The following is a 72,089-nucleotide window of genomic DNA, read 5'->3' as shown; positions in this document are numbered from 1 at the left end:
CAAATATGTCTGGCATATACAATGGCTTACAGGCTAAAATTCAAAGTCAAGAACCGTTTGCTTTTTTCGTTCCTTGCTCTGCCCATTCTTTAAATTTAGTGGCAACTGCGACTGCTGAATCTTGCACAGAAGCTTGTCGATTCTTCATGTTGCTCCAAGAAATATACGTTTTTTTTTCAAGTTCAACACAACGCTGGAAGATATTGATGACTGAAGTCGGAGAAGGCAAAACAGTCAAGAGAGTAAACCTCACACGTTGGTCAGCTAGAGAGGATGCATGCAGAAGTTTGAGAGATTCGTGGCACGAAGTCATTAAAGCTTTGGAAACAATCAGGAATGACTGCACCGAAAAGCCTGTCACAAGAAATGAAGCAATGGGAATTCTTTCAAAATTAAAAAAACTGGAAACAGCGTTAATGGTTGTTGTGTGGAATGTTTTTTTGGAAAGAATAAACAAAGTAAATGTTCAAATCCAGGCTTCTACCGTAGATTTGATTACTGTAGCCGATCTTAATGAATCTCTTCGCAAGTTTTTCGTAGAGCAACGAGAAAACTTCAAGTATTTCGAAGAAATGGCAATGGAATTAAGTGCGTCGAAGCAGTACACAAAAGACTTGGGAAAAAGACAACTGAAAAGAAAAAAATTTGCTGATGAAACACCCGATGAAGAAATGAGTATGACAGCGAGTGATACTAGCGATACTTTCAGGGTTAATACATTTCTCGTCATCATTGATAGACTCGTATCCGAATTAGAAAAAAGGAAGAAGGCATACGACAATTTCAATGAAAAATTTTCATTTCTGACCAAAATGAGCGAGTTATCATTATCAACCCTTACGAAAAAGGCTCTGTCCTTAGAAAAAATGTATCCTAATGATTTAGAGACTGAGTTGGTTCAAGAATGCATACATTTTCAAAGCCACATATCTTCGCAAAGCATTCTGGTAAAACCAGATTTTACATCATTACAGAGTCTATCTTCGTTTCTGCGAAAACAAAGTTTGCAGAACGTTTATCCGAACTTGGACATAGCCCTTCGTATGGCCTTATGTACACCAGCGACAAATTGTTCGGGTGAGAGAAGTTTTTCTTGTCTAAAAAGGGTAAAAAATTATCTGAGATCGACCTTGAGCCAAGAAAAATTAAACGCTTTAGCACTTTTGTGCATAGAGTCGGAATTAATGAACAATATTACTTACGACGATATAATCGATGATTTTGCCAACAAAAAATCGCGCAAAAAGGGATTGTAACGAACTTAATCTAGGACATGAAAATTGTAGAGGCAAGGGCGGCAAAAACTTTGCAGCCTATACCTGGAAAATTTGTAAATCCGCCACTGTACAAGTATCTGTAACTTTAGATGGAGATTTATGTTCGATTTCCAAAAAAAAAAAAAATACCGTGTACATGCCTACAATTTGTTACGTATGGAACATAAAGTAAATTGGTTCCAGACTTAATTTCTTTTAAATAAGTTTTATGTTCGAAATTTATATTGGCTAACATTTGAAGAGTCTGTCTTAAATAGATTAGAATAAAACTCGATTCTCAATTATCCTTTGCGTCCGTCCGTCAACTGTCCGTACATCACCCTTCCGTACATCACCCGTCCGTACATCACCCGTCCGTACATCACCCGTCCGTACATCACCCTTCCGTACATCACCCTTCCGTACATCACCCTTCCGTACATCACCCGTTCGTACATCACCCGTCCTTTCGTCAACAGTCCGAGCTATTCTCTCGGATACGGCATTTGATAGGAGTAATTTTGAGAATGCGACGGAAGTCGTAAGTAACGGAAATATGAATCCACGGTTCTGCCATCTGTGGCGGATGACCCGAACTTAAGTTCACAAAGCCAAAGAAAAACTTTATAGTATTAACTGTTAAATGAATTTTAACAAGATGGGCATTATTTTAATAAAATTTCTTGACAAAAATCAGGTCCAAAGCCTGGGTTTAGTATTTTTTCAAAACCTTTTTTTCTCGTTTTTATCGGAGCTGTTTCATTATATAATTTTTAAATTTCGGTCTCCTGATAATATTATTCAATAGTCGAAGTAGCTGCTCAGCAGCACCATTTGCGTATATATTTATCACGTTCGGAATTATTTTAAAGAATTCTGCGTAAAATGTCGTGTCCGAGTTTCGTTTTATAAGTGTTGTTCGCAAGATGAGAATACATGAATTAGCCCGTTACCGAGGTTAGATGTTACAAAAATCTTTCGAGTACTAAAAGACTAGCTCACTATTTTTTTTTCGATTTATATTTAAACTAACCAGATTACTCGCGCTTCTTCGCTACGACAGCAGAACACACTTGCAATGCAAAAGCCGTTGCCATCGATCATTTTGTAATACTGGAGAACATAAAAATGTTACGTACTTGAAGTTCTGAAAAGGTTTCAGAAGTTTGCAAACCATTTCCAGAAGAAATAGGTTCTTCGAAATCTACCTACGCCTGCAGGCTGTGCCGAAAGGGAATTTTTTTTTTAATTGTATAGTACAGCTCCGCTCGCATGGCTTCTAGTGCAAGGACCACTAAAAACTTACCCCAATTTAACATAAATGATCTTGAAATGAGAGCTCACCATATGTTTGTTGGAAAAAAACATGTTATGTTCGTGGAAAAAATGTGGTTTTATTATTATATCTCCGGATACCGTTATTGTAGCGCGATAAAACAAATTTAAGTCTGAGCATAAGTTCTTAAACACAAAAAAAAATGGTTGACTGTAAAGTCGGTTTACGGACGATAGTTTAACGTGACAACGTCATAACAAAACATTGATGAAATGATTGCATTCTTTTATGAATAAAATTGAATCATTTTTTATTTTAATAATAAAATAATAAATACTTGAAATTATACTAGTAATCAGATTTTTAAAATGCAAGAATAATTAACCCTTTATTGCCGAAATTGTTGTTGTAATAAGCAATGAAAACCACATTAACTTTTCACTTCACTTTATAAACAGTCGAGTGGAAGAGAGATAGATGCGGCGCAAGCGTACAATGAGCATAACGGGACAATGAGCGTAACGGGACAATGTGCGTAACGGGACACTTTTCCGTGCGTGCAGCCGGCGTTCATGGATTTATTAGACGTTGTCACGTCAAAAAAAAAAGTTTCATCAAAATCGGTTTGTTAGAGTATATGTGATGGTGGTGTGACGTGAAGCGGTGTTGTGTGGCGGCAGGCCGCGGTTCATATTCCGGGAGCCGCCGCTGTCGTCGGTGTCGAACATCTACACGATGCCATTCAGCGCGCGCGTGTGGCGCGTGTACGCGGCCACGGTGCTGCTGCTGACCGCGGCGCTGCTGGCCGCGCAGCGCGCCGAGGCGAGCCTGGCCGCGTGGCCGGAGGACGCGCGGCCAGCCGCGGACTGGGGCGAGGCCTTGCTCGCGTCCCTCGGCGTCATCTGCCAGCAAGGTACACACACCTGTCCCGCGCCGAGCGAAGCCACATTGTGTGCAGGGGCGCAACAACTAGATTTCCAAAAGGAGGGGGGGGGGGGGGGGGGGTTGGCAAGATACCTTTTTATAAAGAATCATCGATCCCCCCCTATTGAAGCGGGTGGTCCGGGGGTCCTCCCCCGGGAAAATTTGTATTTCAAGGTGGGAAATGGTGCTATTTAAGCAGTTTTTTACTATCTTAAAATTGATTGCACAACACTTTCTTTGCCCCCGTTTGCCCCCACTTCAAGGTTTCAGAGGGAGGAGGGGGGGCAAAATATCCTTGCCCCCCCCCCCCCTTGTTGTTGCGCCCCTGATTGTGTGTATCGGTTTTGAAGGGTTCTTAAAAAAAAAGTGGGGGGGGGGGGTGGTTTGTCTGTAAAGTCGGTTTACGGACGATAATTTCACGTGATAACGTCATAATAAAACATTGATGAAAAATTGCATACTTTTTTTAATTTTTAAATAATATTTAAGGTTTTTTTCAAATTTAATATAAATAATTTGTTTAAATATAATCACGAACAATTAGTTTAAAAAAGCCCGCCTTAACCTGTTTGATATTATAGAAGATTTTCTCGCACGGTGGTTGGCCGGTTCTTGCACGCTCGGCTCAGGCGGAACGTGACAATGAGTCATGATTTTTCCGTGCGTGCATAGCCGGCGTTCGTCGATTTATAAGACGTTGTCACGTCAAAAAAAAAAAAAGAAGCAACTTACAGAAATGAGGTTAATTTTATTGGAATCAGTATACATCTTCAGTTTTTGTATCGAGTTCTGGAAATGGTGGCCATCAGCAGCGATGCATTTCGGAAACTCTTCTACCGCTTCTAGGCACATTTCGAAGGATGTAGCGATGTTTTCCTCCCGTATTTCGCATATCTCCAGTTCTCCCAAGGAGTGAGGACGATGTCCTCGCGGCAGCCCCGCAGGAAGAAGTCACAACGCCCCGACACGGTGAGTGCGCGGTCCACCACTCGTCACCTCAGAGACACCAGGCGCGCAGGGAACACCTGTCCAAGTGGAGTCGTTACCACAACGCCGAAATACCATAACGCCGAATGTCAAAATTGACCACAACGCCGACAGCTAGAAAACTGCTGTGTACCACAACGCCGAAATAACAACTGAATGAATTTGTGTGTGTTTCTTAAATGTCCCTTAACGCCGAAATATCACAATCAAACCTAACCTTACCTAACCTAACCTAACCTAACCAAGCATAATATAACCTAACTTAACCTAGCCTATCCTAGCCTAGCCTAACCTAACCTAGCCAAACCTAACCTAGTCTAACCTAACCTAGTCTAATCTATCCTAGTCTAACCTAACCTTTGTGGCAGTCCTGCAATGACATTTTTCGGCGTTAGTGTATTTCGGTGTTGTGGTACACAGCAGTTTTCTAGCTGTCGGCGTTGTGATCAATTAGGCATTTCGGCGTTGTGGTGCGTCCCCGTCCAAGTGTAGCTTTGAGACCCGAGCCGTGTGGGCTGTAGCGCCGTCCTGTCGGAACCAGACACTTAGACAGGTGCATGCATCGCTGTTGATGGCCATCATCTTCCTGAAGTTATCCTCACAGCTTGATTTAAAAAAAAAAAAAAAATAGGGGTGTATACTGATTCCAATAAAATTAACCTCATTTCTGTAAGTTGCACCGGTTTTTTTTTTTTTTTTTTTTGCCCTTCAAAACCGAAACAAACATTTTGCCCCATCCTGTATTACAAGAATAAATTTTCGATAAGCCTTATTTTGGGTGTCTGGGGAAAGTGGTATATGGAATGCTGCCCTTCCCAGCTCACAAAAAAACGGCTGGTCAGGTGTTCCCCTGAAATGTTCCCTGCCCCTTTCTGACTACGCCTTTGAACAGACTTGTAGGCTGTAACTATTTCACCAAGCACCCATACAGTTGTACAAACTTAACCTAAAATTACGTGGCATTAAACAACTTATAGTTTCATGCTGGGATCAAAAATAGCGCGACGGTTGGCGACGCGCAGATTTTAAAGCAGATTTTATTTTTCCTAACCTTAACTTATTCTAAGTGTACTGGGCCGAAGCCTGTGCGCCTAATCATGCTGGGTTTCAGCCATGCAGGGTGGGCAGCATGGATTGTGTGCTTTAATCGTGGACTGGCCAGCCGTGGCAGCGTGATGCCATGGTTAACTCCCCTATCTTAACTCTTAGAATATAACTAGTCCAGGTGGAACCTGCATAGACACGGGTAAAAAAACCCTAGGCTCAGTCATGCCGGGTGCAATATGGCATGCATGAAGAGTGCAGGTAAATAAAGTACGGCCAAAAAAGGATGGTACAGGAGAAGAGTTGGGCTAGGCAGAAAAGTTTCTACCTCGCGTTTTTTTTTTTTTGTGCTTGAACACGAGGTCCGCGTTAGGTTTGTATCCGCATCTGGATGTGGCATAACCAGTGGCGTAGCCAGGATTTGTGTATGCGGGGTGTTAAGAAGCATCCCCCCCCCCCCCGTATTAAAGTGGGGGGTCCGGTGGTCCTCCCCCGGGAAAATTGGGATTTTAAGGTGTAAAATAGTGCTATTTTAGCAGTTTTCGGTACTTAAATTTAAATATTGTAATGGTAAAAATTTTATATGAATTTTGTTTGAGTGATGAATAAGAAATTTAATTAAAGATTTGGTGCTAAGGGGGGGGGGGGGTTTGAACCCCTAAACCCCCCCCCTCCCTGGCTACGCCCCTGGGCATAACCAGAGGTGCATGAACCCCTTGTGTGGGTCACTTGAGGTATCGTCACCCACCGGGCTGCCAGCCAAATCCTGAAACTTACAAATAGAGAAGATAATATTGACTTGATGTAAGTTTTTGGACATACGCCATTGCTAAGCACATGTATGTATGTAGAGGAAAACTACAAAAAAAACCAAAAGACAAAAAAACACAAATTAAGCAATTTGTGTTTTTGTCTTCTGGGTTTTTTTGTAGTTTTCTTCTACAGACATACATGTGCTTAGCAATGGCGTATGTCCAAAAACTTGCATCAAGTCATGCACTCCCATTGCACAAATCTTTCAAAGATAATAGAGAAGATAATTATTGTGCATTAAAATTTAAATAAACTTAATTCAGATTTCCTAAATTTTTACACGCATAAGTAATTAATTAAATCGCGAGCTGGTGCATTGGACCTCACTTCAGCAAGGATAGAGCGGCAGGGCGCCTGTCGCCAGCAAAAGGCAGTCAGCATTTAGCGAGATTAGGTATCAAATCTGACATCGATAAGCCCTAGCCCCAGCGCCTGAGTAGCATTGAGCTATTGAATTCGAGTAACGAGCTAGCTAATTGATAAACTTATTCTATGTTAAGAACTGCCAGCATAATTACCTATACATGTATATAGTGCTCGGCTGTAGTTGGCAAGGCCGAACGCCTCAGCCAATCAAGTTTCGCTAGGGTGGCCGGTGTGCAAGGATCGACAACCAATCACGTTAGACACATTTATAACGTCAGCCATGGGCGTAGATCCCGGAGCCCCCCCCCCCCCCCCCCTTTACCATGAAGCAGAAAACATCTCTTTTCTGAGGAGGACCGTTGCTCTTGCAAAATCCTCCTCTCTCTCTCTCTCTCTCTCTCTCTCTCTCTCTCTCTCTCTCTCCCCCCCCCCCCCCCCAAGTGGAACGTAAACGGAATCCAACAGTTTTTCGCTCATGAAATCAGCGTGAACAAGCAGGACGCGACAGAATTTCCGATTAGAAATATTTTCTATTTCTATCGCATCATAGGCGTGTCACATTTATGTTTTCCAAAGACTTTAATACATGTGCATTGGTAATTATATTATTATTATTGTATTTTTATGGCTGTGTTTCCTAAATATTCCGTGAAATCTCTGAAATGTGTTTACGCACAGTGATTTATACAATTTAATGTTAAATGTAAGTCAAATTAATTACTCTGTCAAACATATCCATTTAAAAAAACTTCAAACATTGATGGTTGCTGTATGTTGGGTGCGTATTTAATAGCAAGAAACATTTTGTATGCACTCGTTTAGTCATGGTGTCACGCGGGTAAAAAACTGTATGTTGAAAACAAAGAGATACGTTGCTGTCTCATCGCCATCATCGCATCGCGCCGTCGCGCTATTGCGATTGCAGCATCAGGCTGGGTATATACTACTCATGGAACGCAACTACGCAACAGGCTCAGAATAATTGCTTAATGAAGCAACCCCAAGCATACTCAAGTCCGACTGACAGGGGATTTCATCATCGCCAGTGTGGCCCTAGGGGCCCGAGTACCGCGACTTGGCATCGAACCCCGTGGACCGTGCAGGAGTCCCAGGTCGCCTATTTGCGACCCATAACCTCCTGGTTTGTCCTATAATAGTTTTGTTTTGGCTTTTTGTTTATTGATTTCTAAAAATTCTGCGAAGCAGTGATGAATGCAATTGGCCACAGCGCAAAACGTAACCAACGCAAGAAAGTCGCAGTCGTTCATACATCACGCAAGTAGCAATACTTCACTATCCCTGTAACTTGAAAATATATAACAGTAGAAAACATGTTTTTTTGTCCCTGGGTTTTATTAATAATCCAAATTTAACACAAAAAAAATTTCAGTAATTTAATTTAAAAATTTATTTTCTGTCACTGTGTGAAAGTTTAACAAGTGTTAAACGTGATGTTTGTAATAAGATGAACATTGCGGGCTAATTTGCACATAACGTCTGCATCTATAAAAAATTTCAGAACAATTCCCTTCAAATATGACCGTCGAAAACGCAAGCCAAAATGCAATAATGTTGGAAGTTGAACAATAGGTACTTGGTTGCGCTATTCCGCCTGGCGTAATTTATAACTCTGTACTCTGAAAAGTTATTTCTGAAAATGTTGCGGCTTGCATTACTTGCGCTCTTGCGTTTCATGCGCCGTTTATAAACCCGGCCTAAGGTCCGGCCATAATCAAAATGTGTTTTTATCAAGCACAGCACAGTATTAGACTATACATAACAGCTGAACTGCTTGTAAATCAATCTGACGCTACAACTGTACATTGTCATAAGCATTTACACAAGCTCGGTTTGCTGCGTTTGCTGGAATGTACCGAATATCATTTTCTTTTGTTTATTATGTTCGCACGGTGGAGTAAATCTATAAACATCGCGGTACATTTCATTTGATTGAGACAGTCTGTTTTGACTAAAGTCATGATGAAATGAAATAAGCTTTACCCTAATTTTGACTAAGTCCGTGAATTTATTGTAATGAGCTCCATCAATATTTTCATTTTTAAAAAACTTTTAAATGAATCTTATGTAGATATTTGACATGTTTACCGATAAGTTTACAGGTAAAATGGACATTTTCCTTATAGCTGCTTCTGCGATTGGCTTATCAGTGGCTAAAACTCAACCAAAGAGTATAGAATCAGAAATAACACACTTGATTCTTCAGCAACCAAGGAGGTGACACTTTCCCGACTGTAGAGAGTTGTGGAATCTATCCTTTGGGTCATTAAACCAGCGAGATTTTTCAGTCTGACCCTCTCACCAATGATAACGAGATTGTATTTTTGTTACAGGTTGTTCAAGAACACCAGATGGAATGTCTTCAAGAACACTGTTCTTCGTTTTATTCATTCTATCCGTGTTCTTTTTCACATCGTACTCGGCCATTATCGTGTCGCTGTTGCAGTCGCCCAGTTCTTCTATCAACACATTGGCCGAGCTCATTGAAAGTCCTCTGAAAATAGCATTTGACGACATCGTATACAACCACAAATATGATAACTATGTCAGTGTAAGTTTATTATGTGTTCTTTTTTAATGTAATATGAAAAACAATCCCATTACTCAATCAATTTCAGTGCAAACCCTTCAGTTGACAAAGGAATTATAAAGGTTCCTTAAAAAAATAACTAAAATTCATAGAGTTTCAATATTATAATCAAGCACCAAAACAGATAAAAAAAATTAAACTTTAGTTTTAAAAAATTATGAACATTTTGCATTTACTTAATTTCTCACGAAGATGAGCGTATAGCATGATGTTCTAATAATCTCACAGTAGAGCATGGTGTGATGTTCGACTCAAAGTAAAAAAAATAGATACGCTGATGGTCTCACAGAAGAGATTTATGTTGTTTTTTTTTTTGTCTAACGGTAGAGCTTGGTGCACTGGAGGTCTCAGTAGAATGTGATATTGTAGTTGGGTCTCACAGCAGAGTATGATGTTCTGTTGGTCTCTCGGGATACATAAAGTTCTGATGGTCTCACAGAGGATCTGGATATTGTGATCATCTAACAATAGATAATGGTTGCTGGTGGTCTCACAGTAGGGTATCGTTCGCCGATGATCTCACAGGTGAGAATGTTGTGCTGGTGGTCCCGCAGGAGACTTCGTCGCCCGTTATCTGGAAACTGTTCCACGAGGACATCCTCTTGCGGCCGAAGCACCAAGCCTTCCTGCGTCAGGAGCACGGGGTGCAGCTGATGCGGCGAGGGATGATGGCCTTCCACGTGGACATGAGCGCGTACAAGATCATCGCCGACACGTGGAACGAGATGGACAAGTGCGACCTGAAGGAGGTGTTCATGTTCCCGGCATACGTGTTCGCCATACCGGTGCAGACCGGGTCTCCGTACAGGGAGATGATAACTGTCAAGTGAGTCACAGTGTCGCCATCTGATCAACCCTGTATGAGGTGCATCTTTCTTATACAACACTCATTGTTAATACATCTTGTATATGGTCATTTGGATATGCAGATTTCTTGCACCAGTTAATGTAAAAAAATGTTTTACGTGTATTCAAATTTGTTACTGCTTCTATTTTGCAGTTAGTTCTGCATAAGTGGCATGAAAGGTAGAGGAAGGATTTTTACTTTACATGGTTGTAACCAAAGACTCAAGGCATCGGGATTTCCAAAACAAAAGCAGGTTCAGTTAACTTTTGAAACTTTCTTAGGTTTGGGATCAAACACGTGACTTTGTGTCGATAGTGTAAGATGTTTTTTTTTTCTCTCGGTATTCTGGGTTACCAAAGTCATTTCCATTTGTATTTATGTCCGTAGTGTTTCAAAAACTATTTGTGTATTGAATGTTTACTTATTTTCGTGCCTTTTAATGCTCAATGTCTGCTAATGACAGTTTATTCAGCTAATAAAACTTTTTATTTTGGAAATGTCCATAAGTATGCAATTGAAGTTATTAACCTAAACTATCGTATGTGATGTTAACTATTCATTTTAGTTTACCTTAAAAAAATGTCGAGAAATGCGATTTATTCCCATAAAATCGTATACATGTATTGCACATGATTAGAAACGTTATAAAAAATTTATTTACCCATGCGCACTCTCACACCCAAACAAAGATTGATGCAGTAGACGACCTCCTTATTGTCAATTCCTTTTCTAGCTTGAGTAAACACGCAGAGTTCAAATTCCTTTTTTTATCATGGTTAAACTGGAATTTTTTTATAAATCACCTGATGACATTTTTGTACGCACAAGCCATCTACTGCCTTTTCTGCACTTTGGGCACGTTGTACAATGAGACGGAAACAGAGACGTATCTCACGGAACAGAAGGACCCGTGTGGATTAGCGTTTCTTCTTGCGACCAATAGGAGCCGAGTACTTGGCTGCGGTGGTAGCCATGTTTGTTTATGTTATAAATACGTTAAAAATTGTTTTGAGTGCAAGAATATATAGTGTTCCATCATTACTTTGTCGTTTATTTTTATTGTTGATGAAAATAATTAATTATTCTTCCCATTCTATGAATTCAAAGAATAATATTTTTGACGTGACGTCTAATAAATCGATAAACGCCGGCTGCACGCACGAAAAAGTGTCCCGTTACGCACATTGTTCCGTTATGCTGTGCCCCGTTACGCACATTGTTTCGTTACGCTGTGTCCCATTACGCTCATTGTACGCTTGCGCCGCATCTATCTCTCTTCCACTAGACTGTTTATAAAGTGAAGTGAAAAGTTAATGTGGTTTTCATTGCTTATTACAACAACAATTTCGGCAATAAAGGTTAATTATTCTTGCTTTTTAAAAATCTGATTACTAGTATAATTTCAAGTATTTATTCTTTTATTATTAAAAAAAATGATTCAATTTTATTCATAAAGTATGCAATCGTTTCATCAATGTTTTTTTATGACGTCGTCACGTTAAACTATCGTCCGTAAACCGACTTTACAGAAAACCAATTTTTTTTTTCATTACGTTAATATTTTGTAAGCTTGAAATGCAATCTCACTAGTCGTTTCCGCTCACCGCGGAAGAGGCGGGCGCGACAGTGAAATGTTACGGGAGATCCGTCTCCGTTGTGGGAGGGGCGGACGACACGTCGTGGCGATAGGGGTGCGCTCTGCTCCAGACTCCGCTGGCTGCGGGAGGCCGGGTACATCAGCAGGGAGTGGAGGCGCTGGGCCACGGAGAAGCCCGTCTGCGAGCACAGCACCAACTTCATCAGCGTCGGCCTGCAGGACTTCCGCGCCGCCCTGCTCATCCTCGTCTGCGGCGTCCTGGCGTCGTTCGCGGCGCTGCTCCTGGAGCTGGGTGCCCACCACTCCCCGCGCCTGTGGCGGGGGCGTGCGAGGAGGTCTGTGGTGCACGAGCTCGGGGGCACCAGGATCCTCGAGTGAACCGTCTACACGCTGTCGATGCGTAACATCTTAGCTCTCGGCACGCGGCATTTGGTACGAGTAACTGCCGTCTGTGGCGGATGGTGCCAACCAAAATTCACAAAGCCATAGGGAAACCGTTATAGCACTAACTGTTAATAGTGAAGTTTAACACTTCTTGAATGGAACGGAAGTCACATGCGACGGATATGTGTAACCACGGTGCTGCCATCTGTGGCGGATGGTGTGATCCAAAATTCAAAAAGCCACAGGGAAACCGTTATAGCACTAACTGTTAGTAGTGAAGTTTTTACACTTCTTGAATGTAACGGATGTCACATGCGACGGATATGTGTAACCACGGTGCTGCCATCTGTGGCGGATGGCGAGAACCAAAATTCACAAAGCCACAGGGAAACGTTATACCATTAACTGTTAATAGTGAATTTCAACGAGATGAGCTGTATTTCAATCATATTACTTGTCCAAGGCCTGTGTTTGGTTTTTTTTTCTCACGTCTTTTTCGCTTTTATTGGGGCCGTTTTATTATACAGTTTAAAATTTCGATCTGCAGATGGAATGATTCTATAGTCGACATATATATATTTAGTTGAAAACACAATTTGCGTATATTTATCACGCTCGGCTTTATTTTAAAGAATTGTACATTTTTTTACGGTAAATTTCGTGTCCGAGTTAAGTATTATAAGTGTATTTAGTAGTTTCAACATGAGAACAAAAAAATTTTGCTCGTTACCATGGTAAGGTGTTACACATCTCTGGCGAATACTGAAAGATTAGCTGGCATTTTTTTTCCTACTTATGTTTCACTGTTTAGTAGCACTTCTGAGTACTACAATAGCATGGCTTTGCAACCTGGACATGTGTATCATTCCGCAGAAGTGAACACCTTCCCCTGAGTGTTAATTGTGATTAGCGATCCGGGTTTTGACCCGTAAGAGTAGCAGCATCAGGGCAAAATAGGACATATTATAATATATGTAATATATTGGCCTTGGGATATTTACACAATTTATTGTCTGAAGGGTATATTCATGTTTACTTAAGGTTGGTCTAACTTTAATTTCCTATACCTACTAAAAATAGGTGTATTTGGGAAGGGCCTAGTAAGGAAATACTCAAAGTTCGCATCAGGCCTATACGCCTGATTATGCAGGGTTTTGACCATACAAGAAGGGGTAGCATGCATCATGTGCTAGAAGGGGATTGGCCAGCCATGGCAGCCATTGATGCCATGTTTAATTCCCCTACTATCTAATCCCTAGACCATTGTGAGTTGAGGGTCTCACAACCATGTATATTTTTTTATTCATTTTCTCTTTAGTTCTAATTTCTTAAGGGCTATTTCTGAAAATTTAACTCTATACCTCTCTTGCATCTGCTGTAGTGTCACTAATATTTTGAAGAGATATTTTTAAGTGTTACATAATGTGTGTTTAAGGTCGCGCACGTGAGAACAACTTTGCAGCAACTAGGTGTATCTCACTGTAAATTTCAGAATGTTTACATTGTGTGTATTGTGATTATTTTTCAGATATTTGTTTTTAAATATTAATTATAATTATTGTACTGCTTCATAATAAAGCTATCCTAGTATTATAGCTACCTACCCATTATTATAAGTGTTAATTTAATCTTTATTTGCAGTTTAACGTTTCCTAGTTTGTTTCTTATAATTTATTTTATAATTAAATTACTCCTTTTTGTGCTGAGCCTACACTAAGAACACATTCTTCTTGAATTTACACCTGAACATAAGTCAAATAGAAGAGTATAATCGGGCACAGGCTTTAGGCTAAGGTGCTGTAGTGCCGACCGCCATCTTGGATTATGACGTAACGGAAGCCATTTTTGGTGTCAAAATTCCTCAAAATTCCTCAAAAAGACTCAAAATCCCTATAAATTTTCCTATTTCGAGGGAAAAATTCCCGTTTTTAGGGAAAATTTCTTGTTTTATTCCATAAAAATTTAAAATTTCGGAATTCAAAAAAACTAAAAAGACTTTTGCCTAAGAATGAACCAAAATTCCCCAAGATGGCTTAAATTACCCGACGACAAGCCCCGCCTAAGCCACCGATAAAAAAAACCTTGACCTTGACCTTTCACCATAAACTTGAAATCTTTAATTTTTGACCAAAAAATTCCGAAATTGTCTAAAACATATTTTTAAAAATTGCTTATTTCAAATGTTTGGTTACTTAATCGATTTTGGTCTTCGATTAGATTCCCGGTTAAGAGTAAACATATACATTATTATTAATATAACAAAATATTCTTAATAAAACTTTTAAAAAGTAATAAAAATTTATTACATCGTACCCACCATCTTTAATTCTAGAAAAATTACAATTTTCGTTATGGCCGCCATCTTGAATATCCGTAAATATTGTTCTAGAAATCAAGGAAAAAAATTAAAATTCATAAAAATATTTAATTAATCAAATTTTAATAAAATATTATTTAAAAAAACACCCGTTACACATTTTGTCACGGTCACCATCCTGAATTCTAGAAACAGTTGCACGTTTCGTTATGCCCGACTTCTTGGATGTGTATATGATGTCATCGTTGCAGTTTAGTTACGGCCGCCAATTTGAAAATCCGAATTTTTTATAGGACTATAAAATCGGAAAAAATAATAAAATTTATAAAAAAAAATTTAATGTACATAAAACACTCCGCTATCTTGTATTATGACTTCTCGACCGCCTCTAGAAAATCCGTAATTATTTAATTTTAAAAACCAGGAAAAATTTTTAAATTTTAAAAAATAGATTGATCAAATTTTAATAAAATTATAATAAAATACGAACTTGTATCATGGAGTCCTCGGTGCGAACCCGATGAGGGCAAAAATAAAAAATGGCGACAGATCCTTCCTTCACTGAAGCCACCGGCAGTCTGGCCTCCCACCACTAATGCCAAGGTACATATATAACCAGCTAGTATGACATCACGTCCGCCATCTTGTTTTCGTCTGCTGGGTGTCGCCATCTTGTTTTCGTCTGTTAGAGTGCACTACCGCTATGTTCGTTTAATTTTTACCCACTAGAGTGCAGAAATTATTTATTGTTACTGTGGCGCCCACCATCTGGAAATTTGGATGCCACCTTGAAAATTCGTAATTATTTACCTATAAATACACGAAAACTTCCAAAACTAATTGAAAAAATAACATTAATATAATGAATGATTCGATCGATATCGGTTCTTTGATCGATACTTGATCGATGGAAAAAATTATTTTAGAAAAAAAAAATGCTTATTTAAAAAATCATGTTCAGAATCCTAAAAGTTGCTTAAGTTCCTCATAAACCAGCCTCCTTTAAGCCGAAATGACCGCCATCTTGAAAATTCGTAATAATTAACCTAGAAATTATGGAAAAATTCTAAAAATCAGCAAAAAAAATTCACTTATTAATTTAATAATTTATACAATCGATATCCTTCCTCAGTTTCGATCCTCGATCAATGCCCAAAAAAAATTATTTAAATTAAATATCACATAATTTTACATAAAAGAGACAGGTTAAAAAAACTTTTTTTACAAATACAATTTATTATATAATTTCTATTCTACCAAAGTAATACCTGCTAAAGTTAGAAATCTCATAAACATTTAGTTCTACATTGGCTTGTACTGAATAATTCTTAGCTCTAATCGGTTTACTGAAGACAGAGACTAGCCAGATCCTTTGCCTACATAGTCTTTTTCTTCCCAACAGAGTTTCTCGATACTGTGCTTAACAGACTTCTTCACATAGTCGGAATTGTAAATTGGAGTATTCACTGTCTTGAATGCACACTCTTCACTTTGTCCTCGAAAGGATATGGTTTGCCATTTACACTGTCCAACCACAAGTTATATTTTAAAGGTCGCTATGTAGCTACTTCATCATTAAACTGATTGATAATGTTCCGTCTGATATCGTCAAGAAAAGTACAAATGCCTTTCGACTCAATAAACGTATTTAGATAGTAGCAGTTTTTCAACGTTCCACGAAATGCAGATTTCGACAAGTGGAATCCGTTATCGTTTACCTATAATGCACCTAGAACAGACTTGGGCTTAGATTCATGTCCAGGCCTCATCGCATTCGGTTTCTGATCATCTGTTTTTGTGTTTGTACGCATACGAGTCTCCAATCTAACGCGAGGAGTCGAAATATCTGCATCTAGTTCATCAGTAGGCACATGGATTTCACCTTTACATTTTTTTCGTGCCATCGCAAACTGTCAATACGTGTAAATCAAACGTCGCAGCGTAACTTCGTACGAGAAGGATTCTTTACGCATTTGCTCCTCTCGTGTGTTCGTACATCATTGGAAAATGCAAACGACATATCACAGTAGCTGCAAGGATGCCTAGTTGTGAAGACGGCCACATCATAGGCCATGCAGGGCCAGTGGTGTTACTGACCGACCGCGAGTCGTGCTTGGTCTGCACCTGGGTGACCTGCCAGGTCGTGATTGTGCATGAAGCTAAATACTATTTCGCATGCTTCTGGTGATACGTGTGTGCACCACACCTGGTCGGGTCCCTCATGGCTCAGGTCTTACGTGGTTCGTTCTACTTGCTTCGCTCGTCTGCGCTCGGCATTCTGGGAGGTGCATTAGGCATCGTGCATCCGATGTTTCAGCCCAACCAGGTCCACTGGAGGCGGGTTGACTTCCACACCTAGCACAAGCAGGCGGCAGATTAGTTCACTTGAGTTTTGGTCACGTGTCTAGCGCCCAGGTGGCACTATCTCATCCCACGATACATCGTCCACCAGGCACGAGCTCTCATCGGGGTCCTGGGACAGGGCTTCTTGAAACTTTTTTTCCACTCCCAGAATGTGTTCCACAACAAAGTCGAACAATTGTGGAAACAGCGCTCACCTCACAAGTTTGCTGTTCTGCCCTTGGAGGGTCAGCAATCATGTGAGGCATTGTTTTTCTATGTGCTGCACAAATGACCTACCCTCCAGGTGGGGATGGTACTTCCTTAGTACCCATAACACTGCCAAGCACTCCTTTTCATTACTGTGGTAGTTCCGTTCGGCATGGACGAACCTGGTACTGGTGTAGTTAATTATGCACCTGTCACAATTTTCGTCCCATTTATATGGCACCCACCCCCTCTGTGCTCACTCTGTGCTAGAGTCCATCTGGACATGCATCACTTTCTCGGAACTAAGGAAGCACACTCAAAAAAATGAAGTACATTCGGAAGCAAATTTGACCAAAGAAATGGGCACGCAATACACAATGGACACGCAATTTACACACAATTCACTCAGAGGAAATGAAGTGTACACATACTCACATACACAGGACATGCAATGTACACACAAAACATGCAATGAACATGCAATGCACACACTTGACACACAGTACACACTGGAAATGCAATGGACACACGCCATAGGCGTGCGCACGGTAGGTGCCACAGGTGCCTTGGCACCACCATTAGGGTTAACGTTATTTTGTTTTTTACAAGCAGAAATAACACATACTTACAAAATTCCGTATTATTTCCAAAAAAAAAATATTTTTCCCAGTCGTGTCGAGTTACAGATATGTGCTCATAACACTATCAGTATATCAATTATCAATCGAACCAACTATACACACGGAAACAAGCCAGTTGCAATTACTTGTGTTGTACACGCGGGCCGCGGCTACGAAACTTCTGAAATGTAAATACTTCTCATAGTTCTCCTCGAATTACATAGAATGCGCGCTCGGTGTCCACTGTTCACTCCACTCGGCAGGCGCACGGAATAATAGCCGCCGTCCGCCAGGGTTTATTTAAAAAAAGAGAGAGTTTAGTTAGTTAAAAGGATAGGCTTACTCGATGACTTATATGCAGTCGCCGACAAAACATTTTTGTTGTATTCCTAAAGTTAAAACTTTTGCCCACTCTTATTTGTGTATTTTTATTATTTTAATATTTTACATATTTTAGGTATGTTACAAAAACTCCCTTCATTTGTTGATTTTAAAACTAAACATTTGAGAATGTTTTTTCTAGCATTTATTTGGCGTCTTCAGAAAACATATAAGTACGGTTTTTCAAAGCTACCAGCATGAATTCCGTGCAAACAATTTGTGCAATTTACTTTATGGCTCAACAAATCTTAAAACTGTAAATAGTTTAGTAGTTTTCCTGGTGATTATAACGTTCAAAGCCATAATTTGTCATAAAAAAATTTAAAATTTTTTACATCTGTGTATTTTTAATGTTTTTGTTCGGAAACACCTTAAATAGCACCATTTTGCGCTTTCAAATCCAAATTTTTCCGGGGGAGGACCCCCGGACCCCCCGCTTTAGGCTCGAGTCCGTGAATGACAGGGCTGTTGTGTAAGCTGGCACCACCAATACTGAAGTCCTGCGCACGCCTATGACACACACTATACACAATGGATATGCAATGGACATGTTCAATTCTTGGCCTGATTCGCTTCCTGCACTTTATAAAAATCGCACGCGAAAGCGACCCCATGTGGCACGGTGCTGCGGAGAGCCAGCTCAGTTGCCTTTCGTGGGCACCAAGGTCGTTCGTCTCAGCATGCCATGGATCCATCATCTGCGCGCCAACACTGATTTCACTGCAATAGAGTTGATGACACCTGTTGGTGCTCCCTCCGGTCACTTAGACCATTACTGCTCATTGCCGTGGTGTCGATGTGTGCAGTGCAGTGCGCCGTTCGGCCTGCGCCGCAATTATATATCGATAGACGCAAGACGGCGCTATCGATGCAGGACGAGAGAAAGCTTCGCCGATTTATGGATATAAATTCGGTAACAATTTACAGTAATACTTTTAAAAACCATGAAAGGCATGTTTTGTCTGCTAAAAATTGTTCACTGTGCAATCACGCCAAACTAGTTGACCTGTCCGGTCTTTCGGCTTTGGCGCGCAGAATTCGCGCGGGAATGGTCAGGGCAGCTGCCAGCAGCCCGCGGCCTCATCAGAAGAACTCAACCCTCCGGGAGGGACGCACGCGCCGGGACATGTGGAGCCTTCGCCAGCAACTCAACGCGCACCAGACGAGCTTCTCTCATGCACCAGACAGGTCAGCTACTGGGCAGCACCATGTACGAGAGTGGTTTGTGAAATAAACCCCGCGACTGTACTTCGTAATTTATTTCCGTACTTTCTGAACATTCCTGTAGTGACTAATTACTGTGTGTGTGATGCCTGAGATGGCCAGTAAGGGCACAAGAAGTCGACTCTGCCGACGTACCGCTGCCTCCAGCCACATGGCGAATATCCGCCCTGAGATAGTCTCGTGTATCAGTGCACGAAATCACTGATTGGCACCGGGCACAAACGCAATCATTCAATACCAATCCGCGAGGCAGTGGGTTAGACGTCAGAGTAAGTCATCTTAAATCGGTTTTAATTTAATCCATCGTAATTTCTGTTACAGAGATATTTCTTCTGCTATAATGTTTATTTCATCATCCATTGAGACCCTGCATCATGAAACTAAATAGCGATTTTCATTTCACTGGTGGGTTTTATTGATGTCATTTTCATCTCAATATTATAATCCACATATGTTACTTGCATGATATGAAGGTTGTATAGGTTTGTAAAATAGGGAGGGGGAAGAGGATATTCTTTATTTTCACATTTACTTGCAGTCGGAATATATTTGACCCATGTTTGGAGTCGTCTGAAGTATGATCAAATCCCGGATAGGGTTACTTCATTACGAATAAATCTGCATACTATATATTCTAAATAAAAGTTCTGGTAATTCATTGCAATTTATTTCTCACGAACACACGAGTTTTATTGGTTGGAATGACAATAGTTCTGAATTTTTAAATGCAGCAAATTAAAACATGTTTTTAAGTCATCATATATATATCCTTAGGTATTAATTAAAGACAAATATAATTTAAAAATTAGCGATAGGCCTACCTACATTATCACATCACATAATTTATAACCAAACTTCGATCTAGTGAAAGAAGAATTTTTATGTGCAGAATTAAATTAGTTCATCGAAACCTGCATTAAACTACTCTGGAAATTCCCAAATAGTTATCCTCACTATCACTGTCAACAAGTAACCTCGCCTGATATATTTTCTGATGCTCGTTAGCCTCAGCCCTCAGTTCATCCACTGTAAACTTTAACCGGAAGAATATCCCAGATTCAGGCATTAACCAAGGATCGTAAAACCAAAATAAGAGCTATCTTGAAGTTAAATTAGAGCCCTAGATTTAACCGAAGGTCATAAAACCGACCCGAATACACATATTAACAAATGCTATTTCGAATTGGTGAGCCTATTTAAAGGCAAATCTCTGAAGTTCCACTCGATATGTATTAGTTGTTTCTTCTGTGGAATGCAAAAACAGCTGAACAGCCGTAGGTAGAAGAGTTATCTGAAAATTAAATTATGTTATTAAAAATCGCTATGGGTTCTAAAACATAAAACCTAAATGCTTCTTCGGTTGCATGGATGCAAACAGAAAATCTTACACAACACAGTTTACACGAGAAACAAAACTTTTCAATAAGCAGCTACAGAACCTTGAAGATGTTTCCTTCATTTACAGCCAATGTTTTATGTTTTTTCTCAGAAAATAATTCTGCAACACATTAAGAGTTCATAAAATAACAGCTAGGTGATAAAGGAGAAATGGAGGAGAATATAATAAGATAAGAAAACATAATAAGTATATAGTCTGTCTCAACTATGCAGGAATTGGGTTCAGAGATGTCTCAGTCAAAAGGTTGACGTAGTCTGACCGAAGTCCACCCTAAAGCCCGACCTGCAACCACCAGTATCCGACCCCGCTAACAGAACGCGCCCCTAGCCATGGCCCACCCGAGTCAGGCGAGCGCCGCTGAAAAATGTAGAATCAACGCCCATGACTTAATCGACCAGACAACCCAAGTCCCGTACATGGTAAATGCAACACACATTAATGATCACATCACTTTTAATTAACAACCCAGTGCAAAGGAAGTGCGACATAGGAGTGCCCGGGTCACTCACGTGTGGTTTTTTAATAATACAGTTGTGAGTGATCCCCTTGCGGCCTTCAGCCTGATTTCAATAACGTAGTATGTGACTTAATTAAAACCGCCCCAAATTATCATTTATCATTCGCCACTGGAGCAGTCATCAAGCGACGAACAGTCTCCAGTGTGACTCTGATTATTCAAACTTATTTCATATAAACTTGTTACATCTAATTTCTAAAACGTATATATATTAAGTTAATTATTAATTTTTATTGTATGAAATTAGAGCCACTTACATCTTGTTATTAATATAATATTTTACGAATAACGGAACTTTAGAAACCTTGGCGCGAGAGGATGCTCACTCCTCCCCTCGCGCCAGGGCCAGACGCCAGTACCGAGGGACTCGCGGACCGGGACGGACGTGCGTCCCACGGGGAGACATCAACCATAATCGACACTGAATTCATTCTGGTAAATATAGTCATGCACCAAAACAATTTTTTAATCAACTCCTCGTGTGCGCCCGGTATTTTTATGGTGTAGGGCCTATCCCAGCCCCGTAAACATAACACTCCCCGCACTATGCATTACGCGGGGCAGTGCAATATACGGCACGGGCCAACTCCCGCAATAACAGACTTTCAGTTAACTGCCTAAGTGCACAGGCACTGGCCACATCTAATTGAAGACTTTAACTAATTTAATAGCGAGCCGCGGTCCACACAGGTGAGCCCGCGCGTCGCCGTTCGCAACTTACGGGATTGGCCGACTCCAATCAAATTCTCCCCCTCAACCTCGACTGGCGTGAGGACTTAATTTTAGTGACGGTGCATCAGAGCGCCTAGTGTAATCATAGTGTACTTTGTGTAGGGAAATAGTGTAACTGCAAGCATAGGCGTGCGCAGGACTTCAGTATTGGTGGTGCCAGATTACACACTCCTCCCCCGGAAAAATTTGGTTTTGAAAGCGCAAAATGGTGCTATTTAAGGTGTTTCCGAACAAAAAACATTAAATACACAGATGTAAAATTTTTAACATTTTTTATGACAAATTATGGCTTTGAATGTTATAATCACCAGGAAAACTACTAAACTATTTACAGTTTTAAGCTTTGTTGAGCCATAAAGTAAATTGCACAAATTGTTTGCACGGAATTCATGCTGGTGGCTTTGAAAAACCGTACTTATATGTTTTCTGAAGACGCCAAATAAATGCTAGAAAAAACATTCTCAAATGTTAAGTTTTAAAATCAACAAATTAAGGGAGTTTTTGTAACATACCTAAAATATGTAAAATAATAAAATAATAAAAATACACAAACAAGAGTGGGCAAAAGTTTTAACTTTTGGAATACAACAAAAATGTTTTGTCGGCGACTGCATATAAGTCATCAAGTAAGCCTATCTTTTTAACTAACTAAACTCTCTTTTTTTAAATAAACCCTGGCGGACGGCGGCTATTATTCCGTGCGCCTGCCGAGTGGAGTGAACAGTGGACACCGAGCGCGCATTCTATGTAATTTGAGGAGAACTAGGAGAAGTATTTACATTTCAGAAGTTTCGTAGCCGCGGCCCGCGTTTACAACACAAGTAATTGCAACTGGCTTGTTTCCGTGTGTATAGTTGGTTCGATTGATAATTGATATAGCTACTGATAGTGTTATGAGCACATATCTGTAACTCGACACGATTGGAAAACATATTTTTGTGGAAATAATACGGATCTTTGTAAGTATGTATTATTTCTGCTTGTAAAAAACAAAATAACGTTAACCCTAATGGTGGTGCCAAGGCACCTGTGGCACCTACCGTGTGCACGCCTATGACTGCAAGTGTAATTGCCAACGTTAATTAAACGTCCACTCCGCACACTCTGTGCGCGACGTGTATACGACAGTGCAAAACAGACTCGTTTATGTTATTTGTGAAACCTCCCCAATCCAGTTAGGGATCAGCGTGCTATGCTGTGTAGGGCCAGTAGTGCATCAGTAATTAGGGATCCCTAACATCACGACCACCCCCGCCGTTCCTAGTGGGCCACGCAGGGACTTTCGTACCCAACGACCCATCTAGTGGTTAACCACCGAGTTCGCCTGGCGCCCTCCCGGACATGTTTCACGTAATAAAACAGCCTTCCCGCTAGGAACTCCGCCAGATCTCGAACACGAGAACCTGGGAGACGGCAAGGTAGATAGGTTCTTTAGAATATATCAAATGCTGAGTAGACCGAGAGGGTGAGGAAATCTGGGACATGGGGCAGAGAGAGGGAAATCTAGAAACAGAAATGTTTTCCGAAAGCAGGAGAATTGAAAGTGGTAACTGAGTTAACAAGGAGGATGGTAAGAGGAGAGTAAAGTTGACTCATGCTACCATGCTTGTGCCAAACAGCAGCATGATAAATTAACAATTAAATGACAATGAAAAATGATTAAAATAAATATAATTCATCTATTTACATTTTCATGCTTATCTTTAACATTCAGTTGAAATGCTAACAGACAAGGATAATTTGATTTCACTTTACATAAATCTTAAGTTAGCAGTAGTTACCACAGTTTACTAATGAAGGCCAAAGGTATTTACATATTAATTTTTAGTAAAAGTCTCTTTCGCTAAATAAATGACAAAGAAAATTTTTCAGTTTTTCTTTGTTTGTTTATCTAAGCTGCGAATCTGGACAATCAATTTCTTACCTCAAGTGTGTGAGCAGAATATTCAGTACCTAATCATAAATTCATGCTGTAAATATTTCACCAGCAGTGCTTTTGCAGTTGTCAGTCTATGAACTCTCCAACATAATTGTTGTCTTTAAAATCATATTTTCCTATGAGAGTGATACAGTTTCTTTTTTGCAGTATCTCTGAAGGCGGTTATTTCCTAGGTGATAATTCCATTTCTTCATTGAAATAACCCACTTAGCTTTTTATAATCTATTATGATCTCTTTGCAGGTGGCTCTTCTTTAGATGTGTTTGGCTGTAATGAAAGGTTGACAAATTGTAAACTACTGATGAAACACAGTGTATACATACAAAACAGATAATATGTTTGATTTACGAACATGTTTAATAAAAACTTTCAGATTAACACTGCCGCTGTCCGGGTTCTCGTGTTCGAGACCAGGTGTGTGTCCTAGGGGGAAACGTCCTTATTCAAATTGTGTTTCATGAGGGTGCCAGGTTAGCTCAGCATCTAACCTGTCGCGTACCCGCCCCCGTAGAATGCGTGGAGACGTGGCGGACGTCGCTCGGCCGTTTTATAGTGTTGCCCGGCGCCAGCTCTCTCGCGTAGAGCAGCCTCCTGCGGGGAGGCAGGGGTGGACCGTCCGGCCGTGTAGCTGCCGAGGGATGTCGCACGCTGGAGAAATGTGCGGTGCAGGCTAGTTGTGTTAGTCCACGTGTTTTGGCCCGCGGACACGCCAGATACAAAACAACACTCACGCACACGGTAAAGACAACGATAAAAGAGATTATACACACTATAGAACAGAATCCAAAAGCGATAATAGCGGCGAGTTTATGGAGCGTCTCGCGGCCGCGTCTAGCCTCGAAGGTGGCTCGCACGGGACTCGAGACCAGGACGCCGGCGCACTGCTCTCGCGTGCACGGAGCGGAAGTGACGTCATTCCCAAAGCCGCGGCGCGCTGCGGACAGGGCTGTGATCCGGGCTTTAACCCAGAGGCACGGAGGTACGACGTCAGATGCCCCCCCCTGGATAAGCCCGGGTCAATGCCGTCCGTGCTTCCACCCGAGGCAGCAGGATCGGGATGCCCTCTCCCACGGCGGTCGTTGGAGTTAGGGCCGCCTTTCTCGCCCCGTACTCGCCGGGTTGTCATACACAAACGCGTCCAGCTCCGAGCCTGTGACATAGTCTGCCAAGTAACGTGGGGCTTACCGACGTCGCCGGTTGCGTCTCGGGGTCGTCTCAGCCGGCTCCTCGACTGTGACTCTGAACTCTGCATCGGCGAGGGAGGCACCATGTCCCCATCCACCTCGGGTGGGGGAGAGTGGCTCATCTGCCTCCTCCTCGTCCGGCTCGGTCACCAGAGGTTGTTCGCCCGCCGCATCGGCGCCCGCCTCGGGCATCCCGGTGACGTCATCGATCTGTGTCCGCATCGTGCGTCTCCGACGGCGTTGCCTCGGCCTTGTGGCCGAGCTTCCTGCTGTTTCCAGGGTCGCTGTTTCGGGGCTGGGGGTGGCATGGAACAGGCCCCGCATGCCTCGGGGTGTGATCGAGTCGTCGGAAGTAGGCGTTTCGTCCACTTCTACTAGGGTGACATCTTCAGAGACCAAATTTTCTCCTGGGACTGATGTTCTCTGTATGGTGTCTCGGTGCACTTTTCGCGCCCGCCGTCCATCAAGGCGGACTAGGTAGGTGCTCCTACTTAGCCATTTAAGGATCGGGTGTGGTCCCGACCATCTGGGGCTCAACCCGGCACTGTAGTTCTTCGGCGCGCTGGACATTGGCTGCGTGCGCACGTATACCAGTTCTCCAGGTTGGAGTTCCGGTGGCATTCGGGTCGTCTGCGGTGTTATCTGGCGAGTATAGGCCCTCTGGTGTTCGAGCGCTGTTGTCATTTCTGCCTCTCGCCGTTGACGGCGCTCCTCTGGATCTTCTTCTTCATCGGCAACCCCTTGGGCTGTCCATTCTCCTGGCAAGGGCAAATTGTGTCCTTGGACCATTTCCGCCGGGGTCATTCCTGTGGCTGCATTGGTTCTACGACGGATACAAAACAGAGCCTCTGCAAGATGGTTGTTCCACTTAGTATGGTCGCTACCCAGCCTTATGCGCATCTGGACTTTCAACTCTTGGTTTCGCCTTTCCGTCGGGTTGGCTCGGGGGTGGTAGGCAGGTGTGGTCCGGTGTTCGACGTGCCACGAGTTGCACATCTCCTGCCACTGCCTCCCGACGAATTGGCTGGCATTGTCCGTCAGCAGGTCTCTCGGGTAGCCCCAACGTGGGAAGAATTCCGTTTGCAATATTGTCCCAATGGTGTTGGCCCGTACATTGCTGGTGGGGTAAGCTTCTACCCAACGGGTAAAGAGATCGGTCACTACCACCAGGAATCTCTTGCCCCAGGCTGTGCGGGGATATGGCCCCATGACATCCAGCGTGATGGACTGGAAAGGGGTAGTGGGAATGCGAGGCTGTTGTTGCTCCATCCCGTCGCTCCACCGCGCTTTCCGCTCTTGACACATCTCACAAGTCCTCACGTACTCCCGCACGTCCCGGGCCATGCCGGGCCAGTGGTAGTGCTGACCGACCGCCCGCCGTGTTTGGTCTGCCCCAGGGTGGACGGCCAGGTCGTGATCATGCATAAAGTGCAACACCGCTTCACGTGCCTCCGGTGGGACATAGGTGCGCCACTCCTGATCGGGTCACAGTCCTCGTATGTAGAGCACACCGTCCCTCGTAGTTCAGGTCTCACATGGTTCCGCTATTTGCTTCGCGCGTCTGCGCTCAGCGTCCTGAGAGGTGCGTTGGGCATCGTGCACCCGACGTTTCAGCTCGACCATGTCCGCAGGAGGCGGGTCGTCGTCTACACCTAGAGCAAGCAGGCGGCAGGTTGGGTCCCTTGGGTGGTGGTGATCCGTCTCACGGCCAGGTGGCAGTATCTCGTCCCAAGATACCTCGTCCTTCAGGCACTGGCCCTCATCAGGGTCCGGTGACAGGGCATCCGGCAGCTCGTTTTCTACTCCTGGAACCTGCTACATAACGAAGTCGAACGACTGTAGAAACAGCGCCCACGTCACGAGTTTGCTTTTCCGCCCCTGGAGGGTCCGCAACCATGTGAGGCATTGGTTGTCCGTGCGCAATACAAATTGCCTACCCTCGAGGTGGGGAAGGTATTTCTTCAGTGCCCATACCACAGCCAGGCACTCCTGTTCATTGCTGTGGTAATTCCGTTCCGCGCGGCCGAACTTGGCACTGGCGTAGTCGATTATGCACCTGTCCCCATTTTCGTCTCGTTGATATAGCACCGCGCCCACCCCCTCGGCGCTCACATCCGTCTGCACGTACAGCGTCCTCTCGGGGTTTATCCGTGACAGAGTGTGGCATCGGAGAAAAGCCGCCTTCAAGCTGTCCAGCGCCTGCTGTGCAGCCGGTGTCCATTGGTAGCGCTGTCGTGGTGACAACAGATCTGTCAGAGGGGCAGTGAGCGTGGAGAACTGCGGGATATAGTTCCGCAGCCAGTTGTCGAGGCCCAAGAGCTTCTGCAACTGCTTGCGGGTTCTAGGGGGTTCAGCTTCTGCAATTTTCGCCAGGTGCATCGGGTGCGGACGATTACCCTCAGCATCCACCACATGCCCCAAAAACTCCACCTCTCTCCATCCAATGTGACACTTCTGTGTGGCACAGGTCAAGTGGTGCATCTGGAGCCGCTCCAGGACCAGGGACAGGTGCTGCACATGGTCCTCCCAGGTCTTGGAGTACACAATCACGTCGTCGAGGTAGGCTGTCACGAACTGGCCAATGTACCCTTCCAGTCATCATAGCTTGAAATGTGGCCGGTGCGCACTTGAGCCCGAAGGGCATGGCACAGAACTGAAATCGTCTACCATCGGGCACCGTGAACGCAGTCTTTTCTCTGTCACCTGGGTGTATTGACACCTGCCAATACCCCGAACGTAAGTCAAGGGTCGTGAACACTCGTGCATTGCCCAGGCCTGCCAAGGCCTCGTCCACACTGATCTGCGGTGGTGGAGAACTAATGGTGACACTATTCAGGGGACGGAAGTCCACACAGAAGCGCATGGTCCCATCCTTCTTGGAAGCTAGGACGATGCGTGAGTTGTATGCGCTGTTGGAGGGTTCAATGACACCATCTCGCAACATTTCGTGCACTTGCTCATGTATCACCCGTTGCTCGCGGAAACCATATCCCCTGGAGGCCTCATACACTGGTTAGTCGTGCATAGTGGGGATTCGGTGTTCTGTCACCTTTGTGCGCCTGAGTGGGTCGGCAGTGGCGAAGATGCTCTGCCTTTCCCTTATGAGCCGCCTGAATGCATCCTGATACTCTGGGGGTACATCATTGTCCACATCTTCTAACTTCGTGGGCTCTCTCGGGGGAGGTGGTGCTCTACCTAGTGCATACACTGCCAGGCACTCATGTTTGCCAACATTCACTAGCCCAGAGGCCGGCGCTATCACTGTGTCATGCTCTACCAACCAAGGCTGTCCCAGCACTAGGTCCTCCCTGAGTCCATCTACTACAACTGCTGCCGTCTGGGTAACCAGCTCCCTCACACTCACCGTTATGATGGCGTCCCCGATGGCTGTCCCGACTCCGGTGCTCGTGTCCAGACGCAGTGCACAGCGTCTCGGTGTGACGTCCGCTGGCGGCACCAAGTGTTGGGCCACGAACACGTGGCTCGCACCTGTATCTACGAGAGCAGCCGTCGGTCTCCCGTTCAGAGTGATGGGTACCCGCATCAGCCGGTCGTCTGGGGTGGTGAGCTGTCCCAGTGTTATGCGTGTCTCGGCCGTGGCTTCGGGAAGGAGGTTAGGTGGTGTGGGGGGCAGAACTGTTGGTCCTACACCCCCTGCTGCCCGTTTCCCGCCAGTTGTTGTTGTTGTTGTTGTTTTTGTTGTTGTCTTGGGCAGTCCTGGTGCCAATGGAACGTGTCCTGCGGGCATCCAAGGCGACACTGGGGTGGTCGGCCTCCGTCCCGCCGATTCCCCGCGTTCTGCCACTCTGGTGCGGTGGTCTGTCGTCTGCCACTCGGTGGGCCTTCGATTGCCCGTGCTACCATCTGCCGTGGACGTTCGAGCTGCATGTCTCCCTCTGGGAGAGCGGGCGCTCTGTACTCGTGTCTGGGCTCTCGTCCGGGAGTGGTCATAGTTGTCCGTCGCCCCAGAAGGTGCTGCAGGTTGCCCTCCGTGGCTACGGCCTGTCGCACATATTCTTCAACATACCCGTTGCAATACGGCCTGAGGAAGGGTTGTAATTCTTCCCGCACTAACGCGGTCACGTCCGGCAACGCTTGCTCCGGCGCTTCCCCTGGGGCTATGCGACGATATAGCTGCAACTTGCCCGCCAGGAATCTCTCCACCGATTCCGTGTCCCTCTGCGCCTCGCCGTAGAAACGGGCCTTGCAGCTCAAGACTGCCTGGCGGTCATCAAATCGCTGCATGAGACGCGTGGCGAACTCCCGCCACTGCATATCGTATCGCCCCCATAGAGTCCACCACTCACGAGCTCGACCACGCAACTGTTCGCTTGTGCGCTGGGTCCACTCCTCTACCGGCACACTGCACTGTAACATGCGCCTCTCACACCACCGCATAAACTCCCGTGGGTCTTCGTGCACGAGCCCGCTAAACTCTGGCAGCACTATACGCCCAGCCCCTGTGGCAACCCGCACAGCGTACGCGACTGGCGGCGCTGCCGAGTTCGTAGGTGTGTCCCAGTCAATTAGGTTCGGCGACGGTGGATTCTGGTTCGGTAACATCGACCCGACGCGGTTGCCCGAGCAGCCTCTACACTCGTCACATCCCCCTTTTTCCCGGTACACGGCACTCGCTGTGTTCGGGGCTACCCTATGCATCTGCTCTGATGATGTATCCCTGTCCCATAACAACACACCCTCAGCAGTTTCTGTCTCCACCTCACTGCGCCTCAGTGGCGCGCACGTACACGTGTTCCGACACTGCCACTCTCCTGTCACAAGGTCCATGCCTTTCGGTAGCTGACACGTCGCGCACGTAACTGTCAACCCGCGCGGCAGCATTGTTTACAAACACGGGGCCCACGTGGCCACTCCGTCTGCGCAGCCTGCCCGCGCAGGCTATCACCGCGCCCGCCCGAACACCGCCGGCGCGCCCCGAAGATCACCGATGGCAGAACGGCGAAAGGGTGAAAAAGGAGGGGGTACCACAGTGCGTTATCCCGTTGGAGGGGGGTGGTGGTGAATCGACGGGAAATATAATCCGGTTGCGGGACGGGAGACGGCGATGCGTTATCAGCTGAACCGTGAAACTGATAGGTGTTGGAAACGTGGGAAAGGAATGGTTGCGTCCTCGCGTTGATGAGATCAGAAGTACTGTCTAGGTGAATAAGTGAATCCATCCATTGTCCCAGGTGGATTTTCACGCTGTCTGATCACTCACTGTACACTCTTTTCCCGCACTGCACGCGCTCTCCTGTGGACTTGCAGTTCGCCACACATATGGGCGCCAAATGTCGCGTACCCGCCTCCGTATAATGCGTGGAGACGTGGCGGACGTCGCTCGGCCGTTTTCTAGTGTTGCCCGGCGCCAGCTCTCTCGCGTAGAGCAGCCTCCTGCGGGGAGGCAGGGGTGGACCGTCCGGCCGTGTAGCTGCCGAGGGACGTCGCGCGCTGGAGAAATGTGCGGTGCAGGCTAGTTGTGTTAGTCCACGTGTTTTGGCCCGCGGACACGCCAGATACAAAACAACACTCACGCACACGGTAAAGACAACGATAAAAGAGATTATACACACTATAGAACAGAATCCAAAAGCGATAATAGCGGCGAGTTTATGGAGCGTCTCGCGACCGCGTCAAGCCTCGAAGGTGGCTCGCACGGGACTCGAGACCAGGACGCCGGCGCACTGCTCTCGCGCGCACGGAGCGGAAGTGACGTCATTCCCAAAGCCGCGGCGTGCTGCTGACAGGGCTGTGATCCGGGCTTTAACCCAGAGGCACGGAGGTACGACGTCAAACCAAATTTGGGTTTCGTCGGTGCATTGCCCCTGCGTGGCCCGCTAGGACCGTCGGCGAAGTTCGTGGTTGGAGGGGTCCCTAGCTGGTATCACGTCTCAGGCCCTGTACAGCATAATACACTTATTCCTATCTGGGATAGGGAGACTCAATACAATAACAAACACGAACTCGAGATTTATATTGTCGATGACACGTCGCGCACGGAGTGTGCGGAGTGGTCGTTTAATCAGGTGGACAAATTACAATCGCAATTACACTTACATTACACTTGCACGGCACACAAGGAATTACCCTACAAAATTACACTTGGTTAAAAAATAGTGCTCTGACGCACAGTCCCTAGTTTAAGCCCTCACGCCAGTTGAGGTATGGGGTTGGGGGGGGGGGGGTTGATTGGAGACGGCCAATCCCGAAAAATGCTAATTTGGCGGTGTCCGTGTTCACCTGTGTAAATCGCGGCCCACAGTTAAATTAGGTAAAAGGTTTTTTACACGTAGTTGTCGTCGGTGCCCGTGCGCTCGACCTAAGTAAAAGTTCGTTGGTAGCGGGAGTCGGCCCATGCCGTAAGGTGAACTGCCCCGCGTGATTGTTCGTGCGGGGGGGTTAAAGTTAAGCGGCTGGGTTAGGCCCTACACCGTAAAAGGACCTGGGACGCATGGGGAGTGTACGTAAAAAATAATTAAAAAGGTTTAGGTCGATGACTATAATTACCAAAAATACTGCTCAGAGTAGAACAAAGGATGTTGGCTCCCCATGGAACACGTCCGCCCCGTGAGTCGCTCGGTACTGGCATTTGCCCTTGGCACGAAGGAAGGACTAAGCGTTCTCTTGCGCCAAAGTTTCTAAAGTTCCGTTATTCGGAATTTATTTCAATAGTAATAAGCTGAGAGCAGCTCTAAATTCATACATTAATTATTCTTAATTAATATTATTGGCAGATGGTCTTTAATAATTACGGTTAATTAATTTGTGTAAACTAAGTTTAAATGTTCAGAGTCACACCAGAGACTGTTCGTCGCTTGCTGACTGCTCCAGTGGCTAGTTATAAAAAACGGGGAGGTAATATTTATGTTAAAACAACACTATAACTAATAAAGGCTGGAGGCCGCAAAGGACGCACTCACAAACTCATTATGGCAAGTTCACACGTGAGTGACTCGGGCACTGCTGCGTCGCACTTTCCTTGGGCGAGGTTTTTAATTAATATTGAAGTTACTATTTAATTATGTCTGATTGTTAATGAACTGGGGTCGAGGTGTTTAATTAATTAGACACAGCCCTTGGTTCTACCTTGGCATCGGAGGATCACCTGACTCGGGTGGGTCATGGCTAGGGGTGCGTTCCGTTAACGGGGTCGGATACTGGCGGGTGCAGGTCGGGCTTTGGGTGGCCTTCAGCTGGACGACGTCAACACGTGGTAATTCTTCAGAGTAGTAGCATTTATGAAAACAGGGATATAATAACTAAGGTAACCGGTTGGTTAGGTTGACGCCATCCCCGCTGCTTGTCTTAAAATTGTTATATTTAAATTACGTGAATGAGAATTTTGACTTGAGGGCGGGGTTCTTTGCCTCGTGGCTGCAGGCAGGGACGCGTCTACAAAGGGCCCCCCGGGCTGTTTTGGCCACCCAGGATGCCGTAACTATTGAAAAACACACGTAAACATAACTGGTTTTATTGTTGCGTCAGACTATACAGTACTTCACCTTGTACAGTACGTCTTCAGGTGACTGGCCGTATCATCGTCTACCTTCTCATCTCCGCTCACACGGCCCTCGATTGGCGGTATTGATACGCGTCTGGCGGAATTCCGGAAGACTACCACACCGAGGGGCGCAGGCTATCCTGGGAGTGACGGTGACAACGATTAGGGCACATGGTGAATTTAGTTGTTAGGAAGTGGTAGCCTGGACGGTGAGTAACAAAGATAGTTCATTAGTCACTGATTAAGGAATTAGACAAAACACTGTAATTAACGTTTACACATGGCTGATGGCGAAAACTAACACCAACACTTAAACCCGGTAATAAAATTTACCATACACTATAATTTATGTAGAACACTAACACGACTCGTAGTCGAATCACACATATTTACTGACGAACCGTACGACATGCCATACGGTCGATTTAGGGCCGGCCGTGGAGCAGATGAAAACGGATTTGGAAATATTACCTATTGAAGCTACCTGCTGTTTCTCGCGCGAGAAGTGAAACCTCCACGTGCGCGGAGTTGCCGGCCCTGGTGAGTGCTGGAAGTTTACTGACTTCCTCCCTGGCAACCCGGCCAGGGAGGGGAAGAAATTCCGCGGGAAGCTACGGAGCGCGGGAAGATGATGCCGGCCAGTTTTGTAAACCAAAAGCATTTACAATTACATTAATTAAATATTAAGGAATATTAGATACATCAAAAGTTTTAGTTAATGTTTGTAATTTATATTGCATATGCACTGTATCCCCGTTGTGCATTGCCACACCTGGCCCGGCGCTTTGTACACACATCTGGCCGTGACTTACATCACGCCGTTCGAGGCACTGCCCTCCCTACTCTATTATGCACGCGCGGGCGTGTTCGTGGCACCGGCCCTAATTCAGGTGTTGAGGACACATAACGGCCTGTGCTCTCAGAGGGAGCACCGATGGCGGTGTCAAGGTAAAGTCAGCTATATTAATAAAACTAATTATACTAATTTATTTATGTTTTCAATATGCATTAATAATGTAGCTTACTTTAAGAAACCAACCTTTCACTTACCATACTTTGTTTTCATCTCCCAGAAACTATTATATGGCAGAATTATGATAACTATATTTAAAATACTGCAAAATCGTGGTTTTTAGTTTAGAAAAGATACATTAAAAATATTGTTCAATCATTAGAATAATTGGTGATAAAGTACCAATGGGAATCATCGCAATCATCTTTACAAAAATTATTCAAAAGAATGTCAGAAAAAGGGAAACAAGCATTTTAGAGATATTATTTAATAATGTAGGTATTTTCCTTCAGAAAAGAGGTTTTTTTCAGGATTACCGACCTTAAATAAGTTTCACAAAAAAATACAATCCTATCATCCTTTGCAAGTGTGACATTAACACATTAAGTTTCTCATCTACAAAAATGGTTTTCCTATAAGTTACGTAGCTCACAATGCCCATAATCAGATTTTTTTTCATTATTAATATACCTACTCAAAACATTCCACAAATATATATATTATTTTCTGATTCTAATATTTATCAATTTGCTGAATTTACTTAATTTCAAGTCACTTAAAACTAGGGTGACCAAACGTCCCATAAAAACGGGATTGTCCCGTTTTTTAACGATCGTACACAGGGTCCCGAAAAAGACTCCCGGGATGCCTAAATGTCCCGTATTTAGGTTGGGTTGATGATACACTTTTGTTGCGTCTCTCCTCGGACCGTCTTCCCCTCTCCTCGACAGTTGAACTCGCCCATTCTGCAGGCGGCTATCCAACCGGAGTCATACAAGTCAGTATGGCTGTGGGTGTGGGTGTTTGTCTTGTTACAAGTGTTTGTTTGGTGCATCTCATATTGTTATTAATTACTAATTATGCCCAAGCATCAGTGCAAGTTTAAGGAGGAGTACTCTAAAAAATGGAAGTACATTAAAAAGGGGATCTATGACAATGAAGTAGAGTGCACAGTTTTCAATACTGTTTTTAGTATTGCTCATGGTGGACGTTAAGATGTAAAACAACACATCGCATCAGTGAAACATACGAACAGACTGAGTACCCCAAGTAGCAGTAAGTCTCTTGAAAATTATTTTATAAAACACGATTCAAATGAAGAAACGAAAGCTAGAGCTGCTGATTTAACTCAGGCCTTTCATACGATCAAGCACCACCACAGCTTCAGGTCTAATGACTGTATCAGTAAGTTAAACAGCGTTATGTTTAGTGACTCTGCAATTGCATCTAAGTTTAGCTCTGCCAGAACAAAGCAGTCAGCTCTGATAACTGGTGTTTTAGCTCCATTCAGCTTGAAAACTAGTACCTATTGAACAGATGAATAAATCCCCTTTGTTATGGCATTTCAACTGATGCAAGTAATCACAAGGCTGTAAAATTCTTTCCTTTTGTGGTTCAGTTTTTTGACATAAATGAAGGGATACAGTCAAATTTATTGAAAGTTTCTTCTTTGCCGTGTGAAACATCAGATGAGATATCTAGTTTCTCCTTAAATTGCATTGATGAGTTCAAGTTTAAAAAAACAGTGGCATTGCATTTTGTGTTGATATTACAAATAAAAATTTTGGTGGCTTGAACAGAGAGGGAAAAAACATAACATATTTAAAAAATTAAAAACTACTTCACATGGTGGTATTGAAGGTGTGGGTTGCCCTGCACATATATTACATAATTCCATTTGTACAGCAGCAGATAGATTAAGCTGTGACATCGAAGGTATTATTGTCAAACTATTCTCTTATTTTTCCATATACATGGTCCGAACAGAGAGGCTAAAAGAATTTTGTGAAATGGTCGACGTCGAATATGGCACTATTTTAGCAGATTCAAAAACTCGTTGGCTGTCTTTGATGCCTGCAATATAACGAATTTTAAAACTGTTTGATGCGCTAAAGGATTTCTTTTTAAACGAGAAACAAGCTCCAAACATTTTGTTAACATTGTTTAATAATCTTTTAAGTGAGGCATACCTATGGTTTGTCCAAAGCCAATTCAATATTTTTCAGCAAGGAATTAAAAATATTGAAGGAAGTACAAAAAGTGTTATGGACGTTAATGATGTATTGGAATCTACTCTCACAGTTTTAACCAAATAAAGAAAAGAGGAACAGTTCTTATCAATCAATGTAAAATCAATTCTTAAGTGTGGCAGTATTATGCAACAAGAATAAGACGAAATTAACTTCAGAACTGAAGTTAATGACTTTTATGAAACCTGCATACAGTATCTTGAAAAATGGAGTGTACCATTCCCTACTTTCTCAAAGTTTAAATGGATGCTTTTGAAAGAGATCCCCAGTTTGGAACAAATTGAAGAAACTATTTTTTACTTCAATGAAAAAAGCATTGACATTAATGATACCTACTTTGCTATTTGATCAACTAGCACCATTAGTGGATTTTGTAAGTGAAAAAATTAAAGAATGGACTGTGCCGTTAATTAGTAATTTAGACACGATATATTTTAAATTTTTATTATGATTTTAAATTTTTTTGTGTGGAAATTTGATTTGCTCTACTATAGTGTGATTTTACTTTGTTAGTCTAGTGTACTCCTCTGAGTTAAACTTTGTCTCAGTGCTCTGAAGCCCCTTTCCCATCGGCGTATCGGATATTTGGCTGGCCTAATCCCTGATTGGCAGACAGCTTACCATTTCCCCCGCCTTCAGTCACGCCTCAAGCCTGTAATATCATTTCTCTTCGTGACCCTAACTGCATAGGCAAGCCTGTAGCCTGCAGGCGACCAGTTCTCAGAGACGAGCTGAGATTGGCCTTTTTCATCACGTATTAGTGTTATGTTCGCTCCTCTGCAGCCACGACGAGACGTAGATTCCCAGCAGCGTTGCATTTCCCCCCCCCCCCCTTCTCAGTTCCAAGTAAGACCAATGACCGGTCGTAACCCCCTCGACAACAGTGACCGCCCCCAAGGTCTACTCGCAAAAACGAGTGCGCCAGAACTGATAGCAAGCGCTACCTAGCGACCAAGTCGCGAACTTCTCCGCTAGCCTACCCTCTAGGGCGCCAGAGAGCAGCACCTGCTTTCCCTTGAGTTATATGGACGCCGTGGGCGAGTCGATTGTTTTCAACTCAGACCCCTCCGACAGAGTTCTCTACTGTCGCCCAGTGATGCCAACTTCAAAACTCCTGCCAGAGTTTTTTTTTCGCCCGCATTCGGGCAAGTTCGGAATCTTTCGGCGGCCCAGACCCCCCTCCACCTGTAAGAGCCGGCGGCCACTTTTAATTACGAGACGCGGTTTGCCGCGACACAGATCAACTCGCGTCGCGTCTGCAGACAGATCTCCATCGAGTATCGGCGAATCGGCAGACTCTGCAAGACTTCATCCGACCGCTAACGACTATGTAGTCGCTTTGTATAAGGGATGCTATCCCTCAAGTCAATCCTAGTAGATTAGTCTGTCTGCATAGCTTAATTATTTGCCTTCGAAATTTTTCTCTTTTAAATATTATCATGAAGAAATCATCCGCGTCCTGCCGCGCAATTCACGAGCTCCAGACCCTGGCTGACTCCACGACTGCAGCGTGCTGGGCAACTCCCCTGTTTTGGTGAGTGATAATTCGCAACCCCCCTTTTTTTTCCCTTAAAATTTTTTTTGGGCATTTTCTGCCCCATAGACTGCCTGTATACAAGTTCTAATCAGTTTTGATTTGGACTTTTGCAGACAGGGTTGATGACAGGGAGAGACTGATTGCTCCCATCTCGTGGCCCCCCCCCCCCCCCCCCTTCCTGTTCCGTGGGTCACATTAGAAGAATCGTTTCTACTACCCGACGTGATCGTTTGAAGACCCCGGGTGGTAATGTAAATTCAACATTCCCCCTTACCTAGCTACGAACTATCTTAAGCGGATGACCAACCCACCAGCGACCAGTGTTTTCCTCAAGAACATGTAGAACGAATAGAACTAATTATCAATGTAATCATCGGATCCATCCAATTTTGGGTGTGAAACTCATAATGCAAATGTGTATATTTCAAACTAAGAATGTAAATTGTTTTAAATAATCGCGGGCCGGCCCCTTTTCGTTTTTCTTCTTTGAAACTTGTTAAAACCTTTTGTATGTAAAGTAATGGAAACAAAATAATTCATCAGGGCAAATAAAACAGGGAAACTATAGATCAAGTTAATCGTGTAGTTTTTATTTATTGATTTTAACGACCCACCAACTTCCTCCTTGCTTGTTACAGGAAGTTCCTAAATTTTGTTTGTTCCCCACCTCGTGTCGCCTCTGGTAAATCAATTTATTTAACTTATTTTTTTTTATCCCGCAAGTTTCCAAGGCACTTTTTTAATTAATTCAAAAATAATTCAATTTTGAGGCACGAGGGGTGTTACAGGACTGATGAAGATAAACTACCTCAGTATCACGAAAAATGGGTTTGGTTTTTTTTAACGCATACCTACCTACCAGGCCAGAATAGCACTCTGAATTTTTGAAGATATGCCAGTATGTGTTTGCGATCCCTGCCCATAATGGTAATACTGAAAGAATCTTTTCGCTTATGAACATTCAATGGACGGATGAAAGGAACAAGATGGGAGTGGATACCCTTTCTGCAATCTTGCAGGTACTCTACAATTTAAAAATCGACTGTTATAGTTTTTACAACTTTATAATTAGAAAAGAAAGAGGTTTTAAAATTGGCTGGAACGAAAGAAAAATATCCCCAATTGAAATCCTAAATATTTTTAACATAACTTTGACTAACAATTTTAGTTATCTTGTTTAATTATGTTTTGAAGTATGTCATAATACTTATAATAAATATTCACGGCAAAATTGTTTTTTTTATTTATTATATGCCTTACAATTTAAATTAAATTACATATTCATAGGTAAATTGAAAAAGATTTATAGGTCTCAAATTAGCAAAAAAGAGCATGTTTCAATGATTACGTCTCGATGGAGGCCCCTCGGACCACCCTTTAGCTGGAGGGCATCGCCCACAAACCCTCCTTGGATGTGTTCCGTTTTTTTAAGTTTATGATTTGGTCACCCTACTTAAACCTAATATTGTATAACAACCTTACCTGTAAAATGAAAACAGCTTCCTTTTTTCAAATAAAATAATACAACCATGCTCAGCCCCCATTCTTTATAAAAACAAATAAATTTAAGATTGGCTGCACCATATAAACAATCTATTCACGGACTTAATAACGTAATTTCCACACACTTTACGCACCATTTATCAAAATTTGAAACACACATAAGTCAACATATTAATTTACATAAAAAAAAGGTCTAGTTACTTCCGTTAATACAGAAAATACAAAATTTGAAGCATAATAACCGGCCACCTCATTGATTTTTATGGCAAATCCAACAGATAAGCCTTTTATCAGCTGATTAAGTCATTGTTTCCAAATTAAAGAAGAGTAAATTCTCTAAATAAATATGTTCGAAGGTTGATTACGTCATATGAATTGTTCTCTGGCTTTCTTCCATTACAATTTTTGTAATGATTACAAGTGTAGATTAGATCTGTATGTTTTATTGAATATTTCGTGTTTAATTTATGTGGATTTTAGTTGAAAGTAAAAGTTATGAAAATTTGGACTTCAGAGCACACGTTCAAGTATGTATGATGGCTTTCTTCTTCAATTTAAAGTTTCTACAATAGTTTAACCTATATGTCAGCTCACTTTAGGAAATTATTTACTGAAACTTAACTGTTTGTAGAGGTGGGTTGGGACAGCAATTTTCGGTATCAGTCCCAACCTGATACTGATACAGTGATGTACCTAGGTACAAGTCTCTGATACATCTGTATCAGACGGTCCCAGGAGGCAACAAAGCTCCGCGTACGCAGACCGTGCGACCGGAAGGAGAATCTGATACATTATTTATCACGCCCGGTAATTCTCTACTTCTGTTACTCTCATGCCCGCCTGATACAGCCAGTATCAATCAGTTCAACATTCACTGCAGTTCGTCCTGGCCGTGTATCACCATGTACATTGTTGCCGGCTGTCATGCTTTGTAGTTAGTATCTTTATAGTGAAATAAGGAATGGATAAGTGCACGAAAAAGACTTCATTTGTGTGGAATTTTTTCACGGAAAATAATGAGTTTGCTAATTGTAATTTGTGTAAACAAAAACTGAGTTATAAATCATCGACTAATCTGAAGAAACATTTAAAAAAACATTGATATAGTATGCTCACTAATGTACCTAACTGTTTTTTTTTTATTTTTTATTTTTGATAAAATCGTGAATTTTTAATGTATAAAAAAAAATGTTACTAATTGTTTTTGAAAAAAAAAAAAAAAAAGTCCATATGTTGATTACATCTGTTATTAGTGTCAACTGAGAATTTATTTGCATTTTCATAGCTGTTAGGTGCACAAATATAAATATTATATCTTGTATTAATGTACTTTTTAATATTAAAATTTCATTAGTTTTATTATTGAACGAGACGGTGCACGCACTGCGCACTGAGCGTACTTTGAAGTAGGACAATAAACAAAACGACTTGTAACCAGGGCTGCCACTCTGATATTCATGAAAAACCTAGATAACCTACAAAAAAACCCAGACACATGGGTAAAAAACCCAGATGCGTCTAAAATGCTATCGTTGAAAATGTTTGCGTACTAATTCAAAAATATAAACATAACTGGTTTTAATATAAAACAATTAATTACCTTACAAGACTGAAAACGGTTAAATACAACCAATACAAGAAAATTACACTGCAGCAAAATGGCTGTATAAGTAACTCTTGGACCAGTACATATCATAAAAAAACCTACAAATATATACATGACAAAACAAACACCATCACTGCATCCTTTAAACCGGTAATTGTTTTTATAAAACTGCATCATGTACGGTAGTCTTTATTCAGAGTCTGATTCTACAAGATTGCTTTGAAGGTTAATTGTTGCATTGGTTTTGTGTTCTGCAAGCCTCTTTGAAGAATGTGTCTAATTTAATATTCGACTTAGCTTCTTGAAAACTAGTTTTGTGTTTATATGTATTTTTGTGTGTGAAACACATAGACTTGTTTGCATTTATCAAACAGATATTGCAACAGATACAGTAGCTACTACCTTTATTATTGTTTTAGGTATAAAAATAATTAAAATTATAAAAAACCTAGAATTGTTGGAATTCATTATTTAAAAACCCAGAAACCCAAACACCATTGGAAAAACCCAGATCTGGGTGGAAAAACCCATGAGTGGCAGCCCTGCTTGTAACAATATCGCTTTGCGCCTCTCCTTCAAGGCTTCAACGCCTTCCCCTGCGCTTCCTCCCCTACATTCTTTCCCTTCTTTATCCCTTATTCGTCGTTCCTGCTCCCTCCCCTTTCACAAGCTCCGCCCAAGTGACCGTCATCTGCGATCGGGTACTGTATTCATTGGCCGTGGTGTTGTTCCAGCTGAATTCTGAACTGATACTAAAGTCTCTGATACTTTTCAAGTGTACTCGTTTGCCGTTCCTGATACAGGCGCGTATCAGTGCCAAAGTATCAGGTTGATACTTTTCGACCCACCTCTAACTGTTTGTAGAGTCATTGAATGTAAGCTTCTGTTGAAGTTATAGTTAAGTTTTTTTGTTCATATATTTGGACTTACTAGGGGAGTAGTGGTTAATGCCTAGCCTTCGTTTGTGTGTTTAAGTTCTCCGAAAATTTTGTCTAGTAAATATTTTGTAATGAATTATGTTCTTTATTTGGTTATTGTTAGTTATTTTACAGTACGAAGAACTCCCTCACCCGTCAAAGAAGTCGAATTCAGTAAACTGCCCCCTTTCCGTTTGTAGCTTGATATGCCCTTGAATATTCTCCTTTAGTAACATTGGTTTCAGAAACATTTAATTTATTAGTTTGTTTTTTTTGCTTTCAATTTTTTTATGTTTATTAACTAGGTTTCCATAGCTCAGCATATCAGAAGTCTGAAAAATGTTCACTATATTTAGTAAATTTAATTCATTTTTGGACATATACCATGTTGACAATGATACAGCAATTTCTAGAGAGTAGTTGCTCTTAAAAAAATGATTAAAAAATTATCTTTGAGTTCTATTTACTTGTCCAAAAAGTAGATAATAATTTGTTAATGTGTCAGTAACTTAACCTATCCAACCATTCACACCAGTTGACAGTATTTCAAATGGTTCATAAAAGTTTCATATCATGTATCCAAGTCAATCCCTTGATCCTTATGGCATGATCTTGAATACATTAATCCTGTGGTACATTAAATCATGTACCACAGGTTTAAAATTTAGGCTTCTTACAACCCAACCTAGCAAATTGTTTTAACAGTAGTTTTAATGTAGCTAACCAACCAACCATTCAAGTGTTTTAACAGTGTACATAAAATTTAGTTAATATTCTTATGTTGCAACTTTTCCGTAATAAAATAATAAAATTTCAAAAATATTTATTTTGAATACTATACAAAAGGTGTTCATCTATTTACACTGAAAATGGTGTTTCTAAATTCCCAATGGTTTCTGAGAAATCAGTTTATAGGTCACATTAGATAGCTTATTCAGTGAAGTGGCCATCGCCATGTGCTTTAATTGCTTTGCGGATCCTATGGTTTTTCCATGTATAAGAACGTGTATATTTTGTATATGAATATTGTGACTCAATGGAACATAAATAATAATGTAATAAAAAAAATTGAGTTCCTACTGTGCATCCAAACCCAAGTGTCAACCCTTGGCAGGAATTTTTTTAGCAGTTTGGTGGTGTGCAGTGCAGACTTGTTACATGCGATAGTAGGTAACCTGACGTACAAAAGGGTATTATTACTTTTGATTCACATAATGACGAATCCTTTTTTTTTACGTTAAGTTACAGTAATATTTACAGGGTAAATAGAGGAATGCCTTTAATATTCAATAAAAGTATATTCTGAATTTTTTTTTATTAACTTACAGAAAAGCCGGAACATGATAATTTTAACAAAATTTAGTTAAACTAACCAACTATTCAATCTATAAACTACCAGCATACTTCTTGAAATATCTCAATGCAGTTTAACAGACTCATCAAATAGAATAAGAGGGACTCAAAAATACCAATTTTAGAAGAACATCTACTCTAGAATATTACCTAATATTTCCTCATTTTTAATGCTATAGAATATATTAAATTAATTCTACAATATCCGTGAACATTATTGTAGTTCCCAATTCCAAGTAGGACTTCAGAATCCATTGGGAATCTAAAAATGGCTCTTTGAAGTTTAACCAAGCAATAAATTATTTTTTTGACGTGACAGCGTCTAATAAATCGATGAATGCCGGCTGCGTGCACAAAAAAGTGTCCTGTTACGCGCATTGTTCCGTTACGCTGTGTCCAGTTACGCTCATTGTTCTGTTGCGCTGTGTCCCATTACGCTCATTGTTCCGTTATGCTGTGTCCCGTTACATTCATTTTACGCTTGCGCCACATCTATCTCTCTTCCACTCTATTGGCCTCTGCGTCAGAGGAGAAGAAAGACAGCGGCAGCACACAACTTACATCTACACGTGAACTATTTCGTTGACTGGTTATAAAGTGAAGTGAAAAGTTAATGTGGTTTTCATTACTTATTACAACAATTTCGGCGATAAAGGTTAATTATTCTTGCATTTTAAAAATCTGATTACTAGTATAATTTCAAGTATTTATTCTTTTATTATTAAAAAAAGTAGCATCTGTTGGCGAGTGCAGTAATAATAGGTTATGTTACAATTGACTAAAAAATAATGGTGATTCAAATAATTGATGATAGATATTACAGTTTATTTATATGAAAACTTGTTCATAATTATATTTAAACTTTATAGCTAAACATCAGTTTTTAAAATTAATTACAAGTCATCTACACGTGAACTGTTTCGTCGACTGTTTATAAAGTGAAGTGAAAATTTAATGTGGTTTTCATTGCTTCTACAACAATTTCGGCAATAAAGGTTAATTATTCTTGCATTTTAAAAATATGATTACTAGTATAATTTCAAGTATTTATTCTTTTATTATTAAAATGATTCAATTTTATTCATAAAGTATGCAATCATTTCATCAATGTTTTGTTATGACGTCACGTTAAACTTTCGTCCGTAAACTGACTTTACAGACAACAAAGTTTTTTTTTTTATGAGAAAAGCCACTCATCACAGTTACCAGTTGTCATCATCCTGCTAACGGAGTCACGTCATTGATTCGTTAAATATTCATTCATGGTTATATTTGACTTTCACTGTAGGTATCATTGTTTGACTACTGCACTATAAAAAATTATGAGCTTATTAATTTATAAAGCAATTTCGGTTTTCTTTACAAAAGGTATTGTGGGGGGCTTTTTCTTTTACTAACCATCCCTTAAAGGAGAAATTTTTAACTCTAACGCCATCTGGATTCTAATAAATTTATTATTGGGAAGGGCAATGAGTGCCACAAAAAATTTTCTGTAAAAGTAATTTTAAAGGAATAAACATAACCTGAGTGTTTAAATTTACTATTTTGAAAATTCTTTCCATAGGGGGAATAAATACCTTGAAATTCTGTTATTGTTCTATAGGAAGCATTTAAGAAGTGGGGATTTGTGATTACACTGTGATTAATATACTTTTTTGGAATTTTTTTACTTAGTGATATTTTATAAAGAAGGTAAATTACAGCAAATTAAAACATTTTACAGTAGATTTATTTCTTTTTTTAAAAAAAAAAAACCCCACTCCAGGGGAGATTTTCTAAGTTTATTGTGAATTAATAGCATTTTTTTCCCGGGACTTTCGATAATTCAAACATCCTTATATTTAATTTTTAATGTAACTAACTTGATTTAACTGTTATCTCTGCAAATAAATTATAAGAACATGAAATACCTAAACCTATATTGACAAGGCTTTGGGATGAATTAAAAATTCAGTCAAGTATAATAATAATTATTTTATGAACACTAGGTAAAGAAACACACAAAAATAACAATATTTATCAGAGGCCATATAAATTCTTATCTTAGCTTGCATGTTTTTTTATTCGGGATGTGAATTCTGAAAATTTCAATATCACACTTTTTAAGTAATTTTGTAGAACCATATTATAGTGATTTTAGAAACTTTCTTTACCTAAATTCACTTGTTTTAAAGCTAATTTTATTATCACAATATTGAGGGTTTATTTAGTGCTAGTTCATCTTATGCATCCAAGAATATCTAGATATCACATAGGCCTATAAACAAATCCTGAACAAAAAGGTAAAATGTAAATAAAATATTAACATATTTATAAATTTTTTATCAGTATTTCAATGTTTTTTGTCAACAGTTGATAAAATAATTAAGATAACATACAAAAGAAATAATAACCCATTTCATGTTGTACATAAAATGCAGGAGGTATATTAGGTACATTTATCAAACCAATAATGAAATTTTATTTTTTTTAAATTTTGAATATCTACATATGTCAAAATAAATTTCATTTCTTAAATAATCTTTTAATATGGAGTTTTTACAGCTTTTTCTGCTGGAATTTTCATATTCACTTGAGGGTCATCGAGAGGGAGAGTTGGTTTTGGGAGGGGGGGGGGGGGGGAGGAGACCAAAATACCCTGGCCTCAGTTGATTTTTTTAAACATAGTGTTAACCATGTCAGGATGATAATTATGAGTCAACTGATCATATAATTCACAGGAAATCTTACAAGTAATGCAATCAATTAAAGTTAATAACCACTTTTTTTTTTTTTTTTTTTTAAAAAAAAGATGTACATTAAATAATAGTAACCTCACAAAATTATTAGCCCCTTGACCAAATCTTTCACATGCCTGGGACGGTATTTCCTGTTCATATTGTAACTGTTGTCCGTTGCTGTGTTGCAGTCACCCATGGGAAACAGTGGCCCAGGCTGCATGGAGGAAGTACCCGAACCCCATGAACACAGCCGTCATTGGGACGGATGTAGTTGACAGGAGAGTCGTTGATGGTATCCTGCACACACACCGCCTGGTCAGCTCCAAGTGGGGCTTCCCACGCTGGGCACAGTCGGTGAGTGACCCACGTTCCAGTGATCAATATATAACTACAGATAACTTTTAACAAAACTAATTAATCTTTTAAGTAATGGCAGGCACAGAAGTGACTCTAGAGTTAGGTACCAAGCAGGGCCCCACGCTAGCTCCAGAGCTGGGTACCTAACAGGGTGCCCACTCTAAAGCCCACCGCACACGGTACAATATTTTCTACTAGTTTGCTTACTAGAATGCTTACTGGTTTCTGTACTGTGTAGGCTACAAGCTGAAACACTAGGTGCGCTACAAGTTTCTGCTGCACACGATTATAGCTGCCATACTAGTTTTGTTAAGAGAATATTCTCCACAGCAAATTTTTATTATGATAATTCACATTTTGTACTGCATACAAACAAGGCTCTTCTTTGTATGCATTTATTAAAACGAGGAGTTGGTCACTATTCCACTTCTTTCCGTCCATGTTTATCACGACATGCGTGCTTAAAAGTGTAAACAACCCCTCATGCTTTTTTCGTGAGTTCTGATTGGCCACTCCTTAAATATTGGAACACACCAAGCAACGAAAATAGGACGCAGTCTATTACGCAAAACCAGTAGCCCAGCTCATACAGCTACTAGTATCCAGTTTGAATTCGAGTGAAGAAACTAGTAGTAGAGCCAGTACGACTCCTAGCTTACAATATTGTAAGGAATATTGTACCGTGTGCGGCGGGCTTAACTCCAGAGCTGGCAGGGTTCCCAATGACCGGGAAAACAGGGAAAATTCAGGAAAATTGAAATGGGTCAAAAACACAGGGAAAACTCAGGGAAATCTCAGGGAAATTTGTTGTGCTGCAATCACAGTGTGTGTGTGTATATATATATATTTATATATATTGATTAATACATGTATCACAAGCACATTTTTTCTTAAATCAAAATCGGAAAGTTGGGGTGCGGGTTGTACATGTAAATCAAAGTAATAGATAAGCCACGAGTCCCAGGAAAGTTTGGTTCACCATACAGCTGTGACGTGCCAAATTTCATGCTAGGCGGCCCCGGACCGTGCCGAGCTGCGCCAAGCCAGTTGTAGAAAATGGTGGCACCGTAGTTCGTATACTTTTGGCCGTTTGTGTCATAACTTTGAAGTATCCGGTACGCTGGAAACTTTTTGAAAATTGTTTAGGGAACGTATTTTCATTTATTTAGATGTATATTTTTTCAAAAGTGCTGCAGCTTTTTGTATCACTGTAATTTGTGTAGTTGGTAGTATTATGGTTTCATGACAAGATTTTTGCCTATCAAACACAACAAAAACACCGCGAAAATAGTTACTCATTGTGTTATTCTGAGTCAAGAGTTCCACAGAAGCATTTAAATATACATATTTGAAATTTTTTAGTCAATTGTGAGAAGTGTTTTTTTTATTTCAGAAAAAATCAACGGCAGTCCTCTTATTATTTTCTCATTAGAAATATAGGTAACGTTCACGGGTGTGTGCTAGCACAGTTTCCTTAATTGTGCAATGAAATCACGGTGAAACTTGTGAGACTAAGCGATTCAGTATCGAATGTGTTTTGCTACTCTACATTAGGCCTAGGCTGAGTGGATAATTGTGTGACATTCACAATGTCTAAATTCAATCCTGCTTGGCTAGATGGATCACTGTTTCCTGACTGGAAAAAGTGGCTACGTCATGTTGAGGGTGATGACAATAGTGCAAAGTGTATTTTGTGTAAAAAGGTATTTTCTTTGCGTAGTATGGGTAGGCAGTCTGTGAAGAGCCATCAAGAAGGGAAATTTCACAAACAGTTGGTTACTGCGAGCAGTATTTCTGCATCTATGTCAGCATACTTAACAAAGCCTTTAAATCACCAAGAAACGAAGGGATCAATTATTTCAAGTGTTTCCACAGCACCAAATTCTTAATTAGCATCCAGCACACCAGCATCCTGTTCATTGTTAACTGGATCATCATCATCATCATCATCATCATCATCATCATTCAGTGTTCTCAAAGAGGCATCTTCAGGTATGGTAAATAAAATACATTTTCAAGGAGGCAGTAATGTCAGAAAGGCAGAAATATTGTGGGCATTACATGTTGTTATGAAAAAAGACAGTTTTAATAGCCAACAAGGAATAAGCAATTTGTTTGCTAAAATGTTTCCAGATAGTTCCATTGAACAAGAAATGCAGCTTAGTAGTAGTACCAAGACTGCATACTTAGTTACTTATGGACTTGCCCCATATTTTTTTCACAAACTTACAGATGAAATAAGATCCACAAAATACATTGTTGCGTGCTTTGATGAATCCTTCAATAGGGTATCAAAGGTACAATAAATGGACATAGCTGTACGTATATGGGACGTCAACAAAAATCAAGTAATGACCAGGTACTGGAATTCTTCATTTTTAGGCCATTCTACAGCAGATGATCTCTTAGAAGGGTTTCAACAGGGACTAAAGGATGTGGAACTATCCAAAATTGTACAAGTATCCATGGATGGGCCGAATGTCAATTGGTTGTTCATGAAAAAATTGAAGGCAAAAACTAAGGTGTGCGAAGAAGATCCAGATATATTAGACCTGGGATCTTGTGGTCTCCATGTTGTTCATGGTGCCTTTCAAATGGGTTTTAGAAAGACTGGGTGGGATGTTGTTCAATTTTTAAGGGCCATATATTCTGTGTTCAAAGACTCACCTGCTCGACGATCAGACTTCAGACAATTTACAAGTTGCAGTGTTCTTCCGATCAAATTTTGTGATTGTCGGTGGTTGGAAAATGTCGCAGTGTGTGAAAGAGCAATACAAATTTTTCCTCACTTGAAAAGTTTTTTTTAAGACCAGTAAATTACCTGCTACATTTTCTTTTGAGAAAGTGAAGGATTGTTTGAGGGATCCTTTGTTGCTAACTAAGCTGAGTTTTTTCCTGACAATGGCTTCTTCACTTGAACCATTTTTAAAGAAGTTCCAAACATCGAAACCAATGTTATCATTTCTGCATAAGGAATTGGAGGACTTGCTAAGAGAGTTGCTGGGACGTTTCATTAAGATGGAAATTTTGAAAGCCAACTGCAGCCAACAGCCAGACAACTGCATATCAGCTTATTAATATTAATTTGGACGATGTAAGTCTGGGACTTCCACTCTCAAAGTTGAAAATTGGATTTGCTGCAAAGCATGAGTTAGGTGTGGTTAATGTGAAAGAACTTCAGAAACAAAGGTTCCTAACAATGCAAAACATGCATGGTTCAGGTTGCCAAGAAACTTGTTGAACATAGCCCAATAAAATACAAAATGGTTAAAGCTGCTTCTTGTTTGGACCCTAGAAAATTGTTGGACAAACAGGAAGAGTGTAGGACAAGCATGGATACATGTTTGCAAATTCTTATGTCTGCCAAGCACCTAACTGCTCTTCAATCTGTAGAGCTAGTGTTCAGTTTACCAAATTTGTTTCTATTATCAATTCTGACAAACTTACATCATTTCATGTACACAATAACAGATTGGACACTTTTTTTGCAGATATGTTGAGTGGAGAAGAACAGTTTAAAGATATATGGCTTGCAGTGAAAATTATATTAATTCTCTCACATGGTAATGCTTTTGTGGAATCTGGATTCTCCATCAATAAGGAGATGCTTTTTGAAAATCTCCATGAGGAATCTTTGATTGACCTGCGACGTGTTTGGGATGGAGTTAGTAATGCTGGTGGTGAAAATTGTATTCAAGTAGATCAGGAAATGATAAAATATGCCAGAGGAGCAGCTTCAAGGTACAAAGGTGCCCTGGAGAAAAAAGTCAAAATGAAGAAGAGGACAAGAAGTTGGACAGATATTGTAAGGAAGTAAAAAAACGCAAGACTAGAAATTCAAGAGCTCTAAATAAAAAAAACTGGAAATAGAGAAACAAAAAGAGCGTTTAGACATAAAAATTTAAAAAATTAAGAAAAATATGTAATGGGCTTAAAGAATAACCAGTACATATTTGTAATATTTTGTGAATGTACATTGAATATGCAATATTATATAATATATTTTTTTTATTTAGCACAGTGAAAATATATTATAGGACAGGGAAAACTCAGGGAAATTTACTGAAACAAGTTGGTGGGAACACTGAGCTAGGTACCTAGCAGGGTTCCCACACTGGCTCCAGAGCTGGGTACCTAGCAGGGCCCCACACTGGCTCCAGAGTTGGGTACCTAGCAGGGCCCCACACTGGCTCCAGAGTTTGGTACCTAGCAGGGCCCCACACTGGCTCCAGAGTTTGGTACCTAGCAGGGCCCACACACTGGCTCCTGAGTTTGGTACCTAGCAGGGCCCCACACTGGCTCCAGAGCTGGGTACTTACAGGGTTGGCACGTTTAAAACAATATGTTCAAAATTGTTTTAAACAATACACTCTGAATAAAACAAGTTTAAGACACAATGTTTAAAACATTCTGTTCTAAACGTGTTTTTTTATATGTATTTTAAAAGTTTAATTTCTTACGAAAACCAAAACTGCATATTGACATTTTCATCGCAAGCATCACTGTCTCATTGTAAGTTACCAATTGTGATAAATATCCAGACTAGGATGAGAAGTTTTGAAGTGAAACAGATTCCTCACGTAAACATAAAATACCAGCACTGCTTGGGGTCAAACCAGTCATACCTTTTAGGGTGCCAGTTCCACTAAGTTCATCTAACCTAATTAAAATTTGTTTTTTTTAGTTAAGTGCACGAAAACAGTTACAAGTTTGGCAGCCTTCTCTGTTCCTAGCCGGTTCCTATCAGTACTATGCAAAAACCCGAATGTGGAGAAAAAAAGTTCACTACCTGCTGACGAAGCCACTGCACTGCGTAACTGATGTGCCAGGTTCAGAGTTGCATGATGAGTACTTTTCTCCAAAACAATCCACAATACTAGAGGTTTAATCTCTTTTAGTGTTACGGGACTGAATAAGTAGCCTATTCCTTGAATGGTGAACTTTTTGCCTTGTACTTAATAATATTGAATGGCTACAGTCAGGGAAAACCGGGCAATGTTAGGGAATTCCATATTCAAAAATGTGTAGCAATATACCTTACACCTGATGGGACTTCTGCTGAAACCATATGTGCAAAACATATTGTGGTGGTTTTGATTAAAATTAATAGGTATTACAAACAAAAAAGTTTAAACTTAAAAAAACTCTTTAAAACATGACAAACTGTTTAAAACAAAAAAACAGTTTAAAACAATAAAAAACATGTTTTTTTTATTTTTTTTTTTTAAAAAACTGTTTTTTTTTCCAACCCTGGGTACTTAAAAGGGCCCCACACTCTCTCCAGAGCTGGGTACTTAGCAGGGCCCTCACAATGGCTCCAGAGCTAGGTACTTAGCAGGGCCCTCACAGTGGCTCCAGAGCTGGGTACCTAGCAGGGCCCTCACAATGGCTCCAGAGCTGGGTACTTAGCAGGGCCCTCACAGTGGCTCCAGAGCTGGGTACTTAGCAGGGCCCTCACAGTGGCTCCAGAGCTGGGTACTTAGCAGGGCCCTCACAATGGCTCCAGAGCTGGGTACTTAGCAGGGCCCTCACAATGGCTCCAGAGCTAGGTACTTAGCAGGGCCCTCACAGTGGCTCCAGAGCTGGGTACCTAGCAGGGCCCTCACAATGGCTCCAGAGCTGGGTACTTAGCAGGGCCCTCACAGTGGCTCCAGAGCTGGGTACTTAGCAGGGCCCTCACAGTGGCTCCAGAGCTGGGTACTTAGCAGGGCCCTCACAGTGGCTCCAGAGCAGGGTACTTAGCAGGGCCCTCACAGTGGCTCCAGAGCTGGGTACTTAGCAGGGCCCTCACAGTGGCTCCAGAGCTGGGTACCTAGCAGGGCCCTCACAGTGGCTCCAGAGCTGGGTACTTAGCAGGGCCCTCACAGTGGCTCCAGAGCTGGGTACTTAGCAGGGCCTTCACAATGGCTCCAGAGCTGGGTACCTAGCAGGGCCCTCACAATGGCTCCAGAGCTGGGTACCTAGCAGGGCCCTCACAGTGGCTCCAGAGCTAGGTACCTAGCAGGGCCCTCACAGTGGCTCCAGAGCTGGGTACCTAGCAGGGCCCTCACAATGGCTCCAGAGCTGGGTACCTAGCAGGGCCCTCACAATGGCTCCAGAGCTGGGTACTTAGCAGGGCCCTCACAGTGGCTCCAGAGCTGGGTACTTAGCAGGGCCCTCACAGTGGCTCCAGAGCAGGGTACTTAGCAGGGCCCTCACAATGGCTCCAGAGCTGGGTACTTAGCAGGGCCCTCACAGTGGCTCCAGAGCTGGGTACTTAGCAGGGCCCTCACAGTGGCTCCAGAGCTGGGTACCTAGCAGGGCCCTCACAATGGCTCCAGAGCTGGGTACCTAGCAGGGCCCTCACAATGGCTCCAGAGCTGGGTACTTAGCAGGGCCCTCACAGTGGCTCCAGAGCTGGGTACCTAGCAGGGCCCTCACAATGGCTCCAGAGCTGGGTACCTAGCAGGGCCCTCACAATGGCTCCAGAGCTGGGTACCTAGCAGGGCCCTCACAATGGCTCCAGAGCTGGGTACTTAGCAGGGCCCTCACAATGGCTCCAGAGCTGGGTACTTAGCAGGGCCCTCACAATGGCTCCAGAGCTGGGTACTTAGCAGGGCCCTCACAATGGCTCCAGAGCTGGGTACTTAGCAGGGCCCTCACAATGGCTCCAGAGCTGGGTACTTAGCAGGGCCCTCACAGTGGCTCCAGAGCTGGGTACTTAGCAGGGCCCTCACAGTGGCTCCAGAGCTGGGTACCTAGCAGGGCCCTCACAATGGCTCCAGAGCTGGGTACTTAGCAGGGCCCTCACAGTGGCTCCAGAGCAGGGTACTTAGCAGGGCCCTCACAGTGGCTCCAGAGCAGGGTACTTAGCAGGGCCCTCACAGTGGCTCCAGAGCTGGGTACTTAGCAGGGCCCTCACAGTGGCTCCAGAGCTGGGTACTTAGCAGGGCCCTCACAGTGGCTCCAGAGCTGGGTACTTAGCAGGGCCCTCACAGTGGCTCCAGAGCTGGGTACCTAGCAGGGCCCTCACAGTGGCTCCAGAGCTGGGTACTTAGCAGGGCCCTCACAGTGGCTCCAGAGCTGGGTACCTAGCAGGGCCCTCACAATGGCTCCAGAGCTGGGTACTTAGCAGGGCCCTCACAATGGCTCCAGAGCTGGGTACTAAGCAGGGCCCTCACAATGGCTCCAGAGCTGGGTACTTAGCAGGGCCCTCACAATGGCTCCAGAGCTGGGTACTTAGCAGGGCCCTCACAATGGCTCCAGAGCAGGGTACTTAGCAGGGCCCTCACAATGGCTCCATAGCTGGGTACTTAGCAGAGCCCTCACAATGGCTCCAGAGCTGGGTACCTAGCAGGGCCCCACACTGGCTCCAGAGCTGGGTACCTAGCAGGGCCCCACACTGGCTCCAGAGTTGTGTACCTAGCAGGGCCCCACACTGGCTCCAGAGTTTGGTACCTAGCAGGGCCCCCACACTGGCTCCAGAGTTTGGTACCTAGCAGGGCCCCCACACTGGCTCCAGAGTTTGGTACCTAGCAGGGCCCCCACACTGGCTCCAAGTTTGGTACCTAGCAGGGCCCCCACACTGGCTCCAGAGCTGGGTACTTAGCAAGGTCCCCACACTGGCTCCAGAGCTGGGTACCGAGCAGGGCCCCACACTGGCTCCAGAGCTGGGTACCGAGCAGGGCCCCACACTGGCTCCAGAGCTGGGTACCTAGCGGGGCCCCACACTGGCTCCAAGTTTGGTACCTAGCAGGGCCCCCACACTGGCTCCAAGTTTGGTACCTAGCAGGGCCCCCACACTGGCTCCAGAGCTGGGTACTTAGCAAGGTCCCCACACTGGCTCCAGAGCTGGGTACTTAGCAAGGTCCCCACACTGGCTCCAGAATTGGGTACCTAGCAGGGCCCCACACTGGCTCCAGAGTTTGGTACCTAGCAGGCCCCCACACTGGCTCCAAGTTTGGTACCTAGCAGGGCCCCCACACTGGCTCCATGTTTGGTACCTAGCAGGGCCCCCACACTGGCTCCAAGTTTGGTACCTAGCAGGGCCCCCACACTGGCTCCAGAGCTGGGTACTTAGCAAGGTCCCCACACTGGCTCCAGAGCTGGGTACCTAGCGGGGCCCCACACTGGCTCCAGAGTTGGGTACCTAGCGGGGCCCCACACTGGCTCCAGAGTTGGGTACCTAGCGGGGCCCCACACTGGCTCCAGAGTTGGGTACCTAGCAGGGCCCTCACACTGGCTCCAGAGTTTGGTACCTAGCAGGGCCCCACACTGGCTCCAGAGTTTGGTACCTAGCAGGGCCCCACACTGGCTCCAGAGTTGGGTACCTAGCAGGGCCCCACACTGGCTCCAGAGCTGGGTACCTAGCGGGGCCCCACACTGGCTCCAGAGTTGGGTACCTAGCAGGGCCCCACACTGGCTCCAGAGTTGGGTACCTAGCGGGGCCCCACACTGGCTCCATAGTTGGGTACCTAGCGGGGCCCCACACTGGCTCCAGAGTTGGGTACCTAGCAGGGCCCTCACACTGGCTCCAGAGTTTGGTACCTAGCGGGGCCCCACACTGGCTCCAGAGTTGGGTATCTAGCGGGGCCCCACACTGGCTCCAGAGCTGGGAACCTAGCAGGGCCCCCACACTGGCTCCAGAGTTGGGTACCTAGCGGGGCCCCACACTGGCTCCAGAGTTGGGTACCTAGCAGGGCACCACACTGGCTCCAAGGCTGGGTACCTATTAGGGCCTCACACTGGCTCCAGAGTTGGGTACCTAGCAGGGCCCTCACACTGGCTCCAGAGTTTGGTACCTAGCAGGGCCCCACACTGGCTCCAGAGTTGGGTACCTAGCGGGGCCCCACACTGGCTCCTGATTTGGGTACCTAGCAGGGCCCCCACACTGGCTCCAGAGTTTGGTACCTAGCAGGGATTACACACTGGCTCCAGAGTTTGGTACCTTGCAGGGCCCACACACTGGCTCCAGAGTTTGGTACCTAGAGTTTGGTACCTAGCAGGGCCCCCAAGCTGGCTTTTTTTTAGATCCATCATGTATCGTCTCTAAATTATTTTTAAGTGTATAGGATTCAGGAAAAACATTAAATTTGACGAGAGTAGGTATATTGTTGAGCACGTTTGAAAGAATAGTTTCCGTGTTAAATGAAAGACACGTCGGCTGTATGGCGGGGTAAATGAACGTCATACGTACGACGGGCGTGTCATAGCGACGACGCCTTAACGAAAGACAACTCCAATCCATGCTCGCTCTTAGTGGCGAATTGTCATGCCGATGACGTGTCGTCCCGATGACGCATCGTCCCTATGATGGGTGAAAAATTCGGGTGTGGCTGTGTCATGGACATGGATTGTGGGGCCAAAGCTATCTGCGAGTTAGTTTGGGAGAGCATAGTGTCAGCCAGTGGTTCTACAGATGAGTAATCAGTTGTTTTTTATTATTATTATTTCCACGTGAGCACAGGTTGAGATCTATAAAGATGGCAAAATTTTCAAGTTCCTAGCTATTCTGGAAGTGGGTTAGAATTTGAATAGATGAGTGAGTCGCATGTGTGGGTATGTGTTATTACAATTCGTAAGATTGATCGCTAAAGTATCCATCCACTGATCATTGACAATGAAAAGCTCAATTAATATGTGAATACTACAATTAAGTGCCTTTTGATGCACATTATGTGGTTTAATTGAAATTGTAAATTATGTTATTATTAAAAATATATCTGAAATATCTCTGGAAATAAACAAAAATAAAATTGAAACCCGTTTACGAATGGACGATGCTAAAGTATTCGTCCAGAAAAAAAAGTTACTCACAGCAATTCAGTACTTAATGGCATTTCCTTTTTAAGTAATCATTTGTGAGTATTTTAGGCTATAAGAGCTCACTGGGTTTTCAGTCTGGCGACTGGGGGGTGATGTTTGCAGAACATAGGTGTATTGTACAGTAGCCATTCCTTGACGACCCTAGCTGCATGCTTCGAAAAATTATCTCACTGAAAGAAATTGGTGCTATCAGTGCCTAGCTTCTGTACGCTAGGCCTCATGTTCTGCTTATGTATAGACACATTATGTTGTCCATCTTTTCAGGTACATATAACGTTATAGTTATCTGTCCCAGCTGTCAACCTACATCATATCAATCATTATGCTTCCGCTCCAACTTGACTGTAGTCTGCAAGTTATTACACCCTTTTGGTATTTTCTTTTTCCACGTATATCGTTTGTCCGATGAATAAAATAAGCAGATTTGCAGTCATCAGTATAGAACACTCGCCGCCAAATCTACAGTGGGTTGCTAACACTGTTTTGCGAAAGCAAGCCTCTTGTTCTTGTTTCCTTTACTTATAAAAGACCGTAGCAGCTTCTGCATCAGGTCGAAGCTCAGAAGCATGAAACTTGATTTTGCTGCACCGGTCGTACCATGCTTCTCACTTCACGTCGTGTCAACTTTCTTGGTTTAGTCATCACAAATGAACTAGTTTCTTATCTCGGGATAAGACTAGCTACTGCTGTTCGTGGTATCCCTGTAGTTTCAGCGATCTTTTCGTTGCGACTTTCCGCCCGTTTGTCATTGGTAGTGCGTTTCGTTTCGACCATAATTTCGTTCTCTGGTCTCGTTCACTCTACTGTGCAGTTGGTGGCTTACTCGCAGACACTCAAGTAGACACTGAGTCGGTGCACCTGATACGTTGCTGCCTCGATTCTACACGCGTGTTTCAATGCAATCAGCGAAGTGGTCGAGTCGAATACTATTGCGTTTCTGTTTCCGTTCTCTTGTGTTATTTACTTCTATTCCACAATACAATATATTTTGCGTATATATTCAAGGTCTTATTTGAAACATATAGTAGAGGTGATTATATATATAAAGTCTCTTCTCAAGCAAGCTCGTAGACGAATACTTTTCAATTAACTGTATGTACACGAATAATCACCGCTTGTGGAACAGAAACTGGGAAGTGGTTAGTGTGATCTTTTCAGCTGCAATCGTTGAAGTGGGACTATAGCCCCGTGAACATTATGTTATTGCCTATTACCTTTCCACCTCTTTAGCTAGACGAAGTTGCTGCGTTTTAGTTTATAGAGGGATTCCCTTTAAAAGTGGTTCATAGTTCTAACAAGCGTGAAAAAACACCTTTTTATTTCCTTTTAACACCCATAACGCTAATTTAGAAATTGTTTCCCCCTCCCCTCCCCCCCCCCCCCCCTTTTACACACACACGCACGCGCGCGTTATAATTTTTTTTATGTCGAAAACACCAAACTCTGCGTATAATTTTCAGTTGATTATGACACAACTACTTAAAAATAGCAACCATGAATGATTAAGCCATATTTTTTTCTGAAAAAAAAAAAGCCATGCCAAAAACAGCATTGAATTTATTTCAGTTTAAAGTTTCGCGCGAGGTTCCGACCTTGACCTTGGCCGTCGGATAACATTCTGAAGGCTGATTCCTCATTTGTGTTAATAAAGGTAAATTTCCTTTAAATTCCCACCGATAGCTCTTGCATTTTTTTTTGTTGGCTCGCAGATTTTCTCACAAGATAGTCTTCACTGTGCGTTATTGTCGAGATGTGAACTGCCACGCACGTAATTATAGATACTGTCACGAAGGCACACAGGCCCGCGACGCGCGCCAGGTTCGGAGCTGGCTGGCGGCCCTGCCAGGCCGCAGGCGTCACGTGCGGCCCGCTGCCACGCGTGCCTGGCCGCATTACAAGGGTCGTGGCTACCCCCTCCCCCTTCTGCCTCGGCGCTGTTGTCCATCGCTGAGCGGCCTTGGGAATTCCGCGGGCCGTGGCGTGAGCGAGCCACGCCATTCTCGATGCTTCGGGTGTGTGGTGAGCGCGGAGTGACGCGACTCGCCCCAGATGCTCTCGTCAGTTCTAGAAGGGCGCCACAGACTACTTAAGCAGGGACCCCGGCCTCCGCAAGAGTTTTTGGCGACGGAGTTGCGCGAGGAGTGCGGCCCAGTAAGGAGTGAACTTTACAGACACTGACTGACTTGAGAATAAACATCAACTGCGAGTAATTGGTGATTGGACATTTTTAAGTAAGATTATTTACTAGTGATGTGAATATTAATGATCAATAAAACTGTAATAAAACTTAATTGTGCTATCCCTTTACGAACCCAGTTCTCTCCCTACATTATTATAACGTAACAATACGAATACTTGCATGTATTTTTTTCCGTTATATTTATTTTTAGTACATACCTGCTGGGGAAAAAAATTGAGACAACATATGCAAGACCGTTAGTGTAATAATTTTTCAGGAAAAGACCCTCAAATAACTACTAATACTGCTGATACTGCTATTACTACTGCTGTTACTGCTACTACTACTACTACTGCTGATGCTACTGCTACTGCTACTGCTGATACTGCTATTGCTGATACTACTACTGCTGCTGCTGCTGCTGCTGCTGCTGCTACTACTACTACTGCTACTACTACTACTACTACTACTACTAAATGACGTGTACCGAGAGCTATCACCAGTAGCGGATCCAGAGGGGGGGGCTAAGGGGCTCAAGCCCCCTCCAAAAGCATATGCGTCCATTATTGTTTAAGTGTTTGCCTTGATAAGGCCTAGCCTCAGCTGGGTCAAGCCCCTCCCAAACTGAAATCCTGGATCCGCCACTGGCTATCACAATCAAGACGGCGCGCGAGACCCCGCCCGGACGGCGTGAATGGCGGCCGAGGAAGCTGCACCCGCCGGGCGAGCATGGTTCTCTTTTTCGCCCGTCATCGGTATGACGCTTCGCTACTAAAAGCGAGCATGGATCTTTTTTCGCCTTCTGGAAGACGCCTTAGCTACGACATGTCCGTCATACGTAAGGCGCAATGGCTTGTCAGTCATAACCCCGTCATACAGCCGACTACGTGTGTAACTTTCATTTAATACTGGGAAATAATTCTTTCAAATGAGTTAAATAATATATTTTCGTGAAATTTAAGGTTTTTCCTTAATTACATTTACTCAGAAATTACTTATGTGAGTTATACGATGTATCTAAAAAAGGGTTATGTTTTTCTCTGTCTGAACAAACTTCGAAACAACTTGTTTCCGATAATAATCACGCCGCATAAATAAATGCTTAGTTTCTATGTTTCATGTGAATAAGACACATTGATTCTTTTTTCTCGTTATTTTTAAGTGCACAATACTCAGTTAACCAAAATATATCATACCTACTAAGAAAACTGCCAATCTGCCTACTTTTTTCGTAGGTATCACTTAATAAAAAAATAAAGGTCAGGACAAAATAACGTAATATTTCAACTAGATAGAAGATAACATCACATTAGTTAATTATTCTGTGTAAAAGTTAAGTGTAAAACACCTATACGCGTGTGGCTTATTAAACTTCTAAAAACAACTCATTTCCCCTTCAGCTTCCATACGTGTAATAAAAAAAAAATCACTTGTAAAAATAAAATACATGCATTGATAAGGTTGAAAATACACAAGAATGCCGCTGATAAATACACAGTAGTCTGATGGTTATTTTAAACCTTCGTTGTATCGCATTTTAAACACAAAGCATTTCCTCCAAACATTTAGTGACTTTTAGGTTAGGCCTACTCCCCACCCTCGTTGGTGGCTAGGTTTGATCCTGCTGTATCGCATATTGAAACGTATTTTATTCACCTAAGATTCGCTCAAATACTTTCAGTATGATAAAATGGTAAAAATGTAGGAATAATAGTGTTTCACGTAGAGTTGAGAGGTTTCGTGTTTATAGTTCATACGAAAATAGTAATTTGTGAGAGGAGCGGCTTATGTGAAAAGAAAGTAATTAATTCCGTTAAAGGGTATTTTTAGTTCCTATACTCTTCTGGTAGTTATAAAATGCAGACACAATATTGTCAACTACAGTTTACGTAATAAATTATATTCAGGCATTTAATTAACAACACCGACTTCGTGTTATATTGTTTCAAGCTTGCAAGATGCTAAATAAATATTATCAGCGTATTCACCCAATACATATGCTAAGGTACAAAATAGTGTGAATAAAACTTGTAGTGCACTAGAAAATATGCTATAAACAAGTCTAAGGATAATGTAATTAAATATAACAGTAGTATTTTTTGAACAGTGGGACGTATAGCACACCGAGTTGTTTCGGTACCTTCAAATCGGCAAATTAACTTTAACGGTGGCGAAAATTACCAAATAATGATTAAATCAGGTCTAGTATTGTAATGTTTCACGTCGAATCACAAAAGTGTTTTGAAATTCTTTTTTCATCATAGGTATGATTTAAAGTAATAATAACTGACCATTGAAAACAAAATTAATAATAACGGGCAATACATTTCACAAGATCGCTAAATAATATTTTCATATTAAAAACTACAAACTTTCACAGTTTCTAATGCACTCCTTAACCTTCTTATATACTATTTAATAATTATAACCGACTTTGCTATGTAAAATGATTTTATTATATTTTGAGACTGAGACGTGGCGGGTGTTTTACTGAGCAAAAAATAGTCTGTAAAACTTATATTTACGGAACGCCAACAGGCGTACAATGAAAAATGATATAAATATTGAATATAGTTGTGGAAAATATATAATTCGATAGTCACATCATGCCCAGTGGCGGATCCAGGATTTTGGTTTGGGAGGGACTTGACCCAGCTGAGGTTAGGCTTTATCAAGGCAAACACTAAAACAATAGTGGACCCAGATGCTTTTGGAGGGGGCTTGAGCCCCTTAGCCCCCCCTCTGGATCCGCTACTGATCATGCCTAAGTTTTACGAATGTCCACAATCTTGTTTTCGTGTAGGTAGTTTTCTATTGGCTGTAAATTGCTAGCAGACACACCAACTGCCAAATAAAACACATCCTTTCTGTAAATTCACTGCCAACCTCTGCATATTATCGATTGGCAAGCCGTCGTAGGTAAGGCGCCTTAGCGATGACGGGAGAGATATGACGATGGGATCCGAGCTCGCATTTTCACGCGGCCGTCATAACTCCGCCGTCATACCGGCGACGCGTCGTCGCTATGACGGTGGCGAGGAAAAGAACCATGCTCGACCCACTGGTGACCGCCAAGCGAAGGTCTAAATGCAGACAGACCCCTCCCTGCGAGTTGGCGCGACCCCAGGTCTCGCGCAAGGCTGGCCGCGTGGCTGTTGCATAATGACCTCGCTCCCGCCCGCCCCAAGGTCACTTGTCCCCGCGCGAGCTCTTGACCCATTCCACGACACGGACCCGTACACGGGCTTTGCTCGGCAACATTGCTCCGTGCGACACTTGGCTGCGGTGTTCGTGTTCTAAATACCTACGTTAAAAGTTGTTTCAAGTACAGGAATATTTAATGTTCCATTATTATTATTATTCGTTATTTGCGAAGATTTTTTTTCCTCGCACGCATGTGGGCTGGTTGAAGACCTGGTCGGCGGATGTGCCATCCCACACACGCGTCAGTTCCGCCCGACAGGCGTCGCTGTTGTAACACCCACAGACCAACAGTTCCAACAGTCTGCCGCCCGCGCCCGTCAGGCCTGATCAGGTCAATCGGAAGGCCGTTTCACTCACACTTTGTCTTTTCCTAAGATAACGTTTTAACTTGTTCAAATTTTAACTAAACTTTTTTTTTTATGTAGTAATCATCGTAAGTAAGCTCTAATCATAATATGCATGAATATATCAATTTTTTATATTCTAAAATATAACTTAATACATCATTTATTACACTATGACCCACATTTACAAAGTTTTGATTATAATTAATCCGTTAATCATTATGATATATATAAACTGTCCACTTCAGATCTTCAGATGGCGAACAGACTGGAAGGGTTAAGGCCCGTCTACAATAGCTATGTCCTAAACTGTGTCCGAAGGACACTCGTCGCTGATTGGTCCACGTGACCCTCTGACGTCATGCGTCAAGTGGGCGAAGGTCCGAACCTACCTGGTCCGAAGACATTCGTCAATTTGAACTTTTTGTCCCAACCTGTGTACTTCGGACACAGAAAAAGAACAGAACACTCACGATGTTTGAATTTCCGGTTCCCGTTTGAAAACGTGGTGTTTGTTTTTGTTATTGGAGGAGATGGAAGGTGTTGTAATTCAAGAAGAGCAAGACGACATTTAAATTAGTGCTGTTCGATTGCTGTGATATGAGTTCATTTTTTAGCATTTACATTTGCCACATTGCCTTACTGAATAAATATATAAAATTGAACTCCCACAACTTTCAAAAGTTCAATCTCAAACTACAAAGCATCAAAACAATAAACAAAAACATTTTGTTTGGCACATTTACTGCGCTCTGGTAGCAACTTTCGAAATCAATACATTCGGACATCGGACATCGCAATTGTGGACAGGGCAGTTTTCGGTGAGACAATGTGACGTCAATCACACGGACCACGCACAGGTTCGGACTATTGTAGACGGGCCTTTCAGGTCGCGCCGTTCGCGCGTGATTGATGGCGTCCGCTGTGACGCACACGTCCGGAGCGTGGCGGTTCAAGGTCACGGGTACCATACTCGTCATTGGGTGTGCAGAGCAGTCGGGACGTGTATCAGGTCCTGTCCTGGCCCAGGAGCGGATTCATGAACACTTTACACAAGGGGGTTGGCGTACAAAGAGAGGATTTTATTTGCTATACATGTCATTAAATGATTCAAGAAATTGACTTTGGAATATTTACAAATTCGTGGTCTCAACTGCTGAACTTTTAATAGTTTTATAAGCTTTTGATGAGATAAATTTTTAACACGTAAATTTAAGTATTTAAGTTAACATTGAATTACCAGTCAAAATTAAAATGAGTGAAATTTGGCTTTGTTCTGGCCCCTACCAGCTAACCAGGTTGACTTTTCTTTCTCCATGAAATAACTTAAAAAATCCTGAAAAGAAATTAGCATGAAAGTTAGTATCAGTATATCTACATTTATTTGTAGGAAGTAGGTACCTGATACTTCTTCAATTAATTAACTAAAGTAGCTTGGCTTCTGGGTTGTAGCCGTGTCCTTGGCAAATAATTCGCCGACGTTTCGGTCGACATTGCAGTTGCCATCATCAGGGAGCAGTTACCTACTGTAGGTAACTGCTCCCTGATGATGGCGGTGGGGCTTGGGAGTGGCTGTGTTGTTCTGAGCTGTTGATGTGATGGTGGGATTGGTTCATCGTGAACATTCATGGTAGAATTTGATGGCCATTCAATGAGTGTTTCAGGGCAGGGCATTCCAAACAGGTCTTACCAGGTGTTGACCAGGTATTTTACTGTGTCAGTTCATGAATTGAATTTTTGCTGGAGGTCGAGGACGTCTTCTGGTAAAGAAAATGGCCGGAGTCTTTGTGGTGTTGGGTACCGGTACAATGTCCCAGGCTGAGAAATATATAAGTATGTAGTTTGTGTAGGGCTTTTTGTATTTGGGTAATGAGGAGTTATGATGCGTAAAATAATTATTTGTTTTTAACTTTTTTAAATATAAATATTAGCAAACATTTTACGTGGTGAGCTTCAAGTATGCATCCAGTATTAGAATACCCATAGATATAAATTATTGGAATTATGTAAACTAAGGGGAAAACCAAATTTTTTTTGGAGTGATATGACAAGTATTAACACATGGTGTGTTTGAATAGAGTGATGGTCAGACAATGCCATTCTAGAACTCAAGTGAGGGCAGCTTTTTAGCGATTCTTAGAAAAGAAAAGCAACATTTTTCTCTGTGACTCCAGCGAAAATGATTGGGAAGGGCTGATAGCTTAAGCAGTTGAATCTGTTTTGCTAAATAAAACCAATACTTGTTTGCCAGAAGCCCCCGAGCTTTACTTCTAGCGTGCTGTGATGTATGCTGTGATGTATGGGATGTAGAGTATGGTCGTTGTTAAAGTTAAGTGGTGTTAATGGTCTGGTTGTCAGGGCCGGACAAGCTGGGCCGTCGCCCAAGGCCCTGCGCCTAGCAGGCCCTGCACTGGGCCTTTAATACCCCAGCACCTGTGACGGGACATGTTTGGAATTCAATTGTGGCACCCTAAATCTATCTTTAGTAATATAAGAGTTTGTGTGTCGTCCGTGTAACGCTGGGGACAAAAAGGCCTAGAGACATGAAATTTGGTTCACATATTCTTCAAGGGGGTACATTTGTACCTTGGAATGATTTTTTTATTATTTTATTTATTTTATTATTAAAATGTTTTGAAACTTTCACAGAATATGGAAGCTACATCTATCTTTATTTTAAACTATGATTTGTCAAAAAAAAAATATTAATCATACATTAACCATATATTAAGGTACATTTTTTTTTTCTACACAGGAAATATACAAAAACTTGGGGGTTTTTTTTTCCTCCCTTATTCGTGGATTCTAAGGGACTTTAAACAGCAGAAATTATGTGAATAAGTTTATCTTAAAATTTAGTGTCGCACTAAACTGTGTTTATTTATTTATTTGACTCTGAAATTGTTTAAATTGGGTAGGCTCAAAGGCCAAAAGTATTGAAACCTCTCATTTTCTAATTTTTTTTTGGTAAACCTATCAATGGACTCTGTCATGTAGGTATGGTTTGAGATCATTTTAACAATGACACATTCCTGACGAGAAACTGGTTTCTCGTATAATCATGTAGGCTAATCTCGAAAGCTACAACCCACTCATTCACTGATTGATTGATTGTTGTATATCTAAAATATAAAAATATCTTAATATGAATATATAGGTTTATAGTATGTCATAGAGCTGCACTAAGAAATGAACAGTGTGAGTGTGTTACCTGTAGACTTCTGTAGCCAAGCAAAGGTACGTCAGCTAGTTGTTAAATGTAATCTATTTGAATTTTCATAAGAATGTAGACATTTCTGAAGATAAATTAGCAAACACTCTTCAAAATTAAGTTCCAGGTTTCCTTAAAATGTTGGCAAAAAGTTATTTTTTTATATTTATTTTTTCTCTGGAAGTGATTCAATATCCCTGTCTCCCCCAGTTCTGCAATTTTCCAAAATATTAAGGCCCCGCAAAACAAGGCCCACTACCGGCAGTCGTACATCAGAAGACTTATTTAGGGACCTCGTGAGTTGTGTGTGTGTCTGCTGCACTGGCTAATAGTGTTTCAGTACACACTTAAGTTTGACATGTGAGCCGTGATAAATGGTCCTCCAACTTTCATGTGGAAAAATGGTTGTCTCAAGTCTGAAAATACATAGTTATTTTTATATACAACTTAATTTTAAAAAAAAATTAGTCAGGTAATAAAAATAGGTTTTTCATTCTAACATTTTTATGCTTAATTAAAGATGTGAAGAGCAGAGCTCCAATTCAGAATGCATTTCGAGGCTTCAATCAAGTAACAGTGAGCAAGTTTTCACTTCCATGTTAGTCTTGTCTCTGATTAGTGTGTGAAAGGTTATGTTTGTACACTGATTATAATAAATTTTTCTTAGGTATCAGGTGAAGTCAATTTGGATCTTGGCAAGCAGTGTGGGCTCTCGAAATTGTTGTTTTCAGCTCTCTCTGATCTGGTTTTCAGCTCTCTGTGATCTTGTGTATACATAGGTGTCCACATGTAGTGCAGGACAAACTTCTTGTGAGCTAGGCTTGCGATGGAAATGGACTGGCAAAATCTAACGTTATGTGGGATCCCTACGGAACCAAATAGTGACTGGTTACACATCAACTATTCTAAAAACATCACTTATCATAATGATGCAGTTGTATCTACTTCTCTTTCCTCAAGCACAACATGGTCAACATATTTTGAACTGATTTAGCACTCCAATAAAAATGCTGCACCCAAGGAAGTTTTTAACCTTCTTGGCCGTGTTCCACTGATACGTATTCCTTTTCCCTACTTCTTCTTCCGCTCGATTACCATTCATGCTCGTTAGCCCGGCGCTGACAGCTCACAAGAGGTTTGGCTCGCACTGTGCAGGTGTCACATGAATGCAGTGGGTGTGTTAACTGTCGAGGACTGGCAGAGAGAACATTGTCGTGAGGAAACATGCAAGCAGAACCATATTGTCAGAGCTTTCGAGAGAAACTTAAAGACCTGGGGTCAAATAATTTTGCTGGGCCCCCTCCCCCACTATCTATTGTACAACTTTTCAATTGAATAATGTCAACATTACCATGGCCATATCTGTAAACATAATCTGTGCGTACAACACAACTTGCAAGGTTTCCAATGAATTTAAAAATAGACTTGTAATTTTTGTCCTGTCTGGTTGAATTGAAGCATTAAAGAAAACCTTGAATCTCAGCCGGGGCTTATAGTTTCCGGACCCAGGGATTTTGTCTCTTTCCCCCCCTCCCCTTTCCCTCTTATTCCTCTCAATAACTCTTGACTATGGTGCAAACATGAGTTGAAATGTAACTATCTTTTAAACTATAATGCTAAATGTGTGATTTTAATGGTTTTCCAGCTTGTGGGGTCAACTAACATATGCTATGCCAGCGAGCGGTCGGAGGTGGATCCCAAATCTAGACAGATGATAATGAAGACAAGGAATGTGAGTACTATATGTGTGAGCTTGTAACAATTCAGTAATGGATGTAGTAGAGGTGGGTCGAAAAGTATCAACCTGATACTTTGTCACTGATACACGCCTGTATCAGGAACAATAAACGAGTACACTTGAAAAGTATCAAGTACTTTAGTATCAGTTTAGAATTCGCCTGGAACAACACCACGGCCAATGTGCGCAGAACCCGATCGCAGATGACGGTCACTTGGGCGGAGCTTGTGAAAGGGGAGGGAGCAGGAATGACGAATAAGGGATAAAGAAGGGAAATAATGTAGGGGAGGAAGCGCAGGGGAAGGCGTTGAAGGAGAGGCGCAAAGCGAAATTGTTACGAGTCGTTTGGTTATTGTCCCACACCAAAGTACGCTCAGTGCGCAGTGCGTGCACAGTCTCGTTCAATAATAAAACGAATGAAATTTTAATATTAAAAAGTACATTAATACAAGATATATTTATATTTGTGCACCTAACAGCTATGAAAATGCAAATAAATTCTCAGTTGACACTAATAACAGATGTAATCAACATATGGACTTTTTTTTTTTTTTTTTCAAAAAAAATTAGTAACTAGTGTTTTCATACATTAAAAAATTACGATTTTATCAAAAATAAAAAATAAAAAAAAACAGATACGTACATTAGTGAGCATACTATATCAATGTTTACGTTTCAAATGTTTCTTCAGATTAGTCGATGATGATTTATAACTTAGTTTTTGTTTACACAAATTACAATTAGCAAACTCATTATTTTCCGTAAAAAAATTCCACACAGATGAAGTCTTTTTCCTGCACTTGTCCATTCCTTATTTCACTATAAAGATACTAACTACAAAGCATGACAGCCTGCAAAAATGTACATGGTGGTAATTAATACACGGCCAGGACGAACTGCAGTGAATGTTGAACTGATTTGATACTGGCTGTATCAGGCGGGCATGAGAGTAACAGAGGTAGAGAATTACCGGGCGTGATAAATAATGTATCAGAGACACCGATACCTTTTTACGCTGGTGATGACGGCATGGAGGATGTGTACCCTGTAACGAGAATGCTGATACCTTGTCGCTTTCTAGGACCGCTACTGCTTTGATATAAAAGTATCAGATACTTGTAACTAGGTACATTACTGTATCAGTATCAGGTTGGAAGAGATACCGAAAATTGCTGTAACAACCCACCTCTAGGATGTAGGCATGCTTGTTATTCGGATGGTTGTTTCATACAGAAATCATGTTGAATTAATGAAAGGATAAAAAGTAAGGTGTTACATTTCAGGGCTGTGCATGGAGACAGAAGGCGATATTATAGCATGCTCCGAACCTAGAGCTCGTATATTTGAGGCATGTAGTGGTGGAGCGTTGATGGACACTACAGTTCTCGCTGCACAAGCATGTCATGCTTACAGAGGAACACAATAAGGCTCTGTCTCATGGATATTTCATTTCCTTTCCATCACTATTAATATAAAATTTATTCCTGTAAATATATTCCTATAGTTCTCTTTCATTTGTTGTTGAGTGATCAACACGTGACTTTTTGCTCTCATTAGATGACATTTAGTAAATACATGTAGGGAAAATTCTAGATGGGTGCAAGGAGAGCTATTGTGATAAATTTATAGGAAAAGCCCTGAATAATAGCGATTTAAAGAAAATGAAATAACCAACATGGCATGTAAGATGAGCCTTAAGGAATTTACCGTAACATTATTAGAAGCATTGTTGATCTATACAATAATCCTTCATATTATTTCAAGTGATTTAAAAAACACAGCATTACCCAAAGTAACATAAGAAACTTCAGTATTTGTGTGTTAGTCCTGCAAGAGTTATTTTAATATATAAAAGGCATAAAATATTATTCAAAGAATTGAACATAGTTTTAAATGGCTTCACAAATTATCTAGAAACCTGTTTACAATGCTGAAAAAAATTATGTGGTAAGGTGTGTTATGTTGGTTTTATTTATTATTATTATTTATTTAAAAAGATTGATAGTGCACTATTTGAACATATTTTAAAAAGAGCACCAAAAATTTTAATAAGTGCTGCTGTTAATTGCTTGACTAATAGTTGAGCAGCTGTGGCAGTTAGGGACCATCAGTTCATAACAAGCAGAAGTATTCTTCATTATTTTATTAGCGTTTTTCAACTTGTCAGTGAAATGAATTGTACAGTGACATTGAGATTACTTTCATAATGATGTATAGAAAACAAAAAAGAAAAGTACACACAATTTATTGTTTTCAACTAAAGTATATGAGTTTCGTTTATTTGCCTCCTTGTAACCCTTCAAGTCATTTAATTTAGAGGGGCTTCAGGCTAAGGTGTTCATAGAGTTAAATTTCTAGTGGGTCAAACCTGTATATTTTACAAGCGAGAAACATGAAGGATGTTCCATTGTGCTCGTGTGTTTTCGTGGGGTATTCTTGTTCCATTACATCGCTGCTCCGTATCATCTTTTCACTTCTGTCCGTATCTTGTGAGCTCAGTGGTGATGAGATGTCGATTCACGATTAATTCATTCGTTGCGTCAAGTGGGGAGCAGAAGTGTTAACACACAAGCGGGCTTGCTTAGGTAAGGTTAAAAAAAAAAATATCTGAGCAGAAACTTGGCTGGTTAATCAAGTTGAGTATTAATTTCCTTTGCCTCAAGTCACGATTGCAAGAACAAAATGGCACAGTGCTAAACCACTGAACTTATAATTCCAGAAGAGGTGGGATTCGAATCCTAGTCCGACCATCCTGAAATAACTTCAGGTAAAGTGCTGGGCCACGGCCGATCGCCGTGCGGATGGTCCCCGGCCCGTGTTTTCGCGAGATGCAGTCTCTTGACGACTTCACTTGGGGCGAGATGTTGGGCTGGAGGGGTTGCGAGCGGAGGGAGTTGATGTTGCGCGCCCTGGTCGCTTGCAGCTGACGTTCTGCAGCTTCATCGCGGTGGACGAGACGGTGAGCTACCAGTGCCACCCGCAGGACCCGGCCAAGACGCTCCTGAAGCAGGAGGCGGTGGTCATGGTCCAGGGCGTGCCCCTCAACAACTACATGGAGGACATGCTCGCCAGCAAGATATCGCTCAACGCGGGCAAGGTAACAGTGGCACAGCGCCTCCGACCTGGTGGGGATTTCTCGAGATACTCCCGTTTCTCTCCGCCCATTCATTCCATCAGCGCTTCATTGTGACAACCCAGATTACAGCCTTCCCCGTGAAAATCCAGTAATAATTTTTTGTCATATTTCAGGTTAGGTTATCAAGTGATGTAAAGTTTTTCCTTTTAGAAGTAATAGTTCTGAACTGACCATGCCATGTAATGTGAACGTAATTCACCTGGTTTAATGCCATTGTTTTTATAATCGGTCAGTTTATTTTTATTTTTTTTTTTTTTCTGGTTTCTTTGTGTGGGAAGGCGTGTGCTGATGTAATTCTTGGTTATTTTCACGGCCGAGGCTTTGTTTCACACGCTAGGCGTTTGAGTCACGGTCACGGGATTGTGAGTGAGAGAGAGACAGAATTGCTAGGGTTGTGGGAACAGATTTCAGAATTTTGTGGAAGTTTCTGTCGCCATGCGCCGTGATTGGCTTAGCATTACATCAGCGAGCCCAGGACACTTCCCGCACAAAGGGAAGGAAGGCTGTATAGAGTCATTGTCCGAAAATCGTTCCAAGAGGTCATGGTCGGGCGATGGCTCGAACAACATAGTAATGTTCTTTTGTTCAAATACAACTTTATGGCTACGGTCCGGGCAACGCCTAAGAAATAACTTTTTTTCAGAATTTTTATAAATTAGAACTTTTTTGTTTTGACCAGTCATCTGCAAGGCCCACAGTGAGGCGACAAAAGCCTTTGTTTAGCCGTCTCTGCCCATAACTTATCCGGGCAATGTACCATGAGTTATTACAACTACTGAATATAAATCGTAAGAAGAGTCTACTTGTTTTCTCTTTTTTGTATGTACATTTACATTTTTTTTTTTTTTTTTGTGTTTGTTAGGTTGACTGTGATATTATGATTTTAAGTGAATAATAAAACAACAGGAGGTTGACTGTGATATTTTGATTTTAAGTGAATAAAAAAACAACATGTAGTACATCAAACACTGCCTATGAATTGCTTCGTGACCTGCTTCCAACCTGATTTTGATGAGATAGTATGCCCCAATAATATAATTAATTCTTTTAATGTAAATAATTTTATTTCTTTTTTTTTTTACATTCTAGGGATAGAATAATTGATTATATAATAAGAATGGGAATCTGCATTATGTTTATACAGCAAAATGATTTATACAGCAAATTCTTGAAGTATGTATGTATTTCTTCATGCATGAAGTATTGTTCAAGTATTAATTACTCCTACAGTAAAAAGTTGTAAGCCTAAAATTACTGAGGTTTGATTAGAAATCAGTGTACTTGAAACAGATCAATAGGAGGTTTGACATTACTGTTAGTGGTTTCCTGGAAAATGCAGTAATTAGATGTTAATATTGTGTAGATACCTGTATTTTGGGTGTAAGGTGTTCTAGTACCTAAGTTGAGAGATGTTAAGAGGTATGATGTTCAACTGCATCAATCCAATATGTTTTGACCATAATTTGTGCAAGGCGTCTTTTCAGACCTCAATATTGTGGGTGGTTGATAACAGTATGCTTAGATTAATTTTTGTAAAATAACTGAATCTGTCATAAATAAATTTTTCAAATAAGTTGTTGCATATTTAAAGCTTTTTTTTTTTTTTTTTTAGCCATTCATATTCATCCTTTCACAATGCACAATTTTGTACTTTTTTTTTTCCATTTATTTCACTTGACATTGACACGTGAAATTGTTTTACATATCTTCTTTGAAGTATGTAAACTAAGTTATAACCACAAATTTTCTCTTATGTCACATTGCGCTCAATTTGAAGTTTATTGGGCATTAGATTCTCTCTTGAACCCCCACACTTTTTTTTTCTGTTTTATCAAATGTTCTGAAATTACAGTTTATCCTGGGAATACTATCAAAAGTTGTTAAATAAAAAGCATCATTATAATAATAAAAATTGTAAAACGTAGTTTTGTAAATTTTTCCAGGGCCGGCAAGCTATTGAGTGGGTCATCGGCAAAATAGACGCAGAGATGAAAGAACTAGCAAGCAGTGCTGCGAAGAGCACGGACGAGCTCATAACGCAGACAAAAAAATCGCTGGACGACATCACCACATCAGCACGCAAATCCATGGACGAAATCTCTTCTGCTGCAAAAAAGTCTCTTGATGACCTTTCTTCCTTCAAACCTCGGACAAACCAAAACATACCAAAATTTTAGCAGTATACAATATTTGTATGAAGAGAGATGTGCTGTTTTTCAACTACAGTATGTGTAAATGTCAAGTGGTGGTCACTTAAGCTTCTGTGATGCTCGCACATGGTTCAAGTTTTATTGCTATATATTTATTCAATAGACGTTATATAGTTTGTGCTTTTAGTGGACATTGCTGTTATGATTTACGTGAAGATGGGTTTAGATAGCTTAAGTATTTTGTTAGCTATTTTTTTGGCATAAAATTTTATTGTAAATTATACACGAAAGAAAGCAGAGTAAATTTTTTGAAAATCAGAGTGACAAATTATTTTGTGATAGTAATTTATAAATTTTATTTTTTAACATTATATGGCTGGAATTCTGGTACACAAAACTTAATTTACTCATGGTCAGAAAGGAATGTTATAGCATTTCATTTCAACTGTGAATTTTAAGTGTTATGCACAGATTTTAAAAATATATAATCCTGCACCTGAATTTACTTTTTTTTTATACTTTCTTATTGTTATACTTGTCCATAATGCATTTGTATAAAAGGTATTAAGTTGTGCATGCTGTCTTAGTTATTGTGTACATATATAAATGTATGTGTATATAATACACACACAGATACACCTACATTTAATACATGAATATTAAATTTTGCCCAATATCAAAATTTAATCATACCAACTTATAAAGACTAAACAAAACGAATTCACAATAAATGTGCCTTATATACTTAACATGAAATTTTTTTTATGTTGACTGATCATAGCATACTTGACTGTTAAAATCAGCCTTCATCTTTAGCAAGTT

The 72,089-nt window shown here is 41.8% G+C and overlaps 2 protein-coding genes across 2 annotated transcripts in view; both read left to right on the top strand.

Annotated features, from left to right (window-relative positions):
- The window catches only part of LOC134537961 (ionotropic receptor 75a-like), a 25,379-nt gene extending 13,283 nt beyond the window's left edge, over positions 1 to 12,096 (top strand). The window contains exons 6-9 of the mRNA XM_063378980.1: positions 3,213 to 3,445; positions 9,018 to 9,235; positions 9,829 to 10,100; positions 11,829 to 12,096. Coding sequence (XP_063235050.1) covers positions 3,213 to 3,445; positions 9,018 to 9,235; positions 9,829 to 10,100; positions 11,829 to 12,096 — 991 coding nt within the window. The remainder of the gene's footprint in view (positions 1 to 3,212; positions 3,446 to 9,017; positions 9,236 to 9,828; positions 10,101 to 11,828) is intronic.
- A 26,788-nt stretch (positions 12,097 to 38,884) lies between these two features.
- LOC134537855 (protein slowmo) lies at positions 38,885 to 71,585 on the top strand. The gene is made up of 5 exons (XM_063378733.1): positions 38,885 to 39,075; positions 45,333 to 45,498; positions 65,889 to 65,975; positions 68,905 to 69,078; positions 71,061 to 71,585. The coding sequence occupies exons 1-5, from the start codon at positions 39,044 to 39,046 to the stop codon at positions 71,292 to 71,294; spliced, it is 693 nt and encodes a 230-aa protein (XP_063234803.1). The 5' UTR covers positions 38,885 to 39,043; the 3' UTR covers positions 71,295 to 71,585.
- The last annotated feature ends 504 nt before the right edge of the window (positions 71,586 to 72,089 follow it).

Source organism: Bacillus rossius, chromosome 12, assembly GCF_032445375.1.
Source record: "Bacillus rossius redtenbacheri isolate Brsri chromosome 12, Brsri_v3, whole genome shotgun sequence".
Lineage (NCBI taxonomy): Eukaryota > Metazoa > Arthropoda > Insecta > Phasmatodea > Bacillidae > Bacillus > Bacillus rossius.
The sequence above is the reverse complement of the archived record's forward strand: the minus strand, read 5'-3'. Positions and strand labels throughout refer to the sequence as shown.

Excerpts from the sequence above, each read along its gene's own strand:
- LOC134537855 (XM_063378733.1), top strand. The coding sequence starts at position 39,044 with ATGAAAATTTGGACTTCAGAGCACACGTTCAA. Across the intron at positions 65,976-68,904 it reads TGATAATGAAGACAAGGAAT|CTGACGTTCTGCAGCTTCAT; the intron begins GTGAGTACTATA and ends GGTCGCTTGCAG. Across the intron at positions 69,079-71,060 it reads TATCGCTCAACGCGGGCAAG|GGCCGGCAAGCTATTGAGTG; the intron begins GTAACAGTGGCA and ends AAATTTTTCCAG.